Source organism: Phyllobates terribilis, unplaced genomic scaffold (assembly GCF_046119375.1).
Source record: "Phyllobates terribilis strain yellow unplaced genomic scaffold, ASM4611937v1 Scaffold_1__5_contigs__length_1240528914, whole genome shotgun sequence".
Taxonomy (NCBI): Eukaryota; Metazoa; Chordata; class Amphibia; order Anura; family Dendrobatidae; genus Phyllobates; species Phyllobates terribilis.
Window position 1 is genome coordinate 1,001,651,802 of NW_027362761.1, and position 72,089 is coordinate 1,001,723,890.

A 72,089-nucleotide genomic window follows, 5' to 3' on the forward strand; every position below is an offset into this window, starting at 1 on the left:
CACTTCACAGGTGTGCCCTGTCAGGTTTAATAAGTGGGATTTCTTGCCTTATAAATGAGGACCCTGAGTTAGAAAGTTAAAAAGTAATATTTTATTGATACCAATATATTAAAACATTACAGATTTCATTACATAGATACAGAAATAACCATGAAGTCAAACAGTACTGAAGCCCAGCATATGGGCCATACAAGGATCCACAAAAAGAGATTTCTTGTTGCAATAAGGGTTCATATGTAACTTTTGTATATGACTAGTACACAAATGAGTGTACTTATTCTGACACAATAAGGGTGTAAGGATATAGCGAGCCCAACATATAGAGCCCCTTTCAGCTGTAACTTATTGCCAAATAAGGAGTAAAGATCCCAGATCAGAAGATTGAACTAGTCTCCTACTAGTAGTTTAGATGTATGGTGCCATACACAGTTACTAAACCGCAGGTTAAGTCAAAGGTTATTTACCCATAGTTAGATAGTTGGATGCTGTTAGTGGACCCTCTGCCCAGACCCCGCACACCCTTTCGCTCATGTGCTTCCTCAGGGGGCGTGAGACACACATTGTGTTCAACAGTATAGGGATGGCTTTTGTCTGAGACTTATGTCTAAATTTCTGGCAAACCGGATTCAGATGTTCTCTACAATAAGGTAAGTATAGATTTCAAATGGCCTACATTTGTACTCCAGTATTTCACTGTACATGTTTTTACAGTGACGCAAGAGCGTAGTTGAATGCACTCTTTGTCATGTCTGAAAAAACAGACCCTACCAGCAAGGAGCACAAGCAAAGTCCATTTGAAGCTCATTGGCGTATTGTAGTGAATGCCTCTGTCAGGGGCACTTAGAAACCATGCCTTGAAGAAATACAGATGAAAGACCTGAACAGAAGCCAGAAGTTACAGTATACCAGCAGTGAGACAAAGTTATTTGACCATCAAGGTCACATATCAGACAAACCAAATCTGTTCAACGTCTCCAACAATAATTCATATAGAGCAAATGACGTACAAGAACGTAATAGTACATAAAAATGCAAAGTTTATTGTAAATACAAAATTTAAAAACTGACATATTTATTTGACATAATGACGCAGATACATTAGTAGTGGGCAATATAAGCAGATACTCAAGGCTGAACAAAACACATGGTACAAAGTAGTTATAAAAAGTTGCTGAAATGGGACATATGTAAGTATGGATATGTCAAACATATACCATAGCCAAATTGGTAGTATAGAAACTATCAGGAAGGCTCCAATGAGCCACTAAAGTGCACAGTGCATAGCTAAATATAAGAAAAACAATCTCCATTAAGCAGCAAAAGTATACACAAAATAATATAACTTACATGTGTAGATGTCAAAAATGTAAGCCCAGGTACCGTCACCCCTACGCGCATTTCGGCGCTGTGCTTTCTTTCTTCTGGGGGTAATGACATACTAAAGCCGGTATCATTTTTATAGTGCAATTAGCCAATCAGTATAGAGGAAGCAAAGTAGGTTTGGTAACTGACCAATTATTGATCATGATGCATCCTAACAAGTGGATGCATATCCGCATTTTAGACCCTCCCCTCCGGAAGTTTATATTGCTGTTAGTAGCAACGCAGAGTTGGATCCACCCTGCACATCACGTGATTGCAAGGAGCTGGTAACACCCCTCACATCACGTGATCGCGAGTGTGGGTACCACCCCACACGTCGCTTGATAGTATGTCCAGCCCCAAGTCAAATGGACAGGAATCGTCACCGTGCCTCACGTGATTGCGAGGAGCTGGCACCGCCCCTCGCATCACGTGATCGCAAGTATAGCACCACCTCCAGCATCACATGGTAGTGTAGTTACACCCCCGTATCAGATGGACAAAGATGCCTAAGTAATTGCAGTATAGTTGAAAGGGGAGGACCAGAGGAAGGTGCATAATAGCGGTGCGGTGGATGGACAAAACTGACACCTAAGGGGCTGATAAAATGTAAAGTGCACATTTGTGGTGGCCACCACATGATATTTAAGTAGACCATATATAGCAATACTTTTTACATATACCTTGTAAATAGCAAAACGATGGAATAGTCAAAAAAATCAAGATGGACAGATGATACATCAAAAATAGACTATGCAATACATAGTAAAAAAGACATGTAACATATTCACAATATCATTACAATGGATTGATATACTGCTAATTACTATGTAATAGATCCCATACAACACATAGTTGTTAAATAATGTATCCATGTTAAAATGCTACTGTCTGCGGGAGGCATGGTACCTTTGCCCCCACGGAGAGAGGCATTGGGGAATAGGGGCAATAAAGTGTCCGATATAGACAAACGAATATAACACGCAAATGAGACACATGGAATGAATATACATCATAGGTATTGTTGCATATAAGACCATATGTAGATATTCGTGATAAATAATTCATTGTAAGATAGGCCTTTCTCCTGCAATGTGTTTACTCAGATGATCCCAATGGCTCATTGCTTCAAGATCAGGCACAAAGTTGTAGATGTCAAAGTCGTCCTCATACATTCCTCCTCATAAATAAAGGGAGGGAAGGGGGGGGAAAGGCTGCAGTCCCGGATAAATATGCACTTTACTAAGAAGGAAACAAATACAAATAAGACAGAGAATAAAACCAATAAAAAGAGATTAAAATACCGAGAAAAAACACAGACAGCTGCAGAGCAGGGGCGATCAGAGAAATGGTGAAAAATTCAAAGACTCATTGAGACCCTGGGGGTGTAGTGTATCTAGTGACCAAATCCACCTAGATTCTTTCTGTGCAAGTGCACGACCAGTACTACCACCACGCAATGTGCTGTAAACGTGGTCAATGCCCTTGACTCGAAAGCCAGATGGATCACAAGCGTGATACCTCTTAAAATGCCTAGGAATTGTCTTTAGTGATTCAAAGTTGTCCTCAGTTGCGGCCACCATAATATCACGCACGTGTTCCCTCACTCTAGTTTTAAGCATTCTAGTAGTAAGACCAATGTAGATCAAAGAGCAGGGACACGTAGCGTGATAGATGACGTTACATGTTGTACATGTGATGGAATGTAAGATGGTAAATTCCTTCCCATTGGATGAGAGGAACTTCTTCGCACTCACAATATTTGGGCATGAAATACATGAGCCACATGGGGTACACCCCCATGTTCGTTTTCTCTCAATGAGTCCAATGTCTCCAATTTTCCTCTGAATATTAGGGGTAAGATAACTCCTAACTAGGTGATCCTGGAGGCTCGGCCACCGACGAGCCGTAACTGATGTATGATTGGGTAGATATTGCCGCAATGTCTGATCTGCAAGTAAGATAGGCCAATGCTTCTTCAGCACATCGTACATCTTACGCCATTGAGAGTGATATTGTGTTACCATCCTGATGCAATTCTCTTGTTTGAATTTTTGGTTGGGGTACATAAGATGCTCACGATTGCTGTTCCTAGCCCGATTGTATGCATGTTTAATACTTCTTCTGCTGTACCCGCAGTCTAAAAACCTGTGTTTCAATTCCTCAGCTCTTCTCTCAAAATCACTGTCTGTGGAACAGATATGTCTAATGCGTAGGAATTGACTCACAGGTACAGCATTGATGGTATGAGTCGGATGGGAAGAAGACGCATGCAACAAGGCATTAACAGCCGTAGCCTTACGGAACAGATCAGATTGTAGATAGCCCAGATTGTCCCTCTTAATAAGGACATCCAAGAATTCAATTTGATGGTAGTGAAATTTGTAGGTAAGTCTAATATTCAAAGTGTTGGAGTTTAGCCTCCGAAAAAAGTCATCAAGCTCACTTGGTGTACGTGAGGCGCGGTGACGATTCCTGTCCATTTGACTTGGGGCTGGACATACTATCAAGCGACGCGTGGGGCGGTACCCACACTCGCGATCACGTGATGTGAGGGGTGTTACCAGCTCCTTGCAATCACGTGATGTGCAGGGTGGATCCAACTCTGCGTTGCTACTAACAGCAATATAAACTTCCGGAGGGGAGGGTCTAAAATGCGGATATGCGTCCACTTGTTAGGATGCATCATGATCAATGATTGGTCAGTTACCAAGCCTACTTTGCATCCTCTATACTGATTTGCTAATTGCACTATAAAAATGATACCGGCTGTAGTATGTCATTACCCCCAGAAGAAGGCACAGCGCCGAAACGCGCGTAGGGGTGACGGTACCTGGGCTTACATTTTTGACATCTACACATGTAAGTTATATTATTTTGTGTATACTTTTGCTGCTTAATGGAGATTGTTTTTCTTATATTTAGCCATGCACTGTGCACTTTAGTGGCTCATTGGAGCCTTCCTGATAGTCTCTATACTACCAATTTGGCTATGGTTTGACATATCCATACTTACATATGTCCCATTTCAGCAACTTTTTATAACTACTTTGCACCATGTGTTTTGTTCAGCCTTGAGTATCTGCTTATATTGCCCACTACTATCTGCGTCATTATGTCAAATAAATATGTCAGTTTTTAAATTTTGTATTTACAATAAACTTTGCATTTTTATGTACTATTACATTCTTGTACGTCATTTGCTCTTTATGAATTAGTATACCAGCAGTGCTGAACTCACTGTGTTCCTAGCAAACACTCTCAGAGGTTGATGGACTGATCTCGTCACATGTTCCTTCACCCGCAGCCATTTTGTGTACAGAAGTGCTGGTCAGTTTGTGAAGATAGCTGCTCTAATAAAAGTAAGTGGCCAACCTCTTTACCTGAGAATCCGTCAGTGAACTCCTTTTGACAGTCTAACAGGAAAGGTTTTAACTTTTTTTTTAATCTATTTTTTTTCTGTGCTTCTCTCAGTTCATTTATGGACACAGAGCACATTAAAGTTGAATGTGCAGGAAAAAAAAGCCTGGAAAAGCCTACATGCAACATTTATAATGAACCCAATTGCAAAATAGATTTTTAGTCCAAAATACATGCATTTAAGTAAAAAAAAATGTTCCTAAAGGTGGGCAACCACTTTAAGGCATCAAACAGTGTCTACACAAATCATCAGAAGGCGTTTGTATGACATTGGACCATGAGCCAGACGTTCAGCTACCAAGTGTTAGATTGACCTTATCACACCACTCTCAAAGGCTTTCATTGTGCAGAGCTAGACAACAGTGAAGGTCTATCCTATTTAGCCAAAAATCCCGCTTTTGTCTTGGATTCAATGATAGCAACAGATTGGTCTTGAGACCACATGGCAAGTCTTTAAAGAGGTCTTCACAAGGGAAGTCACACCGGTCCTACTTCCAGGATTATGGTGTGGTGTGGCATAATGTACAGTAGCCAGACCCCTTTAGTCTTCATTTCAGGTTACCTAACAGCTCGGCGTTGATTTGGTCATGCAACCAGTGGTACGGCCATTTCTTCAAAATGTGTCAGGAGCTGTTTTACGATACAAAAATGCCAGGCTGCATGTTGCTCATGTGACTGTTGGCAGTCTTTGTCGCCTTAATGTGCTTTAATGGCTTACAACGTCTCTGGACTCTCCCATCACGCACATCTAGGATGTCATTGATCACCCATTTCAAAGGCATCTGCCAGCATCTTAATAATTTGTGAGTAGTGATGGGCTAACCCGTGGATGTTCAGTTTCGGTGGGTTTGGCTGAACATCTATAAAAAGTTCGGTTCGGGTACCAGAACGGTACTCGAACCTGAACCCGGACCCCATTCATATGAATAGGGGGCCCGAACATCGGTGGTTTCCCACGCTGTCATCTGCATGACAGTGCTGGAAACACGGGCTCTGATCGGCTGTAAGATCGTTACCGTTGGTCAGAGGGCTGCGGGCTCACGGTGTCAGATGACAGCATGAGCCCACAGCTGTGACTGTGACTGACGGTAAAAAGGATACCGCTGGTCACAGGCATCAGCTGAGAGCGAGAGCAGGTGCCACTGATGGGAGTATTAAATAAATAAATATTGCAATAAAAATAAAAAAGCATTATACTCACCTTAACGCCTAATCCCTGATGCCCATGTCACCTGTAAAAGATAAAAAATAATAAACCACCATAATAATCACTTATCCGCTGTGAAGATAATCTATTTGACTGTTCTCTCCGGCAGCCAGCTCACACTGACAGGAGCGTAATCGCTCCTGCAGTGTGTAACGCTGAGCTGCGGTTAGAAAGTTCACTGTCTGCCAGTCAGATAGACTATCTTCATGGCGGACAGGTGAGTATTATGGTGGTTTATTATTTTATATCGTTTACAGGTGACAAGGGCATCGAGGATTAGGTGTTAAGGTGACTATAATGTTTTTTTATTTTTATTGCAATATTTATTTATTTAATACTCCCATCAGTGGCACCTGCTCTTGCTGTTATCAGCGGCAGCAGGCGAGAGTAGTACTCTCATTAGCTGACTCCTGTGACCAACAGTAAGCTCTTTACCGCCGGTCACAGCTGCTGGCTCACACTGTCATCCGATAGTAAAGAAAATGTAAAATGGTACATATATGTACGTCATATGTCATGAAGGGGTTAAAGGGTAACTAAACAAAACTTTCATATTTTAAATAATCTTGACCAGTATGGAAAGTTATGAAACTTTGCAACTACCTTTTAGTCCTATAAAAAAAATGCATGTAAGTGGCTTCGAAACCCCTGTTTTTCTTCAATCTATTTGCCCTCCTTCAGCTGCATTTATATCAGTATATACTCACTTGTAGTACTGATGATGAAAGCGAAAGGGTCAGTATCTGTCTCCTACTCTGAGTATTGTACCTAGGTCAGATGGCTGTATAAATCGGACCGAGATCGGACAGCAATGCACAGCCTGGCTGGCGTCTCTCCCAACCGGAGATTGAAGCTTCATATATTTCTATGCAGCTGTCTTGCTCGGGTTAGGACATCCACGGCCGGTTCAAGCATTGCAGACGGTTTCAGTCTGATTTATACGGCTGTCTGGCTGAGTATAAATTAGAACAATTTCACACAATAAGCTTATCCCCAAAATTAGTGAGACCCGTGCTGAGCTGACTGTTTCTCTGCCGTCATCTTTACTATGAATTGAGTAAGTTCTGATATTAATGAAGCTATAGGCAAGCTAATAACCTGGGGAAAAGAAGAAGTTTGGGGGCTAATTATATGCAATTTTTTAACATGAGTGAACATAAATCTTCTTAGAATTTTATTTGCAAAGTGTCATCATTTCCCATGTTGAATCATATACTGTGTGATGCATATTACAGTGTGATGCAGCAGCAAAAAAGGCAAATACAATTCTGGGATGTATTAACAGAAGCATACAGTCTAGATCACGTGAAGTCATTATCGGTCTTTACTCCTCTTTGGTCAGACCGCATCTGGAATACTGTGTACAGTTTTGGGCACCACATTTTAAAAAAGACATAGACAAACTGGAGCAAGTTCAGAGAAGAGCGACCAGAATGGTGACTGGTCTGCAAACCATGTCCTATGAGGAACGGTTGCAGGATTTGGGAATGTTTAGCTTGCAAAAAAGAAGACTGAGAGGAGACTTAATAACTGTCTACAAATATGTCAAGGGCTGTCACATTGTAGAAGGATCATCTTTATTCTCATTTGCACAAGGAAAGACTAGAAGCAATGGGATGAAACTAAATGGGAGGAGACACAGATTAGATATTAGAAAAAACTTTTTGACAGTTAGGGTGATTAATGAGTGGAACAGGCTGCCACGAGAGGTGGTGAGTTCCCCTTCAATGGATGTCTTCAAACAGAGGCTGGACAGACATCTGTCTGAGATGATTTAGTGAATCCTGCTTTGAGCAGGGGGTTGGACCAGATGACCCAGGAGGTCCCTTCCAACTCTACCATTCTATGATTCTATGATTCTATATTATTAAATAAAAATATTAAAGTTTAACTAATCAATGTTTACCTCGACTTACATGTTCTAAATATGTCTTGATCAATAAATGGCTTGTTAACAATTGAAGTTAAGAACAGGAGTTGTTGCTGCTGAATGTGAATCTGTGGACTGGTTGAAGGTTGCCATATAAATCTGGTATTGCTGTAATCGCACCAACCAGAAGAATAAGGTCGTCTAATCAATTATACCGCATGAGGAATGGCATAAAGAATAAATAAAAACAATTCTTTACCTGCTGCTGATTTGTTCATTCTGCCTCCCAAAGATCGCAATATGGCTCATCTCACCCTTATCTTGCGCTCTGCGCTGAGCGCTTACACCAGGGTTTCCGTGTAAATCTCTAAAATTCGTGATTCAGATGGAACCCCCGGTGGAAGATTCCCTGTAATGAATCAGATGGAGGCACCGTGGACGCCGTCTTGCCTGTGATCTGGCGGTGTCTGTCTTTTTATTAGGAGTGCATAAAAGTGCCGTCGGACACAGTTTTGTGGACCTGAAAAAAAGGACTCTGCTAAGCAGAAGTCCAGAGTAACTCTGCTGCCTCATTATAGTGAATGCATTCCTCGGGGGTTTCATCTGAATTACATCACTCGGAGTTTTAAATGGAAACCCCGATATCAGTGCTCAGTGTAGAGCACAGGATAAATGGGAACATTTTACATAACATTTTGAATCACAATAAAAGCAAGTCCCCACTCAGGTCCGTCATCTGTTAACGGAAATATAGGGGGCTTCCACGTTACTAGTAGCACAAAGGCTCTGGAAAAGCAAAATGGCCCTTTCCCCCCAAAAGAAATTCAGAAAATTCTGTGCTCCCAAATACAAATGCCCACATCCCTTCAGAGCCCCACAGTGTACCTAAACCGCAATTAGTGTCCACATGTTTGGCATTTCTGCAACAACGAGAGCCCGCCTAATTTACGGGTGCATGTCTCCAGAACCATGAGCTGGGCATAACATACTGGTCGCTACAATGGCAGTTTGCAATTTTCACTCAGCAACATCCATTGCTGCTTTTGGAAAACACCAATGTAGTTAAAATCCTCACCACACCTGTAGATACATTCCCAATGGGGTATAATTTCCAAAACGGGGTCACTTGAGGGGGGGATTCTGCTCTTCTACCACTTAGGGTCTCTGTATATGGAGTCTGCATACTATTCTAGGAAAATCTGCGCTCCAGAAGGCAAATAGCACTCCGTCCCTCCCTAGTCTCGCCATGTGGCTAAGCATTACTTTACAGCCACATATGGGGTATTACTACATTCAGCAAAAATTGTGTGACAAATTTTGGTGCCATTTTTGCCCATTTCCCAGTGTGAAAATATTAAATCTGGGGCTAAAACAAAACTTTGGTGGTAAAAAACTAATTATTCTTTCTTCACCGTCCAATGGTGTAAAATTCTGTGAGGCACATGTGGTGTCAACATGCTCACTGCACTCCTAGATTAATTAATTAAGAGGTAAAGTTTGTAAAATAGGGTCTCATATGGAGGGTTATGCTGTTCTGGCACTTTAGGGGCTCTGCCAATGTGACATGGCACCTGCAAGCCAGCCCACAAAATATGAACTTCAATATGGCGCTTCTTCCCTTCTGAGCTTTGCACTGTGCCTCAAAGATAGTTTTCAACCACATATGGGGTATCAGCATAATTTCAGGAGTAATTGCACAAAAAAATTTGGGGTCCATTTTCTCCTGCTATCCTTGTGAAAATGAAAATATTGTGGGCTAAAACAACATTTTTGTGGGAAAAATATATATTTTTTCATTTTTACAGATCCACGTTGTAAAATTCTGTGAAGCACCTGTGAATTCAAGGTGCTCACCACACATCTAAATAAATTCCTTGATGGGTCTAGTTTCCAAAATGGGGTCACTTGTGGGAGGCTCAGGAGAAATTGCAGAACACATTTTGGGGTCCACATTCTCCTGTTACCCTTGTGAAAATAATTTATTTTGGTCTAAAATAACATTTTTGTGTAAAAAATTAGATTTTTTTTTTTATTTTCACAAGTCAACATTATAATTTAGTGTGAAGCACGTAGGGGTTCAAGGTGTTCACTACACATCTAGATAAATTCATTGGGGGTATAGTTTCCAAAAAGGGGGCACTTGTAGGGCATTTGTTGACGCCCGCAGACCGTTCCATCAAAGTTTGCATTCCAAAATGTCACTCCTTCCCTTCCGAGCCCTGACATGTGCCCAAATAGTAGTTTTATCCTGCATTTGAGGTATCAGGGTAGTCAGGCGAAACTGCACAACAACTTTTGGGGTCCAATTTCTCCTGTTACCCTTGTGAAAATAAAAAATTTGGGGCTTTAAAAATTCATTTTCACAGCTCTACGTTATAAACTTTTGTGAAACACTTGGGGGTTCAAAGTGCTCACCACACATCTAGATAAGTTCCCTGAGGGGTCTAGTTTCCAAAATGTTGTTACTTGTGGGGGGTTTCAACTGTTTAGGCACATCAGGGGCTCTCCAAAAGCGACATGGCGTCCGCTAATTATTCAAGCAAATTTTATATTTAAAAAGTCAAACGGCTCAATGTTATAAACTTCTGTGAAGCACCTGGGGGTTCAAGGTGCTCACCACACATCTAGATAAGTTCCCTGAGGAACACCATTCAAAAAGTCAAATGGTGCTCCTTCCCTTCCGAGCCCTGCCGTGCACCTAAACAATAGTTTTCCCCCCACATATGGGGTATCGGCGTGCTCAGGAGAAATTGCACAACAAATTCTGATGACTATTTTTTCCTGTTTCCCTTGCGAAAATTAAAAAATTTGGGTCTAAAGTAAAATCTTTGTGAAAAAAAGTTAAATGTCCATTTTTTCCTTTCACATTCCATTAATTGCTGTGAGTGGTCCAAATTAAATAAAATAAAAACGGTCTATAGGGCGCTAAAAGAATGAACACTAGAGGTGAACACCTGAGGAAGATAGTTCACTATCGAAACGCGTTGTGGAAAGGGCTCATTAAACTTATTTTTTAGCCCTAAAATTTTTTTTTCATCTCTAGTGTTTATTCTTTTAGCTCCCTATAGACAGCTTTTTATTTTATTTAATTTGGACCACTTTCAGTCCCCCTTTTGGGGGTTAGCGGCAGGAGCAGCTTCAAGTTAATCATTCTTAAATCCCCCCACTATAAAATTCCCCTTTGGCTGCTCAACTCAGGACCTGCGGTTGGGGGCTGCACTCTCCTAACTTTCAGGACCTGTGGTGATGCACATCTGATTCTGAGTCACGTGATCTGTGGGCGGACACGTTGCCTGCAATTTTGGAACCTGGACGCGTAGAGCACGAGCGGCCGTCTGCAGCACACGGCACGTGGTGTGCCAAGTTACCTGTACCTTGCAGTGAGACGTGCCTGCTCCTTCCATCCTCACACTAACACCGGAGTTGTGCAGGGGTGCACAACTCCAATAGGTGAGTGGCCTTTTGGCTGTTTCCGTCACATCTACCTATCAGGTCCTTCACATAGCGCACTTTTCTCCCTTTCTCTTCCATTAATTGAGGTGAAGCACCTAAAGGGTTAATAAGGGTTAATTTTTGAATGTGGTTTTGAGCATCTTGACGGGTGAAGTTTTTAGAATGGTGTCACTTTTGAGTATTTTCTGTCATATAGACCCCTCAAAATGACTTAAAATGTGATGTGGTCCCTTAAAAAAATGGTTTGTAAATTTTGTTAGAAAAATGAGAAATCGCTGGTGAACTTTTAACCCTTATAACGTCCTAAGAAAAAAAACAAATGGTTCCAAAATTGTGCTGATGTAAAGTAGACATGTGGGAAATGTTATTTATTAACTACAGGGTGGGCAATTATTTTTTTCAATGGGAAGATGTGACACATCAAACTTATTGAGAATTTCATAAGAAAAACAATGGTGTGCTTGGTTTTAACGTAACTTTATTCTTTCATGAGTTTTTTACAAGTTTATGACCACTTATAACATGTGTTCAAGGTGCTGCCCATTGTGTTGGATTGTCAATGCAACCCTCTTCTCCCACTCTTGACACACTGATAGCAACACCGCAGAAGAAATGCTAGCACAGGCTTCCAGTATCCGTTGTTTCAGATGCTGCAAATCTTGTATCTTCACAGCACAGACAATTGCCTTCAAATGACCTCAAAGATAAAAAGTCTAAGGGGGTCAGATCGAGAGACCTTAGTGGCCATTCAACTGGTCCACAACGACCAATCCACTTTCCAGGAAACTGTTCATGTAGGAATGCTCGCACCTGACACCCATAATGTGGTGGTGCACCATCTTGTTGGAAAAACTCAGGGAATGTGCCATCTTCAGTGCATAAAGGAGGCAACACATCATCATGTAGCAATTTTAGATATTCAGTGGCATTGATGAAGAATGGCCCCACTATCTTTTTACCCCATACACCACACCATACCATCAAGATGTGCAGCATCTGAAACAACGGATACTGGAAGCCTGTGCTAGCATTTCTTCTGCGGTGTTGCTATCAGTGTCACATGACCCTCTTCCCATTGAAAAAAATAAAGTTGGATCCAAAATGGCCGGCTTCAAAATGGCCGCCATGGTCACCACCCATCTGGAAAAGTTTTCCCCCTCCCATATACTAATGTGCCACAAACAGGAAGTTGATATCACCAACCATTTCCATTTAATTTAGGTGTATCCATATAAACGCCCCACCCTGTATTTTGTGTGACATATCTCTCTGCTTTAAGGGCATGAAAATTCAAAGTTTAAAATTTGCGACATTTTTGCCAAATTTCCAATTTTTCCACAAATAAAAGCCAGTCATATCAAATAAATTTTACCACTATCAAGAAGTACAATATGTCATGAAAAAACATTCTCTGAATCAGCGGGATCCGTTGAAGTGTTCCAGAGTTATTACCTCATAAAGTTACACTGGTCAGAATTGTAAAAATTGGCCTGGTCATTAAAGTGCAAACAGCCTTTGGGTGTAAAGAGGTTAAAAAAAAGATCAAAGTAAAACATTTTTTTTTAAAAAATATAAGACAAATAAAAAAACATAAATTTGAATCACCTTTTCTCTGGAAAAAATAAAGACATTTAAAATAAGCACATTTGGCATTGTCGTTCTTGAAAAACTCCTACCTATAAAATATTTATATACACTCGAGAATAAGCCGAACCAAATATAAGCCGAGGCACCTAATTTTACCACAAAAAACTGGGAAAACGTATTGACTCGAGTATAAGCCTAGGGTGGGAAATGCAGCTGCTATTGGTAAATTTCCCTATCCTGGTAAGTTTTGCCCACTCATAACCAATCCTGATATGCATGGCCCCCTCATCCCCAATCCTGGTATGCATGGCCCCATCACTCCCAATTCTGGTATGCATGGTACCCCTCATCCCCAATTCTGGTATGCATGGCCCCATCATCCCCAATCCTGGTATGCATGGCTCCCCTCAACCAAATCCTGGTATGCATGACCTAATCATCCCCAATCCTGGTATGCATGGCACCCCTCATCCTCAATCCTGGTATGTATGGCCCCATCATCCCCAATCCTGGTATGCATGGCACCCCTCATCCCCAATCCTGGTTTGCATGTCCCCCTCATCCCCAATCCTGATATGCATGGTCCCCTCATCCCCAATCCTGTTATGCATGGCCTCTTCATCTCCAATCCTGATATGCATGGCCCCCTCATATCCAATCATGGTATGCATGGCCCCCTCATTCTCAATCCTGGTTATGTTTGGCACCCCTCATCCCCAATCCTGGTATGTATGGCCTCCTCATCTCCAATCCTGATATGAATGGCCCCCTCATCCCCAATCCTGGTATGCATGGCACCCCTCATGCCCATTCCTGGTATGCATGTCTCCCCTCATCCCCATTCCTGGTATGCATGTCTCCCCTCATCCCCAATCCTGATATGCATGGCCCCCTCATCCCCAATCCTGATATGCATAGCCCCCTCATCCCCAATCCTGATATGCATGGCCCCCTCATCCCCAATCCTGATATGCATGGCCCCCTCATCCCCAATCCTGGTATGTATGGCACCCCTCATCCCCAATCCTGGTATGCATGGTTCCCTCATCCCCAATCCTGGTATGCATGGCCCCTCATCCCCAATCCTGGTATGCATGGTCCCCTCATCCCCAATCCTGGTATGCATGGCCCCTCATCCCCAATCCTGGTATGCATGCCCCCCTCATCCCCAATCCTAGTATGAATGGCCCCCTCATCCCAATCCTGGTATATATGTCCCCCCTATCCTGGTTTGCATGGCCCCCCATCACTGCACACATTAAAAAAAATAAACACTCATACTCACTTTCCTCCCTTCTACTCCAGCGCTGCATCTTGTTCTGCCAGCAGCAGCTCGCCTTCGCATCTGAGCAGTGCATGACGTCACTGCCATGTGCCCTCAGACACCGAAGTGAGCTGCGGGGATATTCACTCCTCTCCACGCCGGTACTATGTGCGTGGAGAAGAGTGAATATCCCTGTTCTTTAATGGCGTGTGCGCAGTGTCAGCAGCGCCGCAGCTCCCGCTGTGGCTCAGCTATCTTGTGTGCCCGCTACTAAAGAGAATGCATATTCACCCATCTCCACGCCTATGGGCGTGGAGAAGGGTGAATATGCATTCTCTTTAGTAGCGGGCACAGAGGATCACTGAGCCGCAGCAGTAGCTGCAGCGCTGCTGACACTGTGCGCACGCTATTAAAGAAATGAATATTCACCCCTCTCCACTCCCACGGGCGTGGAGAAGGGTGAATATGCATTCTCTTTAGTAGCGGGCACAGAGGATCACTGAGCCGCAGCAGTAGCTGCAGCGCTGCTGACACTGTGCGCACGCTATTAAAGAAATGAATATTCACCCCTCTCCACTCCCATTGGCGTGGAGAAGGGTGAATATGCATTCTCTTTAGTAGCGGGCACAGAGGATCACTGAGCCGCAGCAGTAGCTGCAGCGCTGCTAACACTATGCGCACGCTATTAAAGAAATGAATATTCACCCCTCTCCACTCCCATGGGCATGGAGAATGGTGAATATTCATTTGCCTTTAGCAGCGGGCATATGTGGTAGCTGCAGCAGCCGGCTACTGTGTGTGCCCCGCTCCTCCGCCGCCTCAATTCCCCCCACTATCCACCACCGGACTATGTATATACTCGAGTATATACCCGAGTATAAGCCGAGGGGGGCTTTTTCAGCATAATAAATGGGCCAAAAAAGTCGGCTTATACTCGAGTATATACGGTATACAGTGGTGGCCAAAAGTATTGGCACCCCTGCAATTCTGTCAGATAATACTCAGTTTCTTCCTGAAAATGATTGCAATCACAAATTCTTTGGTATTATTATCTTCATTTAATTTGCTTGCAAGGAAAAACAAAAAAGAGAATGAAGCAAAAATCAAATCATTGATCATTTTACACAAAACTCCAAAAATGGGCCAGACAAAAGTATTGGCACCCTCAGCCTAATACTTGGTTGCACAACCTTTAGCCAAAATAACTGCGAACAACCGCTTCCGGTAACCATCAATGAGTTTCTTACAATGCTCTGCTGGAATTGTAGACCATTCTTCTTGGCAAACTGCTCCAGGTCCCTGATATTTGAAGGGTGCCTTCTCCAAACTGCCATTTTGAGATCTCTCCACAGGTGTTCTATGGGATTCAGGTCTGGACTCATTGCTGGCCACTTTAGAAGTCTCCAGTGCTTTCTCTCAAACCATTTTATAGTGCTTTTGGAAGTGTGTTTTGGGTCATTGTCCTGCTGGAAGACCCATGACCTCTGAGGGAGACCCAGCTTTCTCACATTGGGCCCTACATTATGCTGCAAAATTTGTTGGTAGTCTTCAGACTTCATAATGCCATGCACATGGTCAAGCAGTCCAGTGCCAAAGGCAGCAAAGCAACCCCAAAACATCAGGGAACCTCCGCCATGTTTGATTGTAGGGACCGTGTTCTTTTCTTTGAATGCCTCTTTTTTTTCTGTACACTCTATGTTGATGCTTTTTCCCAAAAAGCTCTACTTTTGTCTCATCTGACCAGAGAACATTCTTCCAAAATGTTTTAGGCTTTCTCAGGTAAGTTTTGGCAAACTCCAGCCTGGCTTTTTTATGTCTCGGGGTAAGAAGTGGGGTCTTCCTGGGTATCCTACCATACAGTCCCTTTTCATTCAGACGCCGACGGATAGTACGGGTTGACACTGTTGTACCCTCGGACTGCAGGGCAGCTTGAACTTGTTTGGATGTTAGTCGAGGTTCTTTATCCACCATCCGCACAATCTTGCATTGAAATCTCTCGTCAATTTTTCTTTTCCGTCCACATCTAGGGAGGTTAGCCACAGTGCCATGGGCTTTAAACTTCTTGATGACACTGCGCACGGAAGAAACAGGAACATTCAGGTCTTTGGAGATGGACTTGTAGCCTTGAGATTGCTCATGCTTCCTCACAATTTGGTTTCTCAAGTCCTCAGACAGTTCTTTGGTCTTCTCTCTTTTCTCCATGCTCAATGTGGTACACACAAGGACACAGGACAGAGGTTGAGTCAACTTTAATCCATGTTAACTGGCTGCAAGTGTGATTTAGTTATTGCCAACACCTGTTAGGTGCCACAGGTAAGTTACAGGTGCTGTTAATTACACGAGTTAGAGAAGCATCACATGATTTTTTATATAATTTTTTTTATGTTTTGTCGCTTCTACACAATAAAAACTATTTTATAGAAAAAAATATTGTTTTTGTTTTTGCATTGCTCTATTCTAAGAGTTATAGCTTTTTTATTTTTCCACTGATGGAGCTTGTTTTTTTGCGGGACAAGAAGATTATTTCAGCTATACTATTTTTCTTCACATTCGTCTTTTTGACATGTTTGTTATCTTTATTTTTTATGGCATTTACTGTAGAGGTTAACTATTGTGAAAGTTTTATAGATCAGGTCTTTCTGGACGTGGCGATACCAAATATGTGCACTTTTTTGTTTATTTTTGTTTTTGCAAAAATCTATGTATTTATTGGTGGAATATTTTTTATTCTTTGTGGGGTTTTTTGTGTTTCTATTTAATAATTTTTTATTTTTAAATTATGGGACTTTAACTTTTATTATTCTGATCACTGGTCCCATGCATTGCAATGTACAAGCACTGCAATGCATCAGACCTCTGATATTAAAAAAGCAGTTCTTCTGTTACACCCTGCCTTTGGCTGGGTCTAACAGGCCAACCTACCTGGCACACCAGGAGGTCATTGTTGACCTCCGGGTGCCATGACAACCATCGGCTTCTCGTGATTTTGTCATGGGTTACTGATGGGGGTGAGAGACTTCAACTCAGCCAGGACTTTCTGCAGAGAATCTGGGGGCTGACACCTCTTCACGGACTCCATTGACTTCTCTTCAGGACCACGACTTCTCTTGTCCACCAGGAGAAAAGTTACACCTCTCACCATCTTCACAACTAGGATGCTTCTCTTCATCAAGCCATCCTCAGCATAGGACAAAGCGGGTTTAGTACCAGGAACTTGGCATTGTGATGTCTCTCTTTGTTCACTGAGATCAGCTACCACCCTGGAGGATTCTTGGACCAGCTGGAGATTTTCTTCCTGGTTGGTGGATCGCAAAGACTTGAAAGATGACATTGCCTTGACGTTCTCTTCAACTGACCACCTACAAACTGAAGATACCTCCTTTTTTGTCCATCTTCAGTCTGGTCTACAAGACGACAAGTGCACAAGGTGGGGAGGTTTCTGGGGGCAGATCATTGGAACAATTGTCAGGATTGTGTGGGGACACCGCCTCCGCTTCCCTTCCTTCGGAGACAGCAGCACACAGTGAGTTGGCGACTAGCAGACCTGGCGGAGAAGATGGCGACGCTGCTTACTGACCTGGACGTATGGGGACAAGAAACCTCTTGAGACTCGACTGTCCCCAGCTAAGCACCCCCCATAGTCTCTAGACTAGAACGGGCACTTAAGTTATCAGCTTTGGACGACCTATGGGAAAACAGACAGCACATGGAAGGCGATCTTCTCCATATACAATGCTCCAATCAGGAGCTCTAGTTGCTTGGAAATGATTTGACTGTCTTTTGGTAGGGTTCGTTCTTCACCTGACAACACCCTCACCAGATTCTGGAGCTGTCGGACAGGAATCTGACACCAACTCTTCACAGCTTGCAGCACGAAATTTCCGGCCAAACAAAAACTTCCACTTGCCCTGGATACAGTTACATTCATCAAAGGAGAGAGAATACTTTTGCCAAGAACAGCCTCCCCTACTGGCCCAAGGCTTTGGAGTTTTTTAGACTTCTTAGGACAGGACAAAGACTGCACCACACTCCAATTGTGAGCAGACTTTATCCATTTTTTTTCTTGCATTTACTCAGAGTTTTAAATCCAACTTTCCTGGGGGAATAATATTCTACTTTTTCCATGATGGGTAACTTCAATGATATTGAGGACTGTACAGCTAGAATGCATAAGTTGGCATCCATTTTTGATGGTAATGTGGCATCCCGGTACCCGTTCTACTGCTGCTAAATGAGACAGTTGTCGTGTGGCAGATTTGTTTCAGTGTGGGCATTGTGAGTTAGGGGATATAATACATTGCATTGTAAATTGCACTTTCCTGACATCTACTGGCCAATGTGTGTATATGAAAGTTAAGTGATTATTCTCCTCACAACAAGCTGCCATAGAAATGGCTGGGAGGAGCCTCCCAGCTCAGGGCTTGCACACTTACTGAGCACTGGGACAACAAGTTGTGGGCGGTTCAGGCTGCCTAAGGAAGATATAGGGGACAGACACTATGTCTCACAGAAGAGTTTTTGCATGCCAGTCCACGCTGAGGGGACATTTTTCCCCACATAATCTCCTTCACAAAAAGAGTGAAGCCTCTTCCAGTCAGGAGAGATAACACTGTACATGTGCTCTCCTGCACGCTGGTTATCCTGTTTGCTTTTAGCCAGGACCAGATCCACGTGGCTGCCACGCCACTGACTCTGTGTAAACCTACCCCCTGCAAGAGGGAAAGGTGGACTAAAAACTGTGAGTTCATGCACACTTTAATGTGTTTCCATGGAGAGCCCTCCATCAGTGTAATATTTCTTGGACTGCGCATAGCATTTCCTCTATTAGCAAGTGAAGAGAACTCCGCTCCAGCCACCCTGAGAGGCCATAACCTCGCTTGTCTCAGGAGAGAACAATTACTTTCATATGCACAATACAATGTGAACTTTGCCTTTAAGAGAGACTGTACCCCGTTACCTCCTTCAGTAAAATTGTTATGTTTACAAGTTCACCTAAGTGTCTGGCTGCTTGAGATAGCAGAAACATCACGGGCACTCCCAAAACCTGCACCCAGACACCACAGCTGCAGAAGAGCCGCCGGGGGTCCCATACCATCCACAAATGCCACCTTCCGCTTTTGACAATTGTTGTGGACACAAGGGAAGTGTTGAGGGGTCCAGCAACTTACTTCAGCTAATTTGACATCATTATCTGCTGCCAGTGAGACTACATACCCCAGCTGGCCCTTCTGCAACATCTGGCGCCTCCCTAGTGGCCCACCACAATTTGTGGCGTCACAAACAGGATTTATCTGTGTGCCTGTATCAGAGACTCTGTCCGATTGTGAGCAGTCACCTCAGCATCTACATCATGAATGAACCCAGCAACAATAGCCAAGCTGGTGCTAGCAGCCCTACTGTGCCCATCGCGTGCAACATGCCATTCTCTGTCCCATTTTATCCTGGGGGAACCCTGGTTGCCACGCTACAAGGGAGAGACACACACCTTTAGAGACTTGCGTGGCAAGTTGCTGGCTCTCTTTCTGTTTTACCCCCTCTCTCCAGAACAGCAAGTGCAGACTGTAACGGGTCTGGGAGGCGGAACCTCTGAGCAACTATACAAGGGGGCGGTCCTTGTAAGGAAGCGGGTGGCTCCCAGGGAAGACGGGCAGGTAGTCACGGCAAGTGACAGGGACAGTCTCTGGGTAGAAGGGCAGGTAGTCACGGCAAGTGACAGGGACAGTCTCTGGGTAGAAGGGCAGGTAGTCACAGCAAGTGACAGGGACAGTCTCTGGGTAGAAGGACGGGTACTCACGGCAAGTGACAGGGACAGTCTCTGGACAGGCAGGTGGTCACGGCAAGTGACGGCGGAGCCTCCAGGTAGGCTAGCAGGCAGGTAGCAGATGAGCGCTCCCAGGTGAGCAGACAAGAGTCTCTGAACAGGCAGGTGGTCACGGCAAGTGAAGGCGGAGCCTCCAGGTAGGCTAGCAGGCAGGTAGCAGATGAGCGCTCCCAGGTGAGCAGACAAGAGTCTCTGGACAGGCAGGTGGTCACGGCAAGTGACGGTGGAGCCTCCAGGTAGGCTAGCAGGCAGGTAGCAGATGAGCGCTCCCAGGTGAGCGGGCAGGCTGGTCCATAGACAGACTGACAGGTGTCGGAAGGCAGACCGTCGGACCGCAGGCTTGCAAGCTGGTAAACGGATATCTGGCAGGTATCAAGCAGGAATCTGGCAGGTGACTGGCAGGTAACAGGCAGGAATCTGGCAGGTGACTGGCAGGTAACTGGAAACGGGACCTGAGGGCTGAAGCAGAGTGAAGGCTTTGCAACAACATTGCTCGGGCACCTCCATTTTGGAGGAGGTGCCTTATATATGGTGAAGTCCTCCGGCCATTGGCCGGGGACTCCTTAGGACGGTGCGCGAGGCCCCTTTAAGAGAGGGGGAGCGCGCGCGCGCCCTAAGCACCGTGGCCGGGAAGCAGCGCGCGCTGCCAACAGAGCGGGAGGAAGACGCCGGGCACAGAGCGGAGAGGTGAGGGGAACAGCGTCCCTGCCTAGCAGGAGGCAGGGATGCCGACGCTACAGTACCCCCCCCCTTTAGGCCCCCCCTTTTTTAGGCTAGAGAGAAATTTATCAAGGATGAGAGGGGCATGGATGTTCTCCCGGGGCTCCCACGTTCTCTCCTCAGGACCAAACCCCTTCCAATCTACCAGAAAAAAGGTTTTTCCTCTTACCCTTTTGGTGGCCAGAATGTTCTCTACCTCAAACTCGTTCTCAGCGGAAACCGGAGCAGGAGGCGTACCTGTAGACTTGGAAAAAGAGTTAAGTACCACGGGTTTGAGGAGAGATACATGGAAGGAGTTAGGGATCTGTAAGTTGGCCGGGAGTTTTAATTTATAGGCCACCGGGTTGATCTGTTTGATAACTTCCAGTGGGCCGATGAACCGAGGCCCTAACTTGTAGGAGGTAATCTTGAGCCGGACATATTTGGACGAGAGCCAGACTTTATCTCCAGGACGGAATTGTGGAGGATCCAGGCGTTTCTTGTCAGCGTGTTTTTTCATCCGTTCGGACGACTGAAGGAGTGCGGATCGGGTACTCTCCCAAATGGAGGAGAATTCGTGAACGAGAGATTCCGCAGCCGGATTGTCCACCGAGGTGGAGACGGGAAATGGGATCCGAGGATGCTGACCGAAGACTACAAAAAACGGGGATTTGGAGGAAGATTCGCTCTCGTGATTATTGTAAGAGAACTCGGCCCATGGTAGGAGATCCACCCAGTCCGAATGGTGGGCATTAACGAAGTGCCGGAGGTAACTGGTCAGGATCTGATTGATCCGCTCCACTTGACCATTGGACTGTGGATGGTAAGCGGAGGAGAAGTCCAGAGTGACGTCAAGCAACTTACATGTGGCTCTCCAGAAGCGTGAGGTGAACTGAACCCCACGATCTGACACGATGTGGAGGGGCAGGCCATGGAGATGGAAGATGTGGCGGATAAAGTCTTTAGCCAGTTCAGGTGCAGTCGGGAGACCCGGCAGGGGAATGAAGTGCGCCATCTTGGAGAAGCGATCAGCGACCACCCAAATGACCGTACAACCGGCAGAGACAGATCCGTTATAAAGTCCATAGCAATATGCTGCCACGGGGCAGCAGGTACTGGAAGAGGAAGAAGGCGACTGGCTGGCAGGTGTCTCGGAACTTTGTTGCGGGCGCAGGACACACAGGCAGAAACAAAGTCTATTACATCCTTGTGCAGGGTAGGCCACCAGTAATGCCGGGTAATGAGCTGGAGGGTCTTTTTCTGACCGGCGTGGCCAGCTAGCTTAGACGAGTGACCCCAGTGTAGGACCTTCTTCCGATCAGGTATAGTTACAAACGTCTTACCGGGAGGGAGACGATTTAGATTCACGGGAGACACTTGCATTACTCTGGCGGGATCAATGATGTGCTTAGGTTCCTCCTCTAGATCAGATACCAGGAAGGATCGGGACAAGGCGTCAGCTTTGATGTTTTTGTCTGCCGGGCGAAAATGAAAAACAAAATCAAAGCGGGCAAAAAACAAGGACCACCGGGCTTGGCGCGGGTTAAGTCTCTGGGCTCTCTGAAGGTAAGCCAAGTTCTTGTGGTCCGTGTAAATTATTACCGGGTGAAGAGCCCCCTCGAGCAGGTAACGCCACTCCTCCAGTGCCAGCTTAATGGCTAACAATTCACGGTCTCCAATAGAATAGTTGCGCTCAGAAGAGGAGAAGAGTTTGGAGAAAAAACTGCAGGTTACCATTCTTCCGGAAGATGACTTTTGGGTAAGTACCGCCCCGGCTCCGGAGGAGGAAGCGTCAACTTCTAGGAAGAATTGTTTGTTGCCGTCCGGACGATGCAGCACCGGGGCGGAGGAGAAGGCTTGTTTTAAGGAAAGAAAGGCCTCCTCAGCTTCGGGCGGCCATCTTCTGGGATTAGTCCCCTTATGGGTGAGCGCAGAGATAGGGGCAGTCCGGGAAGAGAAGTGCGGTATGAAGAGGCGGTAATAGTTGGCGAAGCCCAGGAACCGCTGAATAGCCTTCAACCCCTCTGGTCGGGGCCACTTCTGGATGGCAGACAGTTTCTCAGGATACATTTGTAGGCCGGTCTGAGAGATTATGTAGCCCAGAAATGGAAGAGAGGTCTGCTCAAAGATGCACTTCTCATATTTAGCGTAGAGGTGGTTCTGCCTGAGCCTGAGCAGGACCTGACGAACATCCCTCCGGTGAGTAGGAAGGTCCGGAGAGAAGACCAAGATGTCGTCCAGGTACACCACCACGCAGGAGTAGAGAAGGTCACGGAAGATGTCATTGACCAACTCTTGAAAGACGGCAGGAGCATTACAGAGACCGAAGGGCATTACAAGGTACTCATAGTGGCCGTCCCGGGTGTTGAATGTCGTCTTCCACTCATCCCCCTGACGGATACGGACCAGGTTATACGCCCCACGGAGATCAAGTTTGGTGAAGATTCTAGCCCCCCTCAGGCGGTCAAATAATTCAGGAATGAGCGGGAGGGGGTATTTATTCTTCACTGTAATCAGGTTAAGGCCTCTATAATCTATACATGGACGGAGTGAGCCGTCCTTCTTTTTGACGAAGAAGAAGCCTGCTCCCGCCGGGGAGGTAGATTTCCGGATAAATCCCAGGGCCAGATTCTCCTCAATATATTCTGACATGGACCGGGTCTCCGCTGCGGACAAAGGGTAGATACGCCCACGGGGAGGAGTAGAGCCGGGTATCAGGTCGATTGGACAATCGTATGGTCTATGAGGGGGTAATGTCTCTGCTTCTTTTTTATTGAAGACATCCGCATAAGACCAATAGGGAACCGGTAGACCGGGTAGACTGACTGGGGTAGGAGAAGGATGAGCAGGATGAACGGGAACTAGACAAGTCCTATGGCAGTCCTGTCCCCAGCGAAGGACTTCTCCGGTCTGCCAGTCAAGCACGGGTGCATGTTTCTGGAGCCAAGGTAGGCCTAACAAGAGTGTGTGAGAGAGTCCAGGCAGAACATGAAAGGAGATGCTCTCAGAATGCAGCATTCCCACCTGCAGAGTTATGGATTCGGTGATGAGTTGGATGGGATGTGGTAAGAGACCACCATCCACGGCGGCGACAGATAAAGGTACGGCCAGAGGTTTGGTGGGAATGCGGTATTTCTCTACCAGAGACTGAGAAATGAGATTTCCAGCAGCTCCTGAGTCAAGTTGAGCCAGTTCGAAATAGCGGTTCTCTCCGCAGGTGATAGAGACGGACAGCATCAGAGATGGAGAGGGTTTACTTTTGTCTAGGGCGACCTCTCTGAGCGATCCTAGACACAGGCATTTCCCGACCTCTCTGGGCAGGAACGGATCCGGTGCTCCTTACTGCCACAGTAGAAGCAGCTCCCCTCGGCACGGCGTAAGTCTTGACGGGATTTGACCATCTTGGTCTGGTCGACCTGCATAGGCTCAGGTGAGTGTGCCTGGGGAGTAACGGAGGGAGTGACGGGTTTCTGGAAGGTGGGGGCTAGACGTGGAAACCTCCTCTCACGGGTGACCTCTTTGGCGCGCTCCTGGAATCGGATGTCAATCCGGGTGGCAAGTGTTATTAAGTCGTCGAGAGTGGTAGGAATGTCCCGACCGGCGAGTTCATCTTTAATACGGCCGGACAGACCCTCCCAGAAGACAGACACCAGAGCGTCGTTATCCCAGGCCAGCTCCGAAGCAAGGGTACGGAACCGTATGGCATATTGGCCCACGGTGAGATCTCCTTGACGGAGGCGTAGCAGAGATGATGCGGATGAGGTCTTCCGTCCGGGTTCGTCGAAGACTTTCTGGAAAGCCGTGAGAAAGGCTGGCAGGTCGGACACCAGGGGATCTCCTCTCTCCCACAGAGGATTTAGCCAAGCCAGATCCTCCCCCGTGAGGTGGGACATGATAAAGGCTACTTTGGACCGGTCGGAGATAAACTGGTGGGACAAGAGTTCAAAGTGCAGGGTGCACTGGTTTATGAAGCCCCGAGCTTGAGCGGGGTCACCTCCGAAACGAGGAGGTGCAGAAAACCGGGGTCCGGGACAGGATACCATGGTATTGGTGGGCAGCGGCGCTGCCGGGTTGCGAGTCATGACACTAGCGGTGGTTGCTGGTGGAGCAGACAGAGTGTCCAGGCGAGAGTTGACACTCCGCAGGTGACTCAGGATGGACTCCTGTTGGGACCTCTGACGGGACAGTTCATGACATAGGTCCGAGAGCGAGGGAGCTTGGGTGCCACCGGATTCCATGGCCCGAGCAAACTGTAACGGGTCTGGGAGGCGGAACCTCTGAGCAACTATACAAGGGGGCTTTCCTTGTAAGGAAGCGGGTGGCTCCCAGGGAAGACGGGCAGGTAATCACGGCAAGTGACAGGGACAGTCTCTGGGTAGAAAGGCAGGTAGTCACGGCAAGTGACAGGGACAGTCTCTGGGTAGAAGGGCAGGTATTCACGGCAAGTGACAGGGACAGTCTCTGGGTAGAAGGACGGGTACTCACGGCAAGTGACAGGGACAGTCTCTGGACAGGCAGGTGGTCACGGCAAGTGACGGCGGAGCCTCCAGGTAGGCTAGCAGGCAGGTAGCAGATGAGCGCTCCCAGGTGAGCAGACAAGAGTCTCTGAACAGGCAGGTGGTCACGGCAAGTGACGGCGGAGCCTCCAGGTAGGCTAGCAGGCAGGTAGCAGATGAGCGCTCCCAGGTGAGCAGACAAGAGTCTCTGGACAGGCAGGTGGTCACGGCAAGTGACGGTGGAGCCTCCAGGTAGGCTAGCAGGCAGGTAGCAGATGAGCGCTCCCAGGTGAGCGGGCAGGCTGGTCCATAGACAGACTGACAGGTGTCGGAAGGCAGACCGTCGGACCGCAGGCTTGCAAGCAGGTAAACGGATATCTGGCAGGTATCAAGCAGGAATCTGGCAGGTGACTGGCAGGTAACAGGCTGGAATCTGGCAGGTGACTGGCAGGTAACTGGAAACGGGACCTGAGGGCTGAAGCAGAGTGAAGGCTTTGCAACAACATTGCTCAGGCACCTCCATTTTGGAGGAGGTGCCTTATATATGGTGAAGTCCTCCGACCATTGGCCGGGGACTCCTTAGGACGGCGCGCGTGGCCCTTTTAAGAGAGGAGGAGCGAGCGCGCGCCCTAAGCACCATGGCTGGGAAGCAGCGCGCGCTGCCAGCAGAGCGGGAGGAAGACGCCGGGCACAGAGCGTAGAGGTGAGGGGAACAGCGTCCCTGCCTAGCAGGAGGCAGGGACGCCGACGCTACACAGATTCTGCTGGGTCAGCTTGAGGGTGCTGCTTTTAGGGAAGTTCGATCCTGGCCCCCAACAGAGAAGCAAACGCCTGAGCAAATCCTTGCGAATCTGAAGGATACCTTTGAGGTTACATCCATCTCTGAGGTCAAGATGAGATTCTTTGCAAGATGACAACGGCCAGGTGAGACCCTACAGGACTATGCTCTATCCCTCCAAGAGGCTTTATCCCCTGTTCTACTGGTTGACTCCCGTGAAAGTGTGGACTCTGACAAAATCTTGATAGACCACTTCATAGAGGGGACGTGTTCCGAACTGTCGCAGAGCCAACTCCGCATGCTTGCTGCACAACATCTCAGCTTCACCTTTGCAGACTTCAAGACTGTAGCCATCCGTGTCCTCTTCAATGAATATATGCAGGGAAACTATGTCACCTTTGTTCCTCTAGCTGGGTCTATTCCTGCTGCCCCTCCATCTTTCCAGATGACATCGCCAGGTACCATGCAAGCTACGCAAGCTGCACAGACTCCTGCTGTGGACTCCAAGGCATCCCTTGAGGCCCATGTAGGTTACATTGCCAGAGGACTCGAACAAGTCTCTCAGCAGATCAAAAATCTGATTATTCCAACTTCGCGCTCCAGGGACCAAGCCCAGAGCCTCCATCCAGAAGTCTACCTCCAGGCAAAGCTGCTCGCCGTAAGAGACCTTTCTGTCAGCACTGCCACAGATATGGACACACCGAGGCCCAGTGCTATCAGTTAAATGGGCCACCCCCGAGGCTAAGGACCGCCCCTCGGGAGGAAGAAGAAAAGGTTCAGAAGGAGCACCCATGTGGGTGCCTCACTTCATCTCGCCCTGCTCATACATAACTGTCCTGGTAAACGGTGTCCCTCTGGAAGCTCTCATCGACACCAGATCACAGGTAACTACTTTGCAGAAGCGGGCATATCTTGAACATTGGGACTTTAGTGACTTAAATACCCCTCCAGATGTGAGGATGAACATTATAGCCAGTAATTGTCAACCCATACCTCTCCAGGGTTACTGGGAGCAAACTATTCGAATTGGGGACATTAAGCTCAGAACAGGGTGTCATTGTAGCTGATGTAGAGGGTGAGGGTTTTGCTGTAATGGTTCTAGGCATGAATGTTCTTAGAATTTTATTTCCAGAAGTGTTGTCTGCCTTGCATGCCTCTCTCCCTACAGCTACATCTTCTAATCAGTGGACCATTCAGCATGCCATCTGCATGCTTGTCGCCCATCAGAAGTTTGCAAATAGCAAGGGTGAAATTTGTCGTGTCCACATCCGAGACACCCGATCAGTGATTCTACAGCCTAGTTCAGAAACCATGGTATGGTGCCGTGCCCAACCAGGTATTAAAAAAATCAAGATTATCATGCTCTCCACGAACCAATCTTGCTAGAAGGACAACCATTAGTGAAAGCTGCTCGCAGTATTGTAACTGTCTCCAACGGAAGAGAGCCAGATTAACTTAAGTGACGCACCTGTTAACCTTCACAAATTTCATCCAATAGCGCAGTATTCTCAACTCTCACCAGAAGACAGCATCTGAAGTGAAGTAACAGCTAATCAACATTCTACCCAATCTGCCAAAGACAGTAAGAAGGTTACTTCAGACCCCTGGTGGACTGAGCTGAATGTTGGAGATGCCACTACTCCAGTAGAGAGAATCAATGGAGTTCTGAACATTGCCAAATGTCATCATCAAACATTCAGTAAGCATCCATTGGATTTCGGTAACACTACTCTGATTCAGCATCGAATCCTCATAGGTGATCATCCTCCCATTAAGGAGCAACATCATCCCATACCACCTGCGAAGTACCAGCCTGTCAAGAAAATGCTTCAAGACATGAAAGAAGCTGATGTCATACGTGAAAGTCAAAGCCCTTGGGCTGCATCGCTGGTCCTTGTGAAAAAAAAAGATGGCTCCATCCGTTTCTGCGTGGATTACCGCAAATTGAACAACATCACACACAAGGATGCCTATCCCTTGACATGAATTGATGAGTCCTTGACTGCTCTCGGATCTACCTCCTAGTTCTCTACTCTTGACTTAACCTGCGGATACTGGCAAGTTCCTATGGCGCCAGAAGACAGAGAGAAGACTGCCTTTACCACATCAATGGGGCTTTTTGAATTTAAGTTTATGCCTTTCGGGCTTTGCAATGGCCCTGATATCTTAACTAAACCTCTGGCACTAATGAATGAAGAAACAGCTGTATATCATTTCAAAAAAATTTCTGTTTAATTCCAAAGAGTGACCGTAATAAGATAATAACCAACGGAATGTTTCGTTTCGGCTAATTGCCTTTATCAAGGTTATCTGTGTCAATGAAAAATATGAATACTACATTTAATATGGTCACACAAATAATAAAGCCATACATATTTTTTTTAACATACATAAAGCTCATGTGCAAGGTTGTCACGTAGTAGGTCACTTGTTTCAAATATAGGTGGTCATATTCAAGCTCAAATTGTACCTATAATATAAAAATAATAATAATAATAATAATAAAAATAATAATAATATTGCTCAATAAGAAAAACATCCAATGCCATATAATCAAAAAGGGGTGGGGGGTGGGGGGAATGACAAACCCAGAATTCCAAAGTTATTCATTTCAGAACGACCAAGAGATAGAATACTTAGTGAAATAGTGAAATATATAAGAGGTCATACATATGCCCCAAAGGAAAAAGGAAAAAAAGACACTGGAATCCTCAGAATACGTATCAGAGAGTATCAAACTGAGTGTAAAACTGTGCAACTTACTTATTAGAATCCAGGAGTCCCACCAGGGTGCTTCCATGTGGCATAACAAACAGTCTGTGCGCCGGTGTATACACATGGGAGATATGTCCCATTTTATATGCGTCAGAACAGGAAGAGGTAAGTATGAATGGTAATGACTGATAGAAGTTGTCTGGACCGCCGTGGATGAAGGATGCAGTGCAGTCTGCGTTCCAGCGCCGACCGGATGTGACGCGCCGGTATCATACTGGAAAAGAGGGGTGAGTTGCGTTCCACCGTGCGCATGCGCAGTAAACCCAAAGCACGTTATGTGCAAATAAGACTTGGGACAGGGAGAAACATGCATGGATATATAAAGAGGTAAGTAAGGTGAAAATAAGCTATCCAGGAGGGGGAAAAAAGAGAGAAGTCAGAGGAGGGGGGAAGAAAGAGAAAAAGAGAAAAAAAGAAAATAAAAGGAAAAAACTGAAGAGTAAAAAAGGGGATAAAAGGACAAAGTAAAGGAATTTAAACCACACTCAGATAAAAGGAAGGAAAGATACAAAAAGGGGGGAAAAATGAGGCTAAACTGCTACAGAAGAAACCGAAAGGAGAGGAAGGAGCGGAAGAAAAAGTAAGAACCAAGGAGAATAAGAGAAATAAGAAAAAAGAAAACTAGAGCAAATACCTCTGGAAACTCTAAGGAGCCTGTGAAATAAACAGAAGATTACATTAGTGACCTTGATATTAGAAATTTCGGTGTATATATATACAATACAGACCAAAAGTTTGGACACACCTTCTCATTTAAAGATTTTTCTGTATTTTCATGACTATGAAAATTGTACATTCACACCGAAGGCATCAAAACTATGAATTAACACATGTGTAATTATATACTTAACAAAAAAGTGTGAAACAACTGAAAATATGTCTTATATTCTAGGTTATTCAAAGTAGCCACCTTTTGCTTTGATGACTGCTTTGCACACTCTTGGCATTCTCTTGTTGAGCTTCAAGAGGTAGTCACCGGAAATGGTTTTCACTTCACAGGTGTGCCCTGTCAGGTTTAATAAGTGGGATTTCTTGCCTTATACAGTTATATGAAAAAGTTTGGGCACCCCTATTAATCTTAAGCTTATTGTTTTATAAAAATTGGTGTTTTTGCAACAGCTATTTCAGTTTGATATATGTAATAACTGTTGGACACAGTAATGTTTCTGCCTTGAAATGAGGTTTATTGTACTAACAGAAAATGTGCAATCTGCATTCAAACACAATTTGACAGTTGCATAAGTATGGGCACCTCACCAGAAAAGTGACATTAATATTTAGTAGATCCTCCTTTTGCAAAAATAACAGCCTCTAGTCGCTTCGTGTAGCTTTTAATGAGTTCCTGGATCCTGGATGAAGGTATTTTTGACCATTCCTCTTTTCAAAACAATTGCAGTTCAGTTAAGTTTGATGGTCGCCGAGCATGGACAGCCCTCTTCAAATGATCCCACAGATGTTCAATGATATTCAGGTCTGGGGACTGGGATGGCCGTTCCAGAACATTGTAATTGTTCCTCTGCATGAATGCCTGAGTAGATTTGGAGCGGTGTTTTGGATCATTGTCTTGCTGAAAGATCCATCCCCTGCGTAACATTATTGTCAAGAATCTGCTGATACTGAGTGGAATCCATGCGTCCCTCAACTTTAACAAGATTCCCGGTGCCGGCATTGGCCACACAGCCCCAAAGCATGATGGAACCTCCACCAAATTTTACTGTGGGTAGCAAGTGTTTTTCTTGGAATGCTGTGTTTTTTTGCCACCATGCATAACGCCTTTTTGTATGACCAAACAACTCAATCTTGGTTTCATCAGTCCACAGGACTCTGTTTGTGGCGTGCTTGCAGAAACGGCTTCTTTCGCATTACTCTCCCATACAGCTTCTCCTTGTGCAAAGTGCGTTGTATAGTTGACCGATGCACAGTGACACCATCTGCAGCAAGTTGATGCTGCAGCTTTCTGGAGGTGGTCTGAGGATTGTCCTTGACTGATCTCACCATTCTTCTTCTCTGCCTTTCTGATGTTTTTCTTGGCCTGCCACTTCTGGCCTTACCAAGAACTGTCCCTGTGTTCTTCCATTTCCTTACTATGTTCCTCACAGTGGAAACTGACAGGTTAAATCTCTGAGACAGCTTTTTGTATCCTTCCCCTGAACAACTATGTTGAATAATCTTTGTTTTCAGATCATTTGACAGTTGTTTTGAGGAGCCCATGATGCCACTCTTCAGAGGAGATTCAAACAGGAGAACAACTTGCAAGTGGCCACTTTAAGTAGCTTTTCTCATGATTGCATACACCTGGCTATGAAGTTCAAAGCTCAATGAGGTTACAAAACCAAAAAAAGTGCTTTAGTAAGTCAGTAAAAAGTAGGTAGGAGTATTAAAAACAAGAAAATGATAAGGGTGCCCATACTTATGCACCTGTCAAATTGTGTTTGAATGCAGATTGCACATTTTCTGTTAGTACAATAAACCTCATTTCAAGGCAGAAACATTACTGTGTCCAACAGTTATTACATATATCAAACTGAAATAGCTGTTGCAAAAACACCCATTTTTATAAAACAATAAGCTTAAGATTAATAGGGGTGCCCAAACTTTTTCATATAACTGTATTTGCATTTTGCAGTGAGAAATAAGTGTTTGATTCCTCTGGCAAACAACACTTAGTATTTGGTGGCAAAACCCTTGTTGGCAAGCACAGCAGTCAAGCGTTTTTTGTAGTTAATGATGAGGGTTGCGCACATGTCAGGAGGACTTTTGGTCCACTCCTCTTTGCAGATAATCTCAAAGTGTCACCTGTTGAAACCGAAGGTCCAGTACCTAGGGCATGTGGTGAGTGCAGAAGGAGTAGCCCCCGACCCTGACAAGGTCACAGTAATCAAGAGCTGGCCAAGCCTGTAATACTATTGTAGGAACTCGAGGATTCTAATAGCGTGGGGCAATGAACAAGCAGAGACGGGTTTCTTTAATGCAAATAATGTATTTGTGCAACAGCAATAACACCCAAAAACAATATACAGATAACCCGTAGTGACATACAATGAAATAAGTCCAGCGATATTAAGTCTTTGGACCCTATATAGCAAAGTCTGCAATGTTCTTACGACGGAGTCCTCACACAAATGTGATCAAAAGGAAAGTCTGACACACTGGTGACGTGGCCACAGGGAAGTCCAAGAACAAGTTCACAAGTTAATCCTAGATGTGGCGTAGATTCAGGGAAGTCCAGAAACAAGTTCACATTTAAGTAATATTCCAGTAAATAGTTCCAGCAGCCCTCCCCGGACGGAGTGAACGAAGGGTTAAACAACAACACAGTTCAGAAACACAGTTCTTACCGGGTAGAGTGAGCCAAGGGTTAAATTCCAAAGTCAACAGGTTAATGATAACACAGTGAGTGTAGCTTACATATGCAGAGAATGTCCAGAGCCAAGGGTAGAAGCTCACTGCTGCTGCTGCTGAGAAACACGTGAAGATTAACCTGGTAAATACACAAGAGATCTGGGAGATAATAGTAGGACAAGGCAGCTGGACTGAAGGGAAACGGAAGCAGAATACTCCAGCAAGGAAGCCAGCACCTGAGCCGGGTTTTAAACAAACGAACAGGAAGTAGGGCATACAAAAACAGCAAACTCCATCTTAACAAAGGGCAAAATCATTCACAAGGTTACCTAGAAAACCCGGAATACTGACATTACTCCCCCCCTAAAGACGGCCTCCGGACGATCCGGGACCAGGCTTGTCCGGGTATCTCTGATGAAACTGAGCGACCTTCAGGGGAGCATTGATGTTACTTACTGATTCCCAAGAATCGTTTTCGGGAGAGTAACCTTGCCATCTGACTAGATACTGAAGCCGGTTCCTATGAAGTCTCGAATCAACAATATCCTGTACCACAAATTGCTCTTCACCATCAACCAACACTGGTGGAGGGGGAGATACGATACGTCCCTGAAACGTGTTAGGAGAGACTGGTTTTAATAAAGAAACATGAAATACTGGGTGTACCTTTAAAGTCCGTGGTAGCTTCAGCCGACAGGCAACAGAGCTCACAATCCCAGTGATCTTGAATGGACCGATGAATTTCTGTCCCAGTTTCTGCGAAGGAACACCCAATCTTAGATTCTTGGTAGACAACCAAACCGCGTCTCCTACCTTATACATAGGTGCCGGTTTCTGGAACCTATCGGCCGACTTCTTGTAACGCTCCTGTGCTACGGTCAGGATGTCCTTCAAAACTTCCAGATTACGTTGCAACACCGCCACTCTATCTTCAACCGCCGGTACCGAAATAGCAACCGGAGACCTAGGCAAAATATTTGGATGATATCCCAGATTGGCAAAAAAAAGGCGTTACCTTCATGGAACTGCTCTGAGAGTTGTTGTATGAAAATTCCGCTAAAGGAAGTAGCTTCAGCCAATCGTCCTGCAAATGACTGACGTAACAGCGTAGATATTGCTCCAAGGTTTGATTTGTCCGTTCAGTCTGCCCGTTGGTCTGAGGATGGTATGCAGAAGACAAGCAAACATTAATGTGGAGCGCAGAACAAAATCCTTGCCAGAATCTAGAGGTAAATTGTATTCCCCGGTCAGAAATGATCTCATCTGGTACCCCATGCAGCCGGAAAACGTTCTGGATAACCAGATCCACTGTCTCTGTAGCTGAGGGAAGACCGGTACACGTAATGAAATGAGCAGCCTTCGTTAAATGATCTACTACCACCAAAATAGTATTTTTACCGCCAGAGGTGGGTAACTCCACAATAAAGTCCATCGAAATAGACCCCCAAGGGCGAGACGGTACAGGTAGCGGTTTAAGAAGACCAGTAGGTGACACGCGAGGAACTTTGTACCGGGCACAAACCTCACAAGAGCGGACATAGTCATTCACATCTTTCAAACAGGTAGGCCACCAAAAAAACGACTTAAAAATTCCTGCGTCTTCTGTACCCCCCTATGACCAGCCAATACAGAGTCATGGACCAATTTGAGAATTCGAAGTCTCACAGCCTCCGGGACATAAATACATCGATCTCTAAGCCACACACCATTCCGAAGGACAAGATTCACGTTGTCAGGTGGAGCAGCAAGAAATACGTCACCGTCATAGGCCAGCTTGATCTCCTGCCACAAGTCCCGGTCCTGGAGCACTCCTACGAAATAGGCATCAGACAAGATGGTCTTAGACGGGGTCCCAGGCACGGAGTCCACCGTATGGATTCGGGATAATGCGTCAGCTTTCCCATTACGTGAACCTGGGCGGTACGAAATAATAAAATTAAACTGGTTCAAGAACAAACTCCACCTAGCTTGTCGAGGAGAAAGACACCTGGCAAACTTAAGGAATTCCAAATTACGATGATCCGTGAGTACTACTACCTGTTGAGTTGCTCCCTGCAAATGATGTCTCCATTCCTTAAAGGCGGAAATAATTGCCAAAAGTTCCTTATCTGCAATATCATAGTTCAGTTCAGCAGAAGATAACCTACGAGAAAAGAAGGCACACGGGTGCAGCAAACCTTTGTCTCCGGTATGTTGTGAGAGGATAGCTCCCAATGCACAGTCAGAAGCGTCCACCTCCACGATGAAAGGCAGTGCAGGATCCGGATGCATCAATATCGGAGCCGTGGTAAAACAAACCTTGAGGCGATCAAAGGCTCCCTGAGCTTGCGAAGACCATACAAACTTCTTCCCCTTCTTGGTGAGGAGAGTGATGGGACGGACAACTTCTGAAAAATTTCGGATGAAACGTCTATAAAAGTTAGCGAAACCAATGAATTGTTGTACCTCTTTAATGTTTCCTGGTACCGGCCAGTCTAAGATTGCCTGGATCTTGCTAGACTCCATATTCAATCCCTGAGGAGAAATAATATAGCCTAAAAATTGGATTTCGGAGCAATGAAATTCACACTTTTCGAGTTTGATGTACAAATGATTATCTCTCAAACGTCTAAGCACGGTCTTAACATGTTCCTGATGTTCCTGTAAGGAATCAGAGAAGATCAAAATGTCATCCAGGTAAATTACCACATATTGGTCCAATAAATCCCTGAAAATATCGTTGGCTAAATATTGAAAAGCAGCAGGAGCGTTACAGAGTCCGAATGGAATCACCAAATATTCATAATGTCCATACCGGCATCTAAAAGCTGTCTTCCATTCGTCTCCGGGACGTATACGAAGTAGATTATATGCCCCGCGAAGATCTAATTTGGTAAATACTTTGGCCTGGCGAACTCTTTCCAACAATTCCGGAATTAGCGGCAACGGGTACCTGTTACGAATGGTTACCTTATTTAACTCCCGGTAGTCTATGCAGGGTCTTAGAGTCCCATCCTTCTTCTTTACAAAGAATATAGGGGCTCCCGCTGGTGAAGAAGATGGTCGGAAAACCCCCTTGGCTAAATTCTCATCTATATATTCTCATAATGATTTTAATTCCGGAGCTGCCAGCGGGTAAACATGGCCGAAAGGAATCGCTGCCCCAGGAAGCAATTCTAAGGGGCAATCATACGGTCTATGTGGGGGAAGTTGATCTGCCTTCCTCTTGTCACAAACGTCCGAGAATTCCTGGTAAACCAGAGGGAGAGTGGGTACCTGTATTGCCTCTTCCAAGTTCTGGGTGACTGGAACCGCTACCGTTGGACTGATGGTAGGACTACACTTCGGGAGGAAGGATATCTCCTTGGTTTCCCAATTGATGTTTGGATTTTGTGACCGTAACCAGGGAATTCCTAAAATTACAGGAAAATGAGGAGAAGATATTAACATGAATGAAAGTGTTTCTTGATGGTCTGGTTCCATCTTACACTCCAGAAGCACTGTCTCCCGATCTACTGGTCCAGAAACTAATGGGGAACCATCCACCGTTTCCATAGTGACTGGTGAAGCTCTTAGTTGCGTCTTTATACCATGTTCCCTGGCAAAAGAAGAATCCATGAAATTCCCACCTGCTCCAGAGTCTATCATGGCAGAACTTGATATCCACTGTCCCTCCCACTGAATCTGAATAGGAAGAGAACAATGTGAATATTTCTCCCCTTGGTCTTTAGGGGAAGTCGGCATCAATATAGGGGGAAAAACAGCATCTAGATGTAGACTGGTCTCCGAAACTTCAGACTCAGCGTCAGTGTTATCATAATCCCCTACTACCGCCAACACCTTGTTGGGTCGCCTGGGACATTTAGGACAATTGATAAGGAAATGGTCTGATTGGCCACAATAAAAACATAAGCGCTCACGGAGACGGTATTCGCGGCGTTCATTACTCTCACTTTTTTGTAGCGAGTCCACCTGCATAGGCACCTCCTCGGCCTCCCGCAAGTTTTTGCCTGTGGTTTCCCTAGACGGAAAAGAGAAATTAGTGATGCGATTTACAGCTGCCCATTTTTCTTGTCTGCGTTCAGTTAGACGGATATCAATACGTACACAGTGTTGTAAAAACAACTCAAACTCCTGTGGAGACTCTGAACGAGCTAGCTCATCCTTGATTGCACTGGACAAACCCTTTCTAAAGATTGGCAATAAAGCATTGTTATCCCAGTTGGTGTCCACCACTAACCTTTTAAATTCAGTAACATATTCTATGACTGAAAGTTTCCCCTGGCGTAAGGAAAGCAAGGCAGATTCAGCGGTAGCACGGCGGTTGGGATCGTCGAACATTTGTGCCATGGCTGTCAGAAAATCATCCAAATTATTTAGACGGGTATCATGACTTTCAACCATAGGATTTGCCCAAGCCAGTGCCCGTGATGTCAACAACATGATAATACATAGAACCTTAGATCTATCAGACCGGTAATAGGATGCATGTACATCAAAGAATAATATACATTGGTTAACAAACCCACGGAATTGACTTCGGTCACCATTAAACCGGAATGGAGGCATTTTGGGCATACTAGTGGATGATGTAGGCTCAGTAGGTAAGGCCTCCCGGACTTCTAACTTAGTACGTAGATCTTGGAGAGCCTGACCAAACACCTGTGCGTTGTGGTCAACCTGGGATGCCATGTCTCTAATCTTATTGTGTATAACCTCTATCTCCTGCTGCAAGGAGTTAATTATGGTGAACAGCTTGTCTGCCCGTGTTTCCGTCATTGCCCCAGCAGAATCCTCCTTTGGGCTGGAGTATCCTGTAATACTATTGTAGGAACTCGAGGATTCTGATAGCGTGGGGCAATGAACAAGCAGAGACGGGTTTCTTTAGTGCAAATAATGTATTTGTGCAACAGCAATAACACCCAAAAACAATATACAGATAACCCGTAGTGACATACAATGAAATAAGTCCAGCGATATTAAGTCTTTGGACCCTATATAGCAAAGTCTGCAATGTTCTTACGATGGAGTCATCACACAAATGTGATCAAAAGGAATGTCTGACACACTGGTGACGTGGCCACAGGGAAGTCCAAGAACAAGTTCACAAGTTAATCCTAGATGAGGCGTAGATTCAGGGAAGTCCAGAAACAAGTTCACATTTAAGTAATATTCCAGTAAATAGTTCCAGCAGCCCTCCCCGGAGGGAGTGAACGAAGGGTTAAACAACAACACAGTTCAGAAACACAGTTCTTACCGGGTAGAGTGAGCCAAGGGTTAAATTCCAAAGTCAACAGGTTAATGATAACACAGTGAGTGTAGCTTACATATGCAGAGAATGTCCAGAGCCAAGGGTAGAAGCTCACTGCTGCTGCTGCTGAGAAACACGTGAAGATTAACCTGGTAAATACACAAGAGATCTGGGAGATAATAGTAGGACAAGGCAGCTGGACTGAAGGGAAATGGAAGCAGAATACTCCAGCAAGGAAGCCAGCACCTGAGCCGGGTTTTAAACAAACGAACAGGAAGTAGGGCATACAAAAACAGCAAACTCCATCTTAACAAAGGGCAAAATCATTCACAAGGTTACCTAGAAAACCCGGAATACTGACAAAGCCCCTCAAACATCAAAGAAGTGAGGCAGTTCCTCGGGTTGGTAGGCTACTACCGAAGGTTCATCCCCGGGTTCACTAAGATGGCAGCTCGAATGCAGGACCTCCTGATAGGTCAATCCAAATCCAGAAGTCAAAAGCCACCCTTCAAGTGGGACAAGCCGGAAGAGGAGTCCTTCCGCCAGTTGAAGATGGCCCTCACGGGGGATGAGATCCTGGCCTACCCCGGTTATGGCCAGCCTTTTATCCTCCACACAGATGCCAGTAATGTGGGGCTGGGAGCCGTACTGTCACAAAACCAACAGGGCAGAGAAAGGGTGATCGCATATGCCAGCCGGAAGCTGAGGCCCATTGAAAGAAACAAGGAGAATTACAGCTCCTTCAAGCTAGAATTCTTGGCAGTGGTGTGGGCCATCACAGAACGGTTTAAGCATTAACTGGCCTCCGCAAAGTTCACCGTGTACACGGACAACAACCTGTTGACACACCTGGACAATGCAAGACTAGGTGCCCTAGAGCAGCGGTGGATGGCGCGACTCTCGAATAATGACTTCACGATCAAGTACCGGGCAGGCAGAACCAATGCCAACGCTGACGCCCTATCAAGGATGCCTCACTTACCTGATGGAGGCAAAGACCCAGAAGAGCTGGAGGAGGTAGAGCTCCCTGCGTTTCACTGGTATGGAGCCACTCAATACTCCCACCGCGTGAAGAAGGAATACTTAACAACCATCATGATGAATCCCCTACCTCACCACAGCTGGGCCGAGACCCAAGATAGTGACCCTGCAATCCGCATGGTGAAAGACCTGCTGACCCGAGAAGATGCCCGTCTAGATCCGGATGCTCCAGAGGAAGCCAAGCAGCTATGGAAAGAGAAGAGCAGGCTGTTCCTCTATGAAGGTAAGCTTTGCAGGAGACTCGTCAACCACCGGACGCACGAGCTGACCTGGCAAGTCGAGGTCCCAAGGCGAGATGCAGCTATGGTCCTGGAGGCTTACAATGACAGAGCGGGGCACTTCGGCTGGAAGAAACTGGAGTTCCTGCTAAGAGGACGGTTCTTCTGGATCGGCATGAGAGGGGCTGTAGAGAAGTGGTGCAGAGACTGTGACCCTTGTAATCTAAGGAGGAAGGACCGCACCAGCCAGAAGACACCCTTGAGGCCCATCGTCACCAAGCTGCCTCTTGAGCTGGTAGCTCTGGACCAGGTAAAATTGGCTCCAAGCCGGTCAGGATACGTTTATGCCCTGACAATCATGGACCACTATTCCCGATTTCTAGTGGTGGTCCCTGTAAAAGACTTGACAGCTCAAACGGTGGCCAGAGCCTTCCAGCAATACTTCTGCCGCCCACACGGGTATCCGGAACAGGTCCTGACAGACCAGGGTCCAGCGTTCGAGGCTGAAATCTTCCAACAGTTCTGCAACCTCTATGGCTTTAAGAAGATTCGGACAACGCCTTACCACCCACAAACCAATGGGATGTGTGAGAAAATGAACAATATAGTCATTGATCTCCTGAAGACGTTGCCCCTGGAGGAACGCAGCCTGTGGCCAGAAAAACCGGACCTGATAGACTTATACAACCATCTCCCGGTGAATGCTACAAACTGCACCCCAGCTTACCTGATGCGAGCCAGACCAGGTAAGCTGCCCATAGACCTGGAGATGGGTGTCCTAACACCCGAGGACACCTCCCCAGATGTGGACTGGGATACGGAAAGGCGACTGCAGAACAAGAAGGTACAGGAGAGTGTGGAGAAGAGCCTGGCCCAGGTGAGAGAAAGGCAAGAGAGACTCTTCAACCAACATGCCCCTGCTGGTCCCCTAGAACCTGGTGAGCAGGTCCTGAGCGAAAGAGAAGGCTACACCAGCTGGACGACCAGTGGGAAAGGGAACCCTACACAGTACTGCAGTCTGATCACGACAACCCGAAGGTGTGCGTGATCACCAAGGATGGAGGAGAAACCACTAGTACCGTCTCCAGAGACCACCTAAAAAGGTGCCCTGAGCAACTACAAAGTGCAGAAGAGGATCAAAGAGACCTTGAACCCGCAGAGGACAAGGAAGAAATGATCAGCACCGTTCTCGGAGAGTTCCCCCGGACCTGGACTCGGATAAACGATGCCATAGTGGTACCCGTCCTACATTTCCTGCAACCAATTCAGCAACAACCTACACTAGAGCAAGAAGGTGAGTATGTATAACGTACTGAGAATACAGGGGGGTGTACTCACTCTGAGCGCTGTATGTATAACATACTGAGAATGCAGGAGGGTGTACTCACTTACACTGCGCACTGCATGTATAATGTATTGAGAATACATGGCGGTGTACTCAGTTACGCTGAGCGCTGTATGTATAACATACAGAGAATACAGGGGGGTGTACTCAGTTACACAGAGCGCTGGATGTATAATGTACTGAGAAAACAGGGAGTGTACTCACTTACGCTGAGCATTATATGTATAACGTACTGAGAATACAGGGGGGTGTACTCACTTACGCTGAGCTTTGTATGTATAACATACAGAGAATACAAGGGGGTGTACTCACTTATGCTGAGCGCTGTATGTATAACAAACTGAGAATACAGGAGTGTACTCACTTACGCTGAGCTCTGTATGTATAACGTACTGAGAATGCAGGAGGGTGTACTCACTTACACTGAGCATTGTATGTATAATGTACTGAGAATACAGGGGGGTGTACTCACTTACACAGAGCGCTGTATGTATTATGGACTGAAAATACAGAGGGTGTACTCACTTACGCTGAGCGCTGTATGTATAACGTACTGAGAATAAAGGGGGTGTACTCACTTACACTGAGCGCTGTATATGTAACGTACTGAGAATACAGGGGGGTGTACTCACGCTGAGCGCTGTATATATAACGTACTGAGTATACAGGGGGTGTACTCATTTACGCAGAGTGTTGTATGTATAACATACTGAGAATACAGGGGATGAACTCACTTATGCTGACCGCTGTGTGTATAATGTACTGAGAATACAAGAGGGTGTACTCACTTGCGCTAAGCGCTGTATATATAATGTACTGAGAATACAGGGTGGTTTACTAACTAACGCTGAGTGGTGTATGTATAATGTACTGAGAATATGGGGGGGTGTACTCACCTATGCTGAGTGCTGTATGTATATGACTCGCCCCCTGGGCCGTGGGGCACTCGGAGCCGGGCAACAGGGCAATATTGGGAGTAGTAGTGGCAACCCGGTCCGTGACTCAGGGTGGTCAGACCAAACGTTGTGGCAGTCTATTTGTAAGGTTTTAAATGTCCGACTACGCCACCCGTAGATTGCAGTCAGGGTTAACCGCCGCTGCAGTGCAGACCGCTGGGGCAGATGTAGTTGTGCAGCACTAAGTAGTTTAACTCCCCATGGGAGGAGTGTGGCCCCAGGGCAGTATATAGATGGATGATGGAGGGGATGAGGAGACGGAGGCCTCTTAAACAGTTCAGGGTCTTTATTAGAACAGGTGAGACGACCCAAAAACAGTCCTGGCTAGGAGGGGGCCTGAATGTCTGAGAACAAGTGGGAAGCTGGCCCTGGTCAGGGTGAGGGTGAAGGCCTACCGTATTCTCTGCGCTCTTTCTGGCTATTTCCCTCCTGGTGGTGTAACAGCCCACGTTCCTGAGCTCGGCGTGTCTTCTCGCCCGTATGGCTTGCAACTTGGGTTCCTTTCTATTCTTGGCCTGGTGCAGCTTTGCTGGTCCCTTCTGCTGTGGCGGAACCTCTGGGCTTCTTAGGCCAAGGGACATACCATCCCCTGCGGACTGGTTATTTGCTGTAGGACTTGGAATCCTAACAGCCTCGGACACCAAAGTCCGGTAGTTCAGTTTCTCTCTCAACCAGGACAGGCTCCCCTCGCCTTCCGTCCCTGGCTCGTGGCTCCTCTACTGCCACTTGTCCTCCTCAGCCTCAGCTGAACTGGCTCTCCCTTCTCTGGGACACCTCTCACTCCAGAGTCAGGTCGTCCAGAACTCTCTAACCCTGCCCCCAGTTCCAGCTTTTATAGGGGCAGCCTGCTCCCCCTACTGGCCTGGGACAGGAGGTGCTGCATGCTAAAGGTCCCTGACCAGAGAACCTCCCCCTTGCTCTCAGACACAGCTTTATTATACATTTGTGGCATCCAGGCCAGGGTGACACATATAATGTACTGAGAATACAGGGGGTGTACTCACTTATGCTGAACACTGTATGTATAACATACTGAGAATACAGAGGGGTGTATTCACTTATGCTGAGCGCTGTATGTATAACGTGCTGAGAATACAGGAGGGTGTACTCTCTATCGCTAAGCACTGTATGTATAACGTGCTGAGAATACTTGGGTGTACTCACTTATGCTGAGCACTGTTTGTATAACGTGCTGAGAAAACAAGGGGGTATGCTCACTTACACTGAGAGCTATATGTATAATGTGCTGAGAAGACAGGGGGTGTACTCACATATGCAGAGTGCTGTATGTATAACGTACTGAGAATACAGGGGGGTGTACTCATGTATGCTGAGCGCTGTATGTTTAACCGCTTCCCGACCGCCCACTGTACATAAACGTCGGTGCTGCCTGGGCTCTGTGCAGCACCGACGTTTATGAACGGTCGGTGGTCCCTCAGCCCTCAGGACCCCCAGGGTCCTGCAAGTGCTGCGGTTGCAGTTCAGAGCGACAGCTCTGACAGGGGACATCATCGGGACCTGATTGGATCAGGTCCCAATGATGTTAACCCTTTGCTATCTTCTATATGCCGCGATCTATAGAGATAGCGGCATATAGAAGATAGTGAGAGGAGAGGGGGTCATCCACTTACCTCTCCGACGGCCCCCTGATGTCTTCCAGGACCTGCCCTTGTTATTGCAGCTGGAGGTCACATGACCGCCTCCAGATCTGCCATATATGGTGTCCTGCTGAGCTCAGCCTGCAGCTGTGTCCAGCAGGAGACAGACAGTGTGAAACTGTCAGCAAAGTTCTCATGCAATGTTTTTTGCATTGCATGAGAACAGTGATTAGAAAAATAAAAATTAATGTCCCATTCAGGACTAAGTAAAAATGTAAAAAAAAGTCTAAAAAATGTTTTCAAACTGTTAAAAAAATCACAAAATAAATAAAAATAAATAAATAAAATATTAAACCAATAAATCCGTATATTTATGCAAAAACAAAAAAAAGTACACATATTTGGTATCGCCGCGTCCGAAACAACCTGATCTATAAAACTGTCACCCTAATTAACTCCTTCTGTGCACACCGTAATAAAAAAAAAAAATAATAGAGCAAAAAACTATGCTTTTTCATCATATCGCCAAACAAAAAGTGGAAAAAAATGCGATCAAAAAGTAAAATGGAAATAAAAATGGTACCGCTGAAAACGTCATCTTGCTCCGCAAAAAAGAAGCTGCCATACAGCTCCATCAGCCGAAAAATAAAAAAGTTATAGCTCTCAGAATAAAGCGATGCAAAAAATATATTTTTTCTATAAAATTGTTTTATTGTGTAAAAGCGTCAAAACATAAAAAAAAATATACAGTAAGTGTAGTATCGCTGTAAACGTACTGACCCGAAGAATAACGCTGCCTTATCACTTTTACCACACGCAGAATGGCATAAAAAAAACCTCAAAAAACAATTCCTGAATTGTTTGTTTTTGTTAATTTCACCTACCAAAAAACGGAATAGAAAGCGATCAAAAAATGTCACGTACCCAAAAAAGGTACCAATAAAAATGTCAACTCGTCCCGCAAAAAACAAGCTGTCACATGACTGTCAGACGAAATATGGAAAAATTATAGCTCTCAAAATATGGCGATGCAAAAACTAGATTTTGCAAAAAAAAGCGTCTCTTAGTGTGTGACAGCTGTCAGTCATAAAAACCCGATATAAATCTGGTATCTCTGTAATCGCACCGACCCGAAAAATAAAGTAATCTCATCACTTATACCGCACGAGGAACGGCGTAAAAAATAAATAAAATCAATTCTTCACCTCCTACTGATTTGTTTATTATGTCTCCCAAAGATCGCAGTAAGGCTCTGCTCACATTTATCCTGCGCTCTGCACTGAGCACTTACTCCAGAGTTTCCGTGTAAATCTTTGAAATACGTGATTCAGACGGAACCCATGACAGAAGATTCCCTGTAATGAGGCAGATATAGGCCACTGTGGATGCCATCTGGCCTGTAATCCCACGGTGTTAGTTTTTTTAGGCGTGCATAAAAGTGCGGTTGGCCACAGTTTTGTGCACTTGTGAAAAAGAGGACACCGCTAAACAGAGGCCAGACGGAGTCCAGTGTAACTCTGCTGCCTCATTATAGTGAATGGATCCCGCAGGGGTTTCATCTTAATTACATCACTTGGAAATTTAGATTGAAACCCCGATGTAAGTGCTCAGCCTAGAGCGCCGGATAAATGTTACATAAAATGTTCCCAATAAAAGCTTCAACTCAGTCCTCAATAAAAGCTAGTCCCCACTCAGGTCCATCATCTATTAAAAATATAAGGGACTTCCAAGTTACTGGTAGCAGAAAGGCTCTGGAAAAGCGAAATGGCCATTGCCCCCCAAAAGAAATTAAGAAAATTTTGTGCTCCCAAATCCAAATGCCTATTCTACTATAATTTGTTCTCCAATTGTCAAATAGCGCTCCGTCCCTCCCAGATCTCGCCGTATGGCTAAGCGGTACGATACAGCCACATATGGGGTATTGCCACTTTTAGAAGAAATTGTGTGACACATTTCGGCACCATTTTTACCCATTGCCCTGTGTGAAAATGTAAAATCTGAGGGTAAAACATTTTTTTGTGGTAAAAATACAATTATGTTTTCTTCACTGCCCAATGGTATATATTAAAAAAATTAAAAATAATCACTACTTCCCTAGATAAATTCCTTGAGAGGTGTAGCTTACAAAATGGGGTCACTTGTGGGGGTTTCTGCTGTTTCGGCATGTCAGCGACTCTTCAAATGTGACATGGTGTCTGCAACCTATCCCAGCCAACATAGCGCTCCTTTCTCTTCCGAACCCTGACGTACACCAAAGCAGTGGTTTTCCCCCACATATGGGGTATCGGCATACTCAGGAGAAATTGCACAGCAAATTTCATGGTGCAATTTCTTCTGTTACCCTTATGATAATGCAAAATTAGGGGATGAAAAACATTTTTTGTGGGAGAAATGTGAAAATTTTATTTTTACGGCTCAATATTATAAACTTCTGTGAAGCACCTGGGGGTGCAAGGTGCTCACCACACATCTAGATAAGTTCCCTAAGGGGTCTAGTTTCCAAAATGGTGTCACTTGTGGGTGGTTTCCACTGTTTAGGCACATCAGGGGCTCCCCAAATGCAACATGGCGTCCGCTAATTATTCAAGCAAATTTTACATTCAAAAAGTCAAATGGCGCTCCTTCCCTTCCAAACCCTGCCGTGCGCCCAAGCAGTGGTTTTCCTCCACATATGGGGTATCGGCGTGTTCAGGAGAAATTGCACAACAAATTTCATGATGCAATTTATCCTACCCTTATAATAATGCAAAATTAAGGGATGAAAACGTTTTTTGTGGGAAAAATGTGAAAATGTTATTTTTACAGCTCAATATTATAAACTTCTGTGAAGCACCTTGGGGTTCAAGGTGCTCACCACACATCTAGATAAGTTCCCTAACGGGTCTAGTTTCCAAAATGGTGTCACTTGTGGGGGGTTTCCGCTGTTTAGGCACATCAGGAGCTCTCCAAACGCAACATGGCATCTGCTAATTATGCAATTAAATTTTACATTCAAAAAGTCTAATGGCGCTCCTTCCCTTCCGAACCCTGCCGTGCGCCCAAACAGTGGTTTTCCCTCACATATGGGGTATCAGCGCGCTAATGAGAAATTGCTCTACAAATTATTTATTCCATTTTTTCCTGTTACCCTTGTGAAAATAAAAAAATTGGGTCTAAAGTTAATTTTTTGTGAAAAAAAGTTAAATGTTCATTGTTTTCTTCCACATTCCAAAAATTCCCGTGAAACACCTGAAGGGTTAATAAACTTCTTGAATGTGGTTTTGAGCACCTTGAGGGGTGCAGTTTTTAGAATGGTGTCACTTTTGGGTATTTTCTGTCATAAAGGCCCCTCAAAGTCACTTCAAATAAGATGTGGTCCCTAAAAAAATGTTTTTGTAAATTTTGTTGGAAAAATGAAAAATCGCTGGTCAACTTTTAACCCTTATAGCTTCCTAACAAAAAAAAATTTTGGTTCCAAAATTGTGCTGATGTAAAGTAGACATGTGGGAAATGTTATTTATTAACTATTTTGTGTAACATATCTCTCTGATTTAAGGGCATGAAAATTCAAAATTTGAAAATTGCAAAATTTTCAACATTTTCTCCAAATTTCCGATTTTTTCACAAATAAACGCAAGTAATATCGAAGAAATTTTACCACTACCATGAAGTACAATATGTCATGAAAAAATAATGTCAGAATCAGGGGAATCCATTGAAGCGTTCCAGAGTAATTACTTTATAAAGTGACAGTGGTCAGAATTGAAAAAATTGGCCTGGTCACGAAGGCAAAAACAGGCTCTGGTGCGAAGTGGTTAACGTACTGAGAATGCAGGGTTTGTACTTACTTATGCTGAGCGCTGTATATATAATGTACTGAGAAAACAGGGGGTTGTACTAATTTACGCTGAGTGTTGTATGTATAATGTACTGAGAATACAGGGGGTGTACTCACTTATGCTGAGCACTGGATGTATAACGTACTGAGAAAATAGGGGGGTTTACTCACTTACACTGAGTGCTGTATGTATAACGTACTGAGAATACAGGGGGTTTACTCACTTACGCTGAGCACTGGATGTATAACGTACACAGAGGGGTGGACTCACTTACGCTGAGCGCTGTATGTACAGTGGTGGCCAAAAGTATTGGCACCCCTGCAATTCTGTCAGATAATACTCAGTTTCTTCCTGAAAATGATTGCAATCACAAATTCTTTGGTCTTATTATCTTCATTTAATTTGCTTGCAAAGAAAAAACACAAAAGAGAATGAAGCAAAAATCAAATCATTGATCATTTCACACTAAACTCCAAAAATGGGCCAGACAAAAGTATTGGCACCCTCAGCCTAATACTTGGTTGCACAACCTTTAGCCAAAATAACTGCGAACAACCGCTTCCGGTAACCATCAATGAGTTTCTTACAATGCTGTGCTGGAATTGTAGACCATTCTTCTTTGGCAAACTGCTCCAGGTCCCTGATATTTGAAGGGTGCCTTCTCCAAACTGCCATTTTGAGATCTCTCCACAGGTGTTCTATGGGATTCAGGTCTGGACTCATTGCTGGCCTCCTTAGAAGTCTCCAGTGCTTTCTCTCAAACCATTTTATAGTGCTTTTGGAAGTGTGTTTTGGGTCATTGTCCTGCTGGAAGACCCATGACCTCTGAGGGAGACCCAGCTTTCTCACACTGGGCCCTACATTTTGCTGCAAAATTTGTTGGTAGTCTTCAGACTTCATAATGCCATGCACACGGTCAAGCAGTCCATTGCCAGAGGCAGCAAAGCAACCCCAAAACATCAGGGAACCTCCGCCATGTTTGACTGTAGGGACCGTGTTCTTTTCTTTGAATGCCTCTTTTTTTTTCCTGTACACTCTATGTTGATGCTTTTTCCCAAAAAGTTCTACTTTTGTCTCATCTGACCAGACAACATTCTTCCAAAATGTTTTAGGCTTTCTCAGGTAAGTTTTGGCAAACTCCAGCCTGGCTTTTTTATGTCTCGGGGTAAGAAGTGGGGTCTTCCTGGGTATCCTACCATACAGTCCCTTTTCATTCAGACGCCGACGGATAGTACGGGTTGACACTGTTGTAGCCTCGGACTGCAGGGCAGCTTGAACTTGTTTGGATGTTAGTCGAGGTTCTTTATCCACCATCCGCACAATCTTGCGTTGAAATCTCTCGTCAATTTTTTTCCGTCCACATCTAGGGAGGTTAGCCACAGTGCCATGGGCTTTAAACTTCTTGATGACACTGCGCACGGAAGACACAGGAACATTCAGGTCTTTGGAGATGGACTTGTAGCCTTGAGATTGCTCATGCTTCCTCACAATTTGGTTTCTCAAGTCCTCAGACAGTTCTTTGGTCTTCTCTCTTTTCTCCATGCTCAATGTGGTACACACAAGGACACAGGACAGAGGTTGAGTCAACTTTAATCCATGTTAACTGGCTGCAAGTGTGATTTAGTTATTGCCAACACCTGTTAGGTGCCACAGGTAAGTTACAGGTGCTGTTAATTACAGGAATTAGAGAAGCATCACATGATTTTTCAAATAGTGCCAATACTTTTGTCCACCCCCTTTTTTAGGTTTGGTGTGGAATTATATCCAATTTGGCTTTAGGACAATTCTTTTTGTGTTTTTTCATTGAAGACAAATTAAAAGAAGAGAATAATACCAAAGAATTTGTGATTGCAATCATTTTCAGGAAGAAACTGAGTATTATCTGACAGAATTGCAGGGGTGCCAATACTTTTGGCCACCACTGTATAATGTGCTGAGAATACAGGATGGTGTACTCACTTACGCTGAGCGCTGTATGTATAACGTGCTGAGAATATGGGGGAGTTCTCACTTACGCTGAGCACTGTTTGTATAACGTGCTGAGAAAACGGGGGTGTACTCACGCTGAGCGCTGTCTGTGTAACGTGCTGAGAATACAGGGGGGTGTACTCACTTACGCTGAGCGCTGTATATATAACATACTGAGAATACAGGGGTGTGAGCTCACTTACGCTGAGCCTGAGCGCTGTATGTATAACGTACTGAAAATACAGGGGAGTGTACTCACTTACACTGAGCGGTGTCTATATAACGTACTGAGAATTCAGGGGGGTGTACTCACTTGCGCTGAGTGCTGTATGTATAACGTACTGAAAATACAGGGGAGTGTACTCACTTACACTGAGCGGTGTCTATATAACGTACTGAGAATTCAGGGGGGTGTACTCACTTGCGCTGAGTGCTGTATGTATAACGTACTGAGAATAAAGGGGGTGTACTCACTTACGCAGAGCTCTGTATGTGTAACGTACTGAGAATACAGGGGGTGTACTCACTTACGCTAAATGCTGTATGAATAACGTACTAAGAATACAGAGGGGTGTATTCACTTATGCTGAGCACTGTATGTATAACGTGCTGAGAATACAGGAGGGTGTACTCTCTTACGCTGAGCACTGTATGTATAACATGCTGAGAATACAGGGGGTGTACTCACTTATGCTGAGCACTGTTTGTATAACGTGCTGAGAAAACAAGGGGGTATACTCACTTACGCTGAGCGCTGTATGTATAATGTGCTGAGAATACAGGGGGTGTACTCACTTATGCAAAGTGCTGTATGTATAATGTACTGAGAATACAGGGGGGTGTACTCACGTACGTTGAGCGCTATATGTTTAACATACTGAGAATACAGGGTTTGTACTTACTTACGCTGAGCGCTGTATATATAATGTACTGAGAAAACAGGGGGTTGTACTAATTTACGCTGAGTGTTGTATGTATAATGTACTGAGAATACAGGGGGTGTACTCACTTATGCTGAGCACTGTGTGTATAATGTACTGAGAATACAGGAGGTTGTACTCACGCTAAGCGCTGTATATATAACGTACTGAGAAAACAGGGGGTTTACTCACTTACACTGAGTGCTGTATGTGTAACGTTCTGAGAATACAGGGGGGGTGTACTCACCTATGCTGCGCGCTGTATGTATAACGTACTGAGAAAACAGGGGGTGTACTCACTTACGCTGAGCACTGTATGTATAACGTACTGAGCATACAGAGGGGTGTACTCACTTACGCTGAGCGCTGTTTGTATAATGTGCTGAGAATACAGGAGGGTGTACTCACGCTGAGCGCTGTATGTATAACGTGCTGAGAATACAGGGGGTGTACTCACTTACGCTGAACGCTGTATATATAACGTACTGAGAATACAGGGGGTTGTACTAATTTACGCTGAGTGTTGCATGTATAACGTACTGAGAATACAGGGGTGTACTCACTTATGCTGACCGCTGTGTGTATAATGTACTGAGAATACAGGAGGGTGTACTCACTTGCGCTAAGCGCTGTATATATAACGTACTGAGAATACAGGGTGGTTTACTAACTTACGCTGAGTGGTGTATGTATAACGTACTGAGAATACGGGGGGGTGTACTCACCTATGCTGAGCGCTGTATGTCTAACGTACTGAGAATACAGGGGGTGTACTCACTTACGCTGAACGCTGTATGTATAATGTACTGAGAATACAGAGGGGTGTATTCACTTATGCTGAGCGCTGTATGTATAACATGCTGAGAATACAGGAGGGTGTACTCTCTTATGCTGAGCACTGTATGTATAACGTGCTGAGAATACAGGGGGTGTACTCACTTATGTAGAGTGCTGTATGTATAACGTACTGAGAATACAGGGGGGTGTACTCACGTACGCTGAGCGCTGTATGTTTAACGTACTGAGAATACAGGGTTTGTGCTTACTTATGCTGAGCGCTGTATATATAATGTACTGAGAAAACAGGGGGTTGTACTAATTTACGCTGAGTGTTGTATGTATAATGTACTGAGAATACAGGGGGTGTACTCACTTATTCTGAGCACTGTGTGTATAATGTACTGAGAACACAGGAGGGTGCTTAAGCTAAGCATTGTATATATAACGTACCTGGAAAACAGGGGGGTTTACTCACTTACACTGAGTGCTGTATGTATAACATACTGAGAATACAGGGGGGTGTACTCACCTATGCTGAGCGCTGTATGTATAACGTACTGAGAATACAGGGGGTGTACTCACTTACACTGAGAGATATATGTATAACGTACTGAGAATACAGGGGGGTGTACTCACTTACGCTGAGCGCTATATGTATAATGTGCTGAGAATGCAGGGGGGTGTACTCACTTATGCTGAGTGCTGTATTTATAACGTACTAAGAATACAGGGGGGTGTACTCACTTTTGGTGACTGCTGTATATATAACGTACTGAGAATACAGGGGGGTGTACTCACTTACGCTGAGCGCTGCATGTATAATGTACTTGACAATATAGAGGGGTGTACTAACTTACGCTGAGCACTGTATGTAGAAAATACTGAGAATACAGGGGGTGTACTCACGCTGAACACTGTACATATAATGTACTGAGAATACAGCGGGGTGTACTCACGCTGAACACTGTATATATAATGTACTGAGAATACAGGGGGTGTACTCACGCTGAGCGCTGCATACACTGTGTTCCAAATTATTATGCAAATAATATTTTCTCAGATTTTCCCAAATTACCTATATGAATTGCAGTCATTGTAATTTTCCAGTCAAATAACTATTAGAGTACAATTGAAAGGTTTTTGTACAAACTGCCTATGATAACAGTATATTTTAAAAAAAATAAAACACTCAGACTGCACTCAAAATGCATGTACCAAATTATTATGCACGGCAGAGTTTTCAACCTTTTCATTTTAATAAAGAACAAAAAAAATGGTCATTTTTGAAATTATAAGCATTAGCAGGTTATTACAAACTGAAATCAAACAGTTTTCAACTCAAAACTTTATTCTAGGTGATGTTACATTTGCACATAGGACCCCTTGTTCGAAAGGAGCTTCTGAACTCTCTCGTCCATTTAATTTGTCAGGTTTTGGATGGTTTCTGCTTCAATTGTTTTGCATGAGGACAGAATACCCTCCCAGAGCTGTTGCTTAGATGTGAACTGCCTCCCGCCATCATAGACACTCCTTTTGATGATGCTCCAGAGGTTCTCAATGGGGTTGAGGTCAGGGGAGCATGGGTGCCACACCATAAGTTTGTCCCCTTTTATGCCCATAGCAGCCAGAGATGCAGATGTGTTATGTGCAGCAGGAGACAGGGCATTATGCTGTTACTTGCTGCCCCCATCCTGTTACGTGCTGCCCCCATCCTTTGCCCCCATCCTGTTATGTGCAGCCTCCATCCTGCTATGTGCAACCCCCATCCTGTTATGTTATATACAGCGTTCATCGTAAGTGAGTACACCCCCTGTATTCTCAGTACGTTATACATACAGCACTCAGCGTAAGTGAGTACACCCCCTGTATTCTCAGTACGTTATACATACAGCGCTCAGCTAAGTGAGTACACTCCCTGTATTCTCAGTATGTTATACATACAGCGCTCAGCATAAGTGAGTACACCCCCCTGTATTCTCAGTACGTTATACACACAGTGCTCAGCGTAAGTGAGTACACCCCTCTGTATTCTCAGTACAATATACATTCTGCGTTCAGCGTGAGTACACCTCCTGTATTCTCATTATGTTATACATACAGCGCTCAGTGTGAATACGCCCCCTGTATTCTCAGTACACTATATATACAGCGCTCAGCGTAAGTGAGTACACCCCCTGTATTCTCAGTACACTATATATACAGCGTTCAGCGTGAGTACAACCCCCTGTATTCTCAGAGCGTTATACATACAGCACTCAGAGTAAGTGAGTACACCCCCTGTATTCTCAGTACTTTATACATACAGCGCTCAGCGTAAGTGAGTACACCCCCTTGTATTCTCAGTACGTTATACATACAGCGCTCAGCGTAAGTGAGTACAGCTCCCTGTATTATCAGTACGTTATACATACAGTACACACCCCTGTGCATGGTACCCCTCATCCCTATTCTGGTAAGCATGGTACCCCTTATCCCTATCCTGGTATGCATGGTACCCCCTCATCCCTATCCTGGTATGCATGGTACCCCTCATCCCTATCCTGGAATGCATGGTACCCCTTCATCCCTATCCTGGTATGCATGGTACTCCCTCATCCCCAATCCTGGTATGCATGGTGCCCCCTCATCCCCAATCCTGATATGTATGGCCCCCTCATCCCTATTCTGGTATGTATGGCACCCCTCATCCCTATCCTGGTATGTATGGGCTCCTCATCCCCCAATCTTGGTATGCATGGCCCCTCTTCCGTATCCTGGTATGCATAGCCCCTCGACCCCCAATCCTGGTAGGTATGGCACCCCTCATCTGTATCCTGGTAAGCAAGGTATTCCTCATCCCGCAATCCTTGTATGCATGGTCCCTCATCCCCATCACGCTGCACACACACAAAAAACAAACACTTCTACTCACGTTTCTTCCCTGTGCTCCAGCGCTGCATCCCTTTCTGCCAGACGCCAGGGGAGGAGTGTGGTGCCGGAGTGCACGCGTGCCCATACTGCGCTGCCCGGCACCATTTTGTTGAAGACACACTGCAAATGTGTCTTCAGTAAAATGGCGCCGGATAGCTCGCTGTGCGCATGCGCTGATTCCGACGCCACAGTTTAGCCTCCGGCCAGAACAGAGGCGCCGCGGCAACACTCCTCTGTGTCAGGTAAGTAGAGATCGCGTTATGCATTCAGTGACTACGCATACCGTGATCTCCGGCGCCATACACTGCTTTTACCTGTAACGCCTGCATGTGGTCTTCTGTCCGGAGCCAGACTGCGCAAGTGTGTCGCGCTTGCGCAGTCTATAGAAGCTTCGGACAGAGGGACGCATCCCTGGTTATATTATAGATTGCATTGTAAATTGCACTTTCCTGCCAACTACTGGCCAATGTGTGTATATGATAGTTAAGTGATTATTCTCCTCACAACAAGCTGCCATAGAAACAGCTGGGAGGAGCCTCTCAGCTCAGGGCTCGCACACTTACTAAGCACTGGGACAAACCAGTTGTGGGCGGTTCAGGCTGACTAAGGAAGATATAGGGGACAGACCCTATTTCTCACAGAAGAGTTTTTCTATGCCAGTCCACACTGGGGGGGGACATTTTTCCTGCCATGCCACCGACTTTGTTTAAACCTACCCCCTGCGAGAGGGAACAGTGGGCTAAAAGCTGTGATTACATCCACACTTTACTGTGTTTCCATAGAGAGCCAATCTGTGAAGTCCCTTCATCAGTGTAATATTTCTTGGACTGTGCATAGCATTTCCTCTAGCAAGTGAAGAGAACTCTGCTCCAGCCGCCCTGAGAGGCCACAACCGTGCTTGTCTCATGAGGAGAGATCCATTACTTTCATGTGCTCAATATACTGTGAGCTTTGCCTGTAAGAGAGACTGTACCCAGTTACCTCCTTCAGTAAAATTGTTATGTTTACAAGTTTACCTGCGTGTCTGGATGCTTGAGATTGCACAAACATCACGGGCACTCAAAAAACCTGCACCCAGAAACCTCCGCTACAGGAGGGCCCCCGGGGGGTCCCATACCATCTCATGAAATATGAGGAGTTGGAACTAACAAAAACTAAAACAGAAACAACCCTCACTGGAAAAATTTGTGCACAACAAGGATTTTATTAGTTACAATGACAAACTGAAAGCAAATCTAGCTAAGATGGAAAATTCCATTATGAACATTAAAAAAATGAAATTTAAACGCGATAGTGAGGATTACTCACAGAATAAAGTATATGAATGTAACAAAGGTTAACCTATTCTAAAAAAAGTCCTTAAAAATGTACAATGAAATCTACTTAAGTCAGTTTTAAGGACATGAATGTTTCCACGGATTTTTCGTCTTCTTTTTTCACGTCAGATGGCCACTCAGATTCCTCAATGAACTCAGCAAATGAAAATCAGCTATCAGTAACCAGCAAAAAATATACTGCAAAATACACCTACTAGCATGCCAAAAAACAGAGGAAGAGGGGCAGCCACAAACATAAGCGGAAACAGATACACCACTCGGAACAGAAATCGCCATTATTAGAGCTACCGATTTGGAACTTGTCCAGTTTTGTGTTATCAGAGGAACAATTATCACTTTTGGCAAAAGGATTGAGTTTCGCCCCTACCAATGAGTTCGATGTATTCAGAACCATTTTGGATGTAAATAGACTGGCACGGAACCTTACTGTCACATGTCATTTTGAAAGTTCTGATAACGATACTGAGAATATTCCTGAAATTACAATAGTAAATTCTGATATAATTTCTAATAGATCTTTTTCAGAGCAAAAAACGCTGTTGCAACTGAAATTATTGGAGAGGGAGTCTATGAAATCAGATACCTCTCTCAATAATTTATTTTATAGAGGTAATCAATCTTTTTACCCACTTCAATCACGTCCTATGATTTTAGACCAGTTTCAGGATCTTATTGAAAAAGATCTGGTTTCCCTAAAAAATGAAATTTCTAATATAAGAAATAAAAACTATAATTTAACTAGGAAAGAAAGAATAGATTTGAGGGAACTCAAAACTAACATGAATTTGACAATGTGCCGAGCTGATAAGGGGGGCCCAATAGTGGTATTAAATTCTAGTCTCTATAAAAATCTCAATTTGACTGACTTGAGAAATACAGATGTTTATTTGGAATTAACCAGAGACCCCACAAATGATTTCAATTTGGAGTTATATAAACTGTTACAAGAGGATTTAAGTATGGGTGCCCTAGATAAAAAATTAGCAGAACATCTTTATGTAGAGCAACCTATCGTACCTATATATCACTCATTCCCCAAGATCCATAAAAACGTATTTCCACCACCGCTCAGACCAATAGTAGTAGGCATAGGCTCAATGGGTGAGAGATTAAGCTTGTGGGTAGATTTTTACCTACAACCACTAGTGCAAGAAATCCCCAGTTATATTAGAGATTCTATATTTGTGGCCACTATATTTGAGGATTTTATGTGTCAAAAAAATTATCATTGGCTATCGTGATAGCTCTATATCCATTTATACCAGCCGGAGCAGCATTAACCAATTTGAGCTATCACCTGAATACTTATAGTACCTATACAGTAGAAATTAAGGATTTCATCATTATATAATGTCAGTTCAATTTCTTCTGGATCATAATTATTTCTGCTTTGACAATCAGTTTTTTTTGCAAAAGAGAGGAGTGAGTATGGAAAGCAAATTTTCCCCATCATTGGCCAATATAGTGATGTCTAGATGGGAGGATCAACATATTTATAATCATACCAATATTTACAGCTCTAAAATTATATGGTATGGTTGATTTATTGACGACCTCCTCCTGGTGTGGGGGGGGGGGCACACAATAGGAGGCGTTGAATTTTGCAAAAAGTCTTAACCGCAACAAGTTTAATCTAAGATTCACACACTGTTTGGATCATAGAGAGATTCAGGTTTTGGATGTTAAACTGAATGGTGCTAGAAATCGCAATGCAGTAAGAATAGCACCTTATAGAAAAAAAACTGCTAGCAATAATATTTTGCAGGCCAGTTCCTGCCACCTGCCACATATCAAACGTAATATTCCATATGGAGGATTAATTAGGACCAGACGAAATTGTACAGGTAATATTACGTTTGATATAGAAGCCAGTAAAGTCTGTGACAGATTGGCTAAGAGGGGTTACCCAGATTGGAATCTCAAAAAAGCATATACAATGGTATCTAATTTAGAACGTAGGATCTTCTTAAAAATAAGAGGCGAATAAACGATTTAAGATGTGAAACTTCGAGTGTTCTCCCGAAGTAAATTAAAATTGTGTCCATTGTAAAGAAATATATACCAATGTTACATCAGGATCCGGGTCTTAATAAAATACATACCAAGGATATCCGGTTTGTGGCAAAGAAAGAACCGACGCTAGGTACTACTTTGGCCCCCAGTTATCTCCAGAGTGAAGAGCACATGTATTCTGAGTCTTGTACCTGGTTAAATCTCAGTGTTTTTTTTAAATGCGGGGCAAACCGAAGACTTTGTCCTCTCTACATAATAATCGCATGTATAAAATACACAATTTCATTAATTGCCCTGGGTTATATACCTCATTGAATGCACCGCATGTAAGATCCAATATATTGGTTGTACTACAGGCCCATTAAAAGTACGGATTAGAAGACATATCAGATGCGGTCAATCCCCTGGCTACAAATATCTCAGCGGTATCAAATCATTTTCGAATGCTTCATAAAGAAGAGGTCTCGGCACTTAAATTTCAGGGTATTGAGAAAGTGTATAGACCTATCTGGGGGGGAGACCACAGACGAAAATTATTAAACAGGGAATCGTATTGGATATTTATGTTAGAAACTCGACTACCTTTTGGACTTAATCTTAGACAAGATTTGATACTACAATATTAATAATAATTTTGCTTATAGGTTGGACATTGTATATTGCTTGTTTTTATATTAATAATATGTACAGTACATACCAAAAGTTTGGACACACCTTCTCATTTAAAGATTTTTCTGTATTTTCATGACTATGAAAATTGTACATTCACACTGAAGGCATCAAAACTATGAATTAACACTATGACAAGAAAAAAGCAGCTAACAGTCTGCACAACACAACTGATGGTCCCAACCCTATTTATAAGGCAAGAAATCCCACTTATTAAACCTGACAGGGCACACCTGTGAAGTGAAAACCATTTCCGATGACTACCTCTTGAAGCTCATCAAGAGAATGCCAAGAGTGTGCAAAGCAGTCATCAAAGCTAAAGGTGGCTACTTTCAAGAACCTAGAATATAAAACATATTTTCAGTTGTTTCACACTTTTTTGTTAAGTATATAATTCCACATGTGTTAATTCATATTTTTGATGCCTTCAGTGTGAATGTACGATTTTCATAGTCATGAAAATACAGAAAAATCTTTAAATGAGAAGGTGTGTCCAAACTTTTGGTCTGTACTGTATATATGTTACTATTTTTTTTGTTTTTTTCTTCACTTTTGTATATGCTAATGATACATCAGAGGCTAAGGAGCACATGGAAACTATTTTCTCTAATTACAACTTACCTTTATATGCTCACCAGCCCTCAATTCAGACAGACCATGACTAAGACTGCACGTCGAAACGTGTAGGTCAAGATCTTTGTGATCCTTGTAGTGCACCAAGAATTTTATTATGGTGGTAGCAGCATTTTTAATGGCTTAATAAAAGGTATGTTTTATTTAAGTTTATAGTCTAACGCGCTGGATCTTTCCTCCTATTTTCTGATTCATGAACAAGGCTACTCTGGCCGGATCCGAGCAAGGCAAAGACTGCACCACACCCCAATGGTGAGGGGACTTTATCCATTTTTTTTTCTTGTCCTGGCAGTAGTAGTACGAAACTCAGGTCACAGTTGGATTACTTTTTCCTCTGACAAGTGTATTACTGGTAAGTGAAGGCCATGGTGGAATATATGATACAACTCTCATCTCCATTACAGCAGAATGATGTAGCCTCTGATGGCGACATCATCAACCTTGAGGCAGTGTTCTGCACAGTCCACTTCCTCTGCAGCCATACTACTTAATCTTGTACAGAGGGCAATTTCCAAGAATTTTAGCTAGGAAGACATTGTATTTAAACAATGGATGAGGAGGGAGAAAGAAAAAAATAAAAGGGTAGAGAGCTTAGATAGGGGTCACATTTTATTAGAGCATGAAGAGGTAGACTGTCAGAGGACATTAGGTCTGTGGATAGGAAGATCCATGTGTTACAAACAGTGAAGACAAATGAGATCACAGAAATTCAGAAGTTTGCATTTCCAAAAGTAAATGTAGGAAAATGATAGGAAGACTAAAGTGTATATTCACAAATACTAGGGGTGTAGTGAGTGGGATGAACAACTGCCAAAGATTTGATAAAAATCACATGAGAAGTCAAGGAAATTCATTATCCTCCAATGCAGTAATATTCCAGAACTGCAACCTACCCTGAGAACCCAGACGTAAAATGTGTTCAGTGCTCAGGGACATGGTGAAAGTAAGCAAGGCTGAAAACCACCACTGAACAAGACTTATGAGTAGAAATCACAAGGCTGGGCTAAGCAATATCTGAAGACATAGTTTTCAAAGGACTGATGAGATGAGAGTAACTCTTGACAGACCAAATGGATAGGCCTGTGGCTGGACCAGTAACGAACATGGACCTTCACTTTGCCTCAGATGCCAGCAAGATGGAGGTGCAGTACTACTATGGGCTGGAATCATTAAAGATGAGCTAGTAGGACCTTTTTTTTTTGTTTAAGATGGACTCAAAACCAACTCCCAAACCTACTGCCAGCTTTTGTAAGACACTTTCTTCAAGCTGTGGTAAAGGAAAAAGTCTGCATCTTTCAAGTAAACCATGATATTTATGCAAAACAATGCTCTATCATGTGCACAGATGAACTCCACTGCTTGGATAGCCAGTAAAAGCGTTAAAGATGAAAGAATAATGACATGTCCTCCTTGGTCACCTGACCTAAACCCTAATGAGAACTTGTGGGTCCTTCTTAAATGGGATGTTTATCCATTGACTCTGATCACTGAAAAACAGATGAAACGCAAGTGGAACACTGAAGTAAAAATAATGTCTTCCACTTTTCATCGTTGTTTAACCGATCTCCATAAACTTTAGTGGCCTTGTTTGATCAGCAGAACAGATGAAAACCGGACATGCCCGGAGTCACACGGACAAGACACACAGACCGTTTTTAAAATTGATGTGTATATGGATCATTGAAACTCTATGGGTCAGTGTGCTGTCTGTTAAAAAAAAAGGCAGTACGAAGTGACTCCTCTCCAAATGGTAAATAAAAAAATCAATCTTTATTAAGTACATATACAGAATAAAAACAGTTTAAAAAAGTTACTGCAGAGAAAGAACATTCTGGTGATATCATACTGAGAAATTAGTGTGCCTCGCACTAGTTAAATGTTCTCCCTGAGGCTCAAATTGCCTCAAAATAAATAATCTTAATGTTCTAAAATTGTAAATCATATCTAGCAAAAAAATGATAATAAGGGAGAGATATTGCTCATACATTATGTGTTGTTCTGTTAACCCTTTCTCAGGTTTATTTTTATAATCTGATCTCATACATTTTTCTCTATGTGAACTATATTTTCATTTTCTTTTTAGATACTATTTACAATTTTTAGAATTTTCAGAAAATTTATTTTGAGGCAATTTGAACCTCAGAGAGAATATTTATCTAGTGGGAGGCACACTAATTTCTCAATAGAATATCACCGGAATACTCGTTCTATGCTTCTTTAGACTCCTTATTAACATGTCTGACTGTTTATGTTATTCTGTTAAAAAAAATGGACAGCACATGGACGTATACAACTGATATGTGAATGTAGCCTAACACTGAAACATGGGACAAATAGTACTATATATAATATCATGGTCTCAGATATGATGGCTTAACAAACATCATGCTTATATAGAATATTGTGTATAATATTATATAATAAGTAGATGTGGGGACCTGGGGTCTCCCGTGGGCATAATACTACTCAGACAACACAGAGTGAGGGTAAAACAGCGTGGCAATACTTTATTGAACCACCAAACAGACAATAACATATAGAACAGTGCCAGCTAAATAACCAATATGGTGCAAATTACAGAGTCTCACCCTTCTGCTGGCTCACCGGGATTAAAGCCACTGCGGCTTCGGGGCTTCCAGGGCTGACTACCTCCACAAGTGGCACCCCGCTTTGGCAGGCACCCACAGAGAGGAGGTAACGATAAGCTTAGGAAGCTGACAGTCCATAGAGGTACGTGACCAGGTGACTGGAGGGTTCCAACTTGGCTTCTCCAAACGTCTCCATGGGGCCAAGTGACAAGAGGGTCCCAACCTGGCTTCTCTGAACATACCCATGGATAACAGGTGATCGGAGGGTCCCAACCTGGCTTCTCCGATGAGTTGGGAGGTGGGATGAGTTTATCTCTCATTGAGCAGTTAATTGATCTGCATAGTTCGTCCTTCTCTGTTTTGTGAGTCAACAAGTCACAGGGCCCACACAATGGTCAATCAACATATTTAGTAAACATCCATTGTTCAATTACCCTGCATCCATGTCTTGCAAGGTTAGCAGACAATAGGTTGTAGTAAATATCAACTCAAGTGTCAACATCCAGGCTTATACAAACAAAAGTCTGTGTTTCTTGAACAACCAAAGAAAAAACACATAAATTCAAAAGTCAACATAAAGAAAATAGCGTATGTCTCCTGGCCACCTGAATTTACATCTGGATAATTAGGATTTAATGCTGTGTCATCACAGCAGCATTATCTGAATTATATTGGGATTAGATACACTGGTACATGTAACGGGTCTGGGAGGCGGAACCTCTGAGCAACTATACAAGGGGGCGGTCCTTGTAAGGAAGCGGGTGGCTCCCGGGGAAGACGGGCAGGTAGTCACGGCAAGTGACAGGGACAGTCTCTGGGTAGAAGGGCAGGTAGTCACGGCAAGTGACAGGGACAGTCTCTAAGTAGAAGGACGGGTACTCACGGCAAGTGACAGGGACAGTCTCTGGGTAGAAGGACAGCAGGCAGGTGGCTGGTGAGTGCTCCCAGGTGAGCGGGCGAGAGTCTTTGGACAGGCAGGTGGTCACGGCAAGTGACGGCAGAGCCTCCAGGTAGGCTAGCAGGCAGGTAGCAGGTGAGCGCTCCTAGGTGAGCGAGCAAGAGTCTCTGGACGGGCAGGTGGTCACGGCAAGTGACGGCAGAGCCTCCAGGTAGGCTAGCAGACAGGTAGCAGGTGAGCGCTCCCAGGTGAGCAGGCAAGAGTCTCTGGACAGGCAGGTGGTCACGGCAAGTGACAGCAGAGCCTCCAGGTAGGCTAGCAGACAGGTAGCAGGTGAGCGCTCCCAGGTGAGCAGGCAAGAGTCTCTGGACAGGCAGGTTGTCACGGCAAGTGACGGCAGAGCCTCCAGGTAGGCTAGCAGGCAGGTAGCAGGTGAGCGCTCCCAGATGAGCGAGCAGGCTGGTCCATAGACAGACTGACAGGTGTCGGAAGGCAGACCGTCGGACCGCAGGCTTGCAAGCAGGTAAACGGATATCAGGCAGGTATCAAGCAGGAATCTGGCAGGTGACTGGCAGGTAACTGGTAACGGGACCTGAGGGCTGAAGCAGAGTGAAGGCTTTACAACAACATTGCTCGGGCACCTCCATTTTGGAGGAGGTGCCTTATATATGGTGAGGTCCTCCGGCCATTGGCCGGGGACTCCTTAGGACGGTGCGCACGGCCCCTTTAAGAGAGGAGGAGCGCGCGCGCGCCCTAAGCACAGTGGCCGGGAAGCAGCGCGCGCTGCCAGCAGAGCGGGAGGAGGACGCCGGGCACGGAGTGGAGAGATGAGGGGAACAGCGTCCCTGCCTAGCAGGAGGCAGGGTCGCCGACGCTACAGTACCCCCCCCTTTAGGCCCCCCCTTTTTTAGGCCAGACAGAAATTTATCAAGGATGAGAGGGGCATGGATGTTCTCCCGGGGCTCCCACGTTCTCTCCTCAGGACCAAACCCCTTCCAATCTACCAGAAAAAAGTTTTTTCCTCTTACCCTTTTGGTGGCCAGAATGTTTTCTACCTCAAACTCGTTTTCAGCGGAAACCGGAGCAGGAGGCGTACCTGTAGACTTGGAAAAAGAGTTAAGTACCACGGGTTTGAGGAGAGATACATGGAAGGAGTTAGGGATCCGCAAGTTGGCCGGGAGTTTCAATTTATAGGCCACTGGGTTGATTTGTTTGATAACTTCTAGTGGGCCGATGAACCGAGGCCCTAACTTGTAGGAAGGAATCTTGAGCCGGACATACTTGGACGAGAGCCAGACTTTATCTCCAGGACGGAATTGTGGAGGATCCAGGCGTTTTTTGTCAGCGTGTTTTTTCATCCGCTCGGACGACTGAAGGAGTGCGGATCGGGTACTCTCCCAAATGGAGGAAAATTTGCTAACGAGAGATTCCGCAGCCGGATTGTCCACCGAGGTGGAGACGGGAAATGGGATCCGAGGATGCTGACCGAAGACTACAAAAAACGGGGATCTGGAGGAAGATTCGCTCTCGTGATTATTGTAAGAGAATTCGGCCCATGGCAGGAGATCCACCCAGTCTGAATGTTGGGCATTAACGAAGTGCCGGATATAACTGGTCAGGATCTGATTGATCCGCTCCACTTGACCATTGGACTGTGGGTGGTATGCGGAGGAGAAGTCCAGGGTGACGTCTAGCAGCTTACATGTGGCTCTCCAGAAGCGTGAGGTGAACTGAACCACACGATCCGACACGATGTGGAGGGGCAGGCCATGGAGACGGAAGATGTGGCGGATAAAGTCTTTAGCCAGCTCGGGTGCAGACGGGAGGCCTGGCAGGGGAATGAAATGAGCCATTTTGTAAAAGCGGTCAGCGACCACCCAAATGACCGTACAACCGGCAGAGACAGGGAGATCTGTTATGAAGTCCATAGCTATATGCTGCCAGGGGGCAGCAGGTACTGGAAGAGGAAGGAGGCGACCGGCTGGCAGGTGTCTCGGAACCTTGTTGCGGGCGCAGGAACACAGGCAGAAACAAAGTCTATTACGTCCTTGTGCAGGGTAGGCCACCAGTAGTGCCGGGTGATAAGCTGGAGGGTCTTTTACTGACCGACATGGCCAGCAAGCTTAGACGAGTGACCCCAGTGTAGGATCTTCTCCCGATCAGGTACCGTTACGAACGTCTGACCGGGAGGGAGACGATTTAGACTCACGGGGGCCACCTGCATTACTCTGGCGGGATCGATGATGTGTTTAGGTTCCTCCTCAAGATCAGACACCAGGAAGGATCGGGACAAGGCGTCAGCTTTGATGTTTTTGTCAGCCGGGCGAAAATGAAGAACAAAATCAAAGCGAGCAAAAAACAAGGACCACCGGGCTTGGCGCGGGTTAAGTCTCTAGGCACTCTGGAGGTAAGCCAAGTTCTTGTGGTCCGTGTAAATTATTACCAGGTGAAGAGCCCCCTCGAGCAGGTAACGCCACTCCTCCAATGCCAGCTTAATGGCCAATAATTCTCGGTCTCCTATAGAATAGTTGCGCTCGGAAGAGGAGAAAAGTTTGGAGAAGAAGCCGCAAGTTACCATTCTCCCGGAAGACGATTTTTGGGTAAGTACCGCTCCGGCTCCAGAGGAGGAGGCGTCAACTTCCAGGAAGAATTGCTTGTTGCTGTCCGGGCGATGCAGCACCGGGGCGGAAGAGAAAGCCTGTTTTAAGGAAAGAAAGGCTTCCTCAGCTTCGGGCGGCCATTCTCTGGGATTAGTGCCCTTACGGGTGAGCGCAGAGATTGGGGCAGTCCGGGAAGAGAAGTGCGGTATGAAGAGGCGGTAGTAGTTGGCGAAGCCCAGGAACCGCTGAATAGCCTTCAACCCCTCTGGTCGAGGCCACTTCTCGATGGCAGACAGTTTCTCAGGATCCATTCGTAGGCCGGTCTGAGAAATTATGTAGCCCAAAAACGTAAGCGAGGTCTGCTCAAAGAGGCACTTCTCATATTTTGCGTAGAGGTGGTTCTGCCTGAGCCTGAGCAGAACCTGACGAACATCCCTCCGGTGTGTGGGGAGATCTGGAGAGAAGACCAAGATGTCGTCCAGGTACACCACTACGCAGGAGTAGAGAATGTCCCGGAAGATGTCATTGACCAACTCTTGAAAGACGGCGGGAGCGTTACAGAGACCGAAGGGCATTACCAGGTATTCATAGTGGCCGTCCCGCGTGTTGAATACCGTCTTCCATTCATCCCCCTGACGGATACGGACCAGGTTATACGCCCCACGGAGGTCCAGCTTGGTGAAGATTCTAGCCCCCCTCAGACGGTCAAATAATTCCGGAATGAGCGGAAGGGGGTATTTATTCTTCACCGTGATCTGGTTAAGGCCTCTATAGTCTATACAGGGACGGAGTGAGCCGTCCTTCTTTTTGACGAAGAAGAAACCTGCTCCCGCCGGGGAAGTAGATTTCCGGATGAATCCCCGGGCCAGATTCTCCTCAATATATTCTGACATGGATCGGGTCTCAGCAGCGGACAAAGGGTAAATGCGCCCACGGGGAGGAGTAGCGCCGGGCATCAGGTCGATTGGGCAGTCGTATGGTCTATGAGGGGGTAATGTCTCTGCCTCCTTTTTATTAAAGACGTCCGCATACGACCAATAAGGAGCCGGAAGACCAGGTAGATTGGCTGGAGTAGGAGAAGGACGGACAGAATGGACGGGAACTAAACAAGTCTTATGGCAGTCCTGTCCCCAGCAAAGGACTTCTCCGGTCTGCCAATCAAGCACGGGTGCATGTTTCTGAAGCCAAGGTAGGCCTAGCAATAGGGCGTGAGAGAGTCCAGGCAGAACATGAAAGAAGATGCTCTCAGAGTGCAGCATTCCCACCTGCAGGGTTATGGATTCGGTGATGAGTTGGATGGGATGTGGTAAGAGGCCCCCATCCACGGCAGCGACAGATAAGGGTACAGCTAGAGGTTTGGTGGGAATGCGGTATTTCTCTACCAGAGACTGAGAAATGAGATTTCCGGCTGCTCCAGAGTCAAGTTGGGCTAGTTCAAAATAACGGTTCTCCCCGCAGATGATAGAGACCGACAGCAACAGAGATGGAGAGGGTTTACTCTTGTCTAGGACGACCTCTCTGAGCGATCCTAGACACAGGCGTTTCCCGACCTCTCCGTGCAGGAACGGATCCGGTGTTCCTTACTGCCACAGTAGAAGCAGCTCCCCTCGGCGCGTCGTAACTCTTGACGGGTTTTGACCATCTTGGTCTAGTCGACCTGCATAGGCTCGGGTGAGTGTGCCTGGGGAGTAGCGGGAGAAGGGACAGGTTTCTGAAAGGTAGGGGCTAGACGTGGAAACCTCCTCTCACAGGTGACCTCTTTGGCGCGTTCCTGGAACCGGATGTCAATCCGGGTGGCAAGAGTTATTAAGTCGTCGAGAGTGGTAGGTATGTCCCGACCGGCGAGTTCATCTTTAATACGGCCGGACAGACCCTCCCAAAAGACAGACACCAGGGCGTCGTTATCCCAGGCCAGCTCCGAAGCAAGGGTACGGAACCGTATGGCATATTGGCCCACGGTGAGATTTCGTTGATGGAGGCGTAGCAGAGATGATGCGGATGAGGTCTTCCGTCCGGGTTCGTCGAAGACTTTCCGGAAAGCTGTGAGAAAGGCTGGCAGGTTGGACACCAGGGGGTCTCCTCTCTCCCATAGAGGATTTAGCCAAGCCAGTGCCTCCCCCATGAGATGGGACATGATGAAGGCTACTTTGGCCCGGTCGGAGATAAACTGGTGGGACAGGAGTTCAAAGTGCAGGGTGCACTGGTTTATGAAGCCCCGAGCTTGAGCGGGGTCACCTCCGAAGCGAGGAGGTGCAGAAAGCCGGGGTCTGGAGCCAGGATGCCATGGTATTGGTGGGCAGCGGCGCTGCCGGGCTGCGAGTCATGACACTAGCGGTGGTTGCTGGTGGAGCAGTCAGAGTGTCCAGGCGAGAGTTGACATTCCGCAGCTGACTCAGGATGGACTCCTGTTGGGACCTCTGACGGGACAGTTCATGACATAGGTCCGAGAGCGAGGGAGCTTGGGTGCCACCGGGTTCCATGGCCTGAGCAAACTGTAACGGGTCTGGGAGGCGGAACCTCTGAGCAACTATACAAGGGGGCGGTCCTTGTAAGGAAGCGGGTGGCTCCCGGGGAAGACGGGCAGGTAGTCACGGCAAGTGACAGGGACAGTCTCTGGGTAGAAGGACAGGTAGTCACGGCAAGTGACAGGGACAGTCTCTGGGTAGAAAGGCAGGTAGTCACGGCAAGTGACAGGGACAGTCTCTGAGTAGAAGGACGGGTACTCACGGCAAGTGACAGGGACAGTCTCTGGGTAGAAGGACAGCAGGCAGGTGGCTGGTGAGCGCTCCCAGGTGAGCGGGCGAGAGTCTTTGGACAGGCAGGTGGTCACGGCAAGTGACGGCAGAGCCTCCAGGTAGGCTAGCAGGCAGGTAGCAGGTGAGCGCTCCCAGGTGAGCGAGCAAGAGTCTCTGGACGGGCAGGTGGTCACGGCAAGTGACGGCAGAGCCTCCAGGTAGGCTAGCAGACAGGTAGCAGGTGAGCGCTCCCAGGTGAGCAGGCAAGAGTCTCTGGACAGGCAGGTGGTCACGGCAAGTGACAGCAGAGCCTCCAGGTAGGCTAGCAGACAGGTAGCAGGTGAGCGCTCCCAGGTGAGCAGGCAAGAGTCTCTGGACAGGCAGGTGGTCACGGCAAGTGACGGCGGAGCCTCCAGGTAGGCTAGCAGGCAGGTAGCAGATGAGCGCTCCCAGGTGAGCGGGCAGGCTGGTCCATAGACAGACTGACAGGTGTCGGAAGGCAGACCGTCGGACCGCAGGCTTGCAAGCAGGTAAACGGATATCAGTGTAACGGGTCTGGGAGGTGGAACCTCTGTGCAACTATACAAGGGGGCAGTCCATGTAAGGAAGCGGGTGGCTCCCAGGGAAGACGGGCAGGTAGTCACGGCAAGTGACAGGGACAGTCTCTGGGTAGAGGGGCAGGTAGTCACGGCAAGTGACAGGGACAGTCTCTGGGTAAAAGGACGGGTACTCACGGCAAGTGACAGGGACAGTCTCTGGGTAGAAGGACAGCAGGCAGGTGGCTGGTGAGCGCTCCCAGGTGAGCGGGTGAGAGTCTTTGGACGGGCAGGTGGTCACGGCAAGTGACGGCAGAACCTCCAGGTAGGCTAGCAGACAGGTAGCAGGTGAGCGCTCCCAGGTGAGCAGGCAAGAGTCTCTGGACCGGCAGGTGGTCACGGCAAGTGACGGCAGAGCCTCCAGGTAGGCTAGCAGACAGGTAGCAGATGAGCGCTCCCAGGTGAGCAGGCAAGAGTCTCTGGACAGGCAGGTGGTCACGGCAAGTGACGGCGGAGCCTCCAGGTAGGCTAGCAGGCAGGTAGCAGATGAGCGCTCCCAGGTGAGCGAGCAGGCTGGTCCATAGACAGACTGACAGGTGTAGGAAAGCAGACCGTCGGACCGCAGGCTTGCAAGCAGGTAAACGGATATCAGGCAGGTATCAAGCAGGAATCAGGCAGGTAACTGGCAGGTAACAGGCAGGAATCCGGCAGGTGACTGGCAGGTAACAAGCAGGAATCTGGCAGGTGACTGGCTGGTAACTGGTAACGGGACCTGAGGGCTGAAGCAGAGTGAAGGCTTTGCAACAACATTGCTCGCGCACCTCCATTTTGGAGGAGGTGCCTTAAATATGGGAGGTCCTCCGGCAATTGGCCGGGGACTCCTTAGGACGGCGTGCGCGGTCCCTTTAAGAGAGGGGGAGCGCGCGCGCGCCCTAGGCACACTGCCGGGGAAGGAGCGCGTGCCGGAAGCAGCGGCGAGAGAATCGCTGGAGGACGCCGCGCCAGGAGCGGGGAGGTGAGAGGGACGGCGTCTCTGCCTAGTACGGGGCAGAGACACCGATGCTACAATCAGGCAGGTATCAAGCAGGAATCTGGCAGGTGACTGGCAGGTAACTGGTAACGGGACCTGAGGGCTGAAGCAGAGTGAAGGCTTTGCAACAACATTGCTCGGGCACCTCCATTTTGGAGGAGGTGCCTTATATATGGTGAGGTCCTTCGGCCATTGGCCGGGGACTCCTTAGAAGGGCGCGCGCGGCCCCTTTAAGAGAGGGGGAGCGCGCGCGCGCCCTAAGCACAGTGGCCGGGAAGCAGCGCGCGCTGCCAGCAGAGCGGGAGGAGGACGCCGGGCACGGAGTGGAGAGGTGAGGGGAACAGCAGGAGGCAGGGACGCCGACGCTGCAGTACAATAGCACAACACTGAAACATGTTAGACATGTTAGATAAATCGCTGAATATACAGCATCAAATGTGATAGGATTTGATACACCAACTAAATAGCACAAATGATAGGCTCAGATATACAGGCCCAATAGACGGCATGGCACATAATAGGCTTAGATATATTAGCTAAGCAGCACAATATCATACACAATAGAATTAAATACAACAGGTCAATGGATAAGTAGAACTATCTAAGTTATGATTGCATGCTATTACAAATAATAGGCTTAGATACACTGGTTCTGAAGCAGTGTATTACTGCATCACATATTATAGGCTTAAAGTGACTCTGTCAGCACAGAATGACTTTTCAAACTAAATCACACCACTCGGTGCATCATTGGGGCCAATCATTTAAATACATCTTCCCACCTGTTTGCTTTCCATCTACAGTGGGTACGGAAAGTATTCAGACCCCTTTCAATTTTTCACTCTGTTTCATTGTAGCCATTTGGTAAATTCTAAAAAGTTCATTTTTTTCTCATTAAAAAACACTCTGCACCCCATCTTGACTGAAAAAAAAACAGAAATGTAGAAATTTTTGAAAATTTATTATAAAAAGAAAAACTGAAATATCACATGGTCATAAGTATTCAGAGCCTTTGCTCAGTATTGAGTAGAAGCACACGTTTGAGCTAGTACAGCCATGAGTCTTCTTGGGAAAGATGCAACAAGTTTTCCACACCTGGATTTGGCGATCCTCTGCCATTCTTCCTTGCAGATCCTCTCCAGTTCCATTAGGTTGGATGGTGAACGTTGCTCAATTGGGTTTAGGTCAGGGCTCTCTCTGGGCCAGTCAAGAATGGTCACAGAGTTGTTCTGAAGCCACTCCTTTTGTTATTTTAGCTGTGTGCTTAGGGTCATTGTCTTGTTGGAAGGTGAACCTTCGGCCAAGTCTCAGGTCCAGAGCACTCTGGAAGAGGTTTTCATATAGGATATCTCTGTACTTGGCCACATTCATGTTTCCTTCAATTGCAACCAGTCATCCTGTCCATTCAGCTGAAAAACACCCCTATAGCATGATGCTGCAACCACCATGTTTCACTGTTGGGATTGTATTGGACAGGTGATGAGCAGTGCCTGGTTTTCTCCACACATACCACTTAGAATTATCACCAAAAAGTTCTATCTTCGTCTCATCAGACCAGAGAATCTTATTTCTCATAGTCTGGGAGTCCTTCATGTGTTTTTGAGCAAACTCTATGCGGGCTTTCATATGTCTTGCACTGAAGAGAGGCTTCCGTTGGGCTACTCTGCCACAAAGGCCTGACTGGTGGAGGGCTGCAGTGATAGTTGACTTTGTGGAACTTTCTCCCATCTCCCTACTGCATCTCTGGAGCTCAGCCACAGTGATCTTGGGGTTCTTCTTTTCCTCTCTCACCTAGGCTCTTCTCCCACGATTGCTCAGTTTGGCTGGATGGCCAGGTATAGGAAGACTTCTGGTGGTCCCAAACTTCGTCCATTTAAGGATTATGGAGGCCACTGTGCTCTTAGGAACCTTGAGTAATGCAGACATTTCTTTGTAACCTTGGCCTGATCTGTGCCTTGCCACAATTCTGTCTCTGAGCTCCTTGGGCAGTTCCTTTGAGCTCATGATTCTCATTTGGTCTGACATGCACTGTGAGCTATGAGGTCTTATATAGACAGGTGTATGCCTTTCCAAATCAAGTCCTATCAGTTTAATTAAACACATCTGGACTCCAATGAAGGAGTTGAACCATCTCAAGGAGGATCACAAGGAAATGGACAGCATGTGACAAATGAAAAATGTAAAGGGGTCTGAATACTTTCCGTACCCACTGCATCTCCAACCTTCTCTGGCTCTATGAAGCCATACCTGTCAATCAAATAAGGGGGGAGGGTGGAGATAGAGGGACAACAAGCAGGTGGGAAGGTGTATTTATGTGATTGGCCTCGCCATGAAGCACCAAGTTGCAGGACTTAGTTTGAACAGTCATTCTGTGCTGACAGAGTCCCTTTAAATTCACCTTACTAACACAAAAATTATATGCTCAGATATAACAAATAAGTAATATCAAAATTATCATTGGTTTGGATGTGCAGTATGTGTGAAGCAATAAAGTGTTGGTTGGTAGGCTTTGGCATATGAGCACATCAACCCAGTAATAAATGATCTTGAGATTGGATGCACCAGCTGGATGCACTATATCAACACAATATGAAGCAGGATAGGCTTAGATATTTTTGCTCAACAGAGAGCATCACACTCAATAGTCTCAGATACAGTGCCTATTCAGCACAGCATCATGTATAATATATTTAGGTATACACAGCTAAGCTGCACAATATCATAAAGGATATATACTCCTCAACCATTGTATCAAAATCAAAAATTGTAACACAAAGAAGGAAAAATCATAGAGTTATAAAAATCACAGAATTTGCAAATCATGACAATGATATGCAAATGATGAAAAAGTGGAAACAAAATTTTTAAAATATCTTGATTTATTCAATTTTGAGTATGAGTGAAATGCCTGGAAATATATGCACTAGCATGCTGTGGTATGCTATCAATCAGGTTAATAATGGTTATCTGAGGAATGTTCTGCTATGCTCAAGGTACTTGGGCATGGAAATCATCAATATCCACGGCTGGGAGCTCCTTTTGCAATTGACAATCAATGATGTCTGAAATGTGTTCAATGGTAGAAAAGTCTAAAGATTCTGAAAGTTATGGTAGCGCTTATAGACCACACAGGAAGTTCTAGTGTTGAAAATTGGCTCCTCTGAAGCTTTGGAGCAATGGCTATGCCACTGGTTACCCAATGGACCAATACCATCAAAGGATCTTCCTACACAAGATCATTAACATCCAAAAAATATATGGGAATATGAGCCATAAATAGAAATCACAAAAATCTTTAATAAATTTTAACAACACATAGAAGCTTTAAAAACAGAGAATCAAACATAGGCAAGGCCGTACCAATAGGTCATAAAAACAGCATTGGTAGTCACTAAATATATGAATATATATACAACAGACTGAACTCCACACAAATATTAATAACAATTGTGGTGGAATATAATCCTACCTAGAAGAGAAGAATGGTGGAGACAATTAGGGGAAAAAGAAATATTCCTAAGGAAGATGTCTGCCAAATAGCATATGCAACAGGCGAATGACCACTACACAGGCTTAACTCCTGATAAAGAAACCTTAACATGCATATATCCTTAAGGCTGTGTGCCCACGATGCGTTTTTTAAGCGTTTCCGCAGTGGCAAAAACGCTGCAGAAACGCTTAAAAAACACTTGGTAGAAGGTCTGCAATGTTCCCCAATGATAATCCGAATGTGCTGTGCACATGCTGCGGAAATTTCCGCTGCCGATTATCATTGCGGAAAAAAACGCACCACTACCAATTATTTTGCGGAAGAGCTGTGTTTTCGCCGCCATTGACTTGCATTGGATTGATTGGATTCCGCATCACTGCATCTGTACATGCAGAATCCATGCGTTCCAATGTGCGGATGGTACCCATATGTGGAGGACAGGAGACTCTCCTCCGGACCCGGGTACCATAGAACTTGTGAAAAAAAGAATAAAATAAAAAATAAATGTTATATTTACATTCTGATGGCCCCCGCTCTCCTTGTCTTCACTTGCCGGCAGATCGCGGTGGACTGAAGGACCTGCGCTGACGTCATAGTCATGTGACGGCAGGTCCTTCAGTGTAGCGTACCGCGAGCTGCCGGCAAGCCAGGACGGAGAGAAGCAAGACTGCGGGGGCCATCGGAAGGTAAGTATAGATTTAT

The 72,089-nt window shown here is 45.5% G+C and overlaps 1 long non-coding RNA gene across 1 annotated transcript; it reads right to left on the minus strand.

The window, feature by feature from the left end:
* Positions 1–28,185: 28,185 nt before the first annotated feature.
* LOC141172267 (uncharacterized) lies at positions 28,186–32,355 on the minus strand. The gene is made up of 4 exons (XR_012252448.1): positions 32,071–32,355; positions 29,367–29,386; positions 28,721–28,946; positions 28,186–28,427 (listed from the first exon to the last, which is right to left on the minus strand). It is a non-coding gene; the product is annotated as an uncharacterized lncRNA (long non-coding RNA).
* Positions 32,356–72,089: the final 39,734 nt, after the last annotated feature.